At 43.1% G+C, this 55,000-nt stretch overlaps 2 protein-coding genes across 2 annotated transcripts; one reads left to right on the top strand and one right to left on the bottom strand.

Moving 5' to 3' along the window:
* Nucleotides 1-13,864: 13,864 nt before the first annotated feature.
* LOC311116970 (small ribosomal subunit protein eS1) lies at nucleotides 13,865-17,977 on the top strand. Its single transcript, XM_084191976.1, has 6 exons — nucleotides 13,865-13,949; nucleotides 14,787-14,890; nucleotides 15,735-15,922; nucleotides 16,574-16,782; nucleotides 17,109-17,218; nucleotides 17,812-17,977. Exons 1-6 carry the CDS (start codon nucleotides 13,888-13,890, stop codon nucleotides 17,937-17,939), a joined length of 801 nt encoding a protein of 266 aa, XP_084048102.1. The 5' UTR covers nucleotides 13,865-13,887; the 3' UTR covers nucleotides 17,940-17,977.
* Nucleotides 17,978-19,206: 1,229 nt separating this feature from the next.
* Nucleotides 19,207-39,143, bottom strand: LOC311116971 (SH3 domain-containing protein 19-like). Its single transcript, XM_084191977.1, has 21 exons — nucleotides 38,923-39,143; nucleotides 38,594-38,683; nucleotides 31,245-31,284; nucleotides 29,096-29,136; nucleotides 28,665-28,704; nucleotides 28,084-28,219; nucleotides 27,529-27,709; nucleotides 26,214-27,332; nucleotides 25,845-25,955; nucleotides 25,263-25,375; nucleotides 24,484-24,524; nucleotides 24,125-24,356; nucleotides 23,573-23,641; nucleotides 23,207-23,353; nucleotides 22,891-22,963; nucleotides 22,466-22,596; nucleotides 21,953-22,253; nucleotides 21,233-21,279; nucleotides 20,881-21,067; nucleotides 20,202-20,311; nucleotides 19,207-20,092 (listed from the first exon to the last, which is right to left on the bottom strand). Exons 2-21 carry the CDS (start codon nucleotides 38,658-38,660, stop codon nucleotides 19,982-19,984), a joined length of 3,297 nt encoding a protein of 1,098 aa, XP_084048103.1. The 5' UTR covers nucleotides 38,661-38,683; nucleotides 38,923-39,143; the 3' UTR covers nucleotides 19,207-19,981.
* Between the last annotated feature and the right edge of the window lie 15,857 nt (nucleotides 39,144-55,000).

The raw sequence follows: 55,000 nt of genomic DNA, 5'->3' as shown, positions 1-55,000 counted from the left end.
CTAGCCGCGTCCTCAGAGCATGCGCAGACCAGCTGGCTGGTGTGTTTACGGACATATTCAAATCTCTCCCTTTCCCAGTCTGCTGTTCCCACATGCTTCAAGATGGCCACCATAGTTCCTGTACCCAAGAAAGCAAAGGTAACTGAACTAAATGACTATCGTCCCGTAGCACTCACCTCTGTCATCATGAAGTGCTTTGAGAGTCAAGGATCATATCACCTCTACCTTACCTGTCACCCTAGACCCACTTAAATTTGCTTACCGCCCCAATAGATCCACAGACAATGCAATCGCCATCGCACTGCACACTGCCCTATCCCATCTGGACAAGAGGAATACCTATGTAAGAAAGCTGTTCATTCAACACCATAGTACCCTCCAAGCTCATCATTAAGCTCGAGGCCCTGGGTCTGAACCCCGCCCTGTGCAGGTAGGAAACTCCCCTTCACTGATCCTCAACACTGGGGCCCCACAAGGGTGCGTGCTCAGCCCCCTCCTGTACTCCCTGTTCACCCATGACTGCGTGGCCAAGCACACCTCCAACTCAATCATCAAGTTTGCAGACGACACAACAGTAGTAGGCTTGATTACCAACAATGACGAGACCGCCTACAGGGAGGTGGTGAGGGCTCTGGGAGTGTGGTGCCAGGAAAATAACCTCTCACTCAACGTCAACAAAACAAAGGAGATTATCGTGGACTTCAGGAAACAGCAGAGGGCACACCCCCCTATCCACATCGACGGGACCACAGTGGAGAAGGTGGAGGCTTCAAGTTCCTTGGCGTACACATCAATGACAAACTGAAATGGTCCACCCACGCAGACAGTGTGGTGAAGAAGGTACAACAGAGCCTCTTCAACCTCAAGAGGCTGAAGAAATTTGGCTTGGCACCTAAAACCCTCACAAACTTTTACAGATGCACAATTGAGAGCATCCTGTTGGGCTGTATCACCGCCTGGTACGGTAACTGCACCGCCCGCAACTGCAGGGCTCTCCAGAGTGTGGTGCGGTCTGCCGAACGCATTACCGGTGGCAAACTACCCGCCCTCCAAGACACCTACAGCACCCGATGTCACAGGAAGGCCAAATAGATCATTAAGGACATCAACCACCCGAACCACTGCCTGTTCACCCCGCTATCATCCAGAAGGCGAGGTCAGTACAGGTGCATCAAAGCTGGGACCGAGAGAATGAAAAACAGCTTCTATCTCAAGGCTATCAGACTGTTAAATAGCCATCACTAGCACATTAGAGGCTGCTGCTGCCTATTGAAATCACTGGCCACTTTAAGAAATGGAACACTAGTCACTTTAATAATGTTTACATATCTTGCACTACTCATCTCATATGTATATACTGTATTCTATTCTATAATATTCTACCATCTTAGTCCATGCCGCTCTGTCATTGCTTGTCCATATATGTATACATTCTTAAATTCCATTCCTTACTAGATTTGTGTGTATTGGGTATATGTTGTCAAATTGTTAGATATTACTCGTTAGATATTACTGCACTATTGGAGATAGAAGCACAAGCATTTCACTACACCCGCAATAACATCTGCTAAACATGTGTATGTGACAAATAAAATTTGATTTGATTTATTTTAAGTGTTTCTAAAATCCCCTATGGGAAAAATTAATGGTGGAAAAAACTATTGGAAACTATCATCCTGTATGAATAACATGAACAGTGATCATGCCTCACTGGTTGGTTACAAAGCTTTTCCAAGTAATGATTTGTAAAACCAATATAGCATTTCCATCACCATACAAATTCTACAAAGAAAACCGTTAGCCTACACATTTCTAATTACTAGGCTATAGCCTAGTTCCGCATAGCCTACTACTCTACTTACCTCATCATGGAAAGTAAATATTATGCACTCAGCTATTGGATCATATCGTAGGCTAGCTAATGAAGTAGCCTAGTCACAATATAGCCTTCATTATAAACATACACTGTGGCCAGGAGGTAGCCTAAGGTGTACCAGAAAGATAGAAAAGGCAGGTTGGTAGACAGAGCTACGTGTAACATGATCCTCTATGGACGGTTTCCAGGGACTATTTAGATTAGAGTGTGGCTTCCGCTAATCAGCTTACCAGGTTGAAGACGGTCTCCACAATGTCCCGGTTGGAAACTTCCCCAACTTCCACCAGACCGGCGAGGACAGCGAATTTCATTTTGATTCCTCGGATAGGGATCCCAGGGTTGAGCGACACCGCTGCCGCTCCATCACCTTGCCCCGCTGGTCGCCCAGCACCACCAGGCGTCTCCTCGCTAGCCATTGCTACAGGAGGACAGGTGGCGTTAACAGGTAAGGCACCTGTTCACCTCCAAAGACGGTAATGGGATACAGTAAAGTCGGTGAAAGAAAAAAACGATGGTATCCTCTTTCCAGTTATGTCGACAGTCTGGAGGTAAACAACGAAAATATTTCCCTCCCCATTCAAAACAGTTCACAAAATAAGCCTTCGAGTCAACAACATATGTTTTGTAGTCCGCGAGAGGCACAGGCGCACGAGAGCTGGATTTCTAGTCGATGACACCGCGACATTGGAGTTGTCACTACGTTTCCATATAGAACTCCTCTCCCCCGGTCGGAAACTTGATAGGGAGGCGAATGAAATAATGCATCCAAAACTGTTCACTACAATGGACCGGCTTAATAAGATTGGTTCTACAGGAAAGTCGCAGAGACCTTGCCTTTCCTCCCGTTTGTCAAAATTTAAGAGGCACCTGCGACTTTCATTTCTTCACTAGTCCAGCCAGGCTACAGCAGAAGAACTTGCTATTGTCACAGCAGGCTTGACAGGTAGAGCGCTGTCATGAGCAAGAACTCATAAACGTGGCTCAAGTCCGGCAACAGCGCCAGTTGTGCTCGACAAGGGACAGCAGTCGTCCACTCGGTTCTTCCCTAAAAACCGCTAGACTTGTTCAAATTTCTGTGTTAACCCACTTACAGCGCTTTCTCTTCCTGATTTACCCCCTGCTACAGCTCGTCCGCGCCATGACAGTATTATACCAGTATTCTGCCAGCAGCACAAATGATGACGTCATGTTCGTATGGTAATGAAGAAACCTTCAAAATAAAAGCCCGCTATTCAAAACATTGCAATGTGGATAACTCATTGAAAATATATGGCCTGCTGCTGGCTGAGTATTTACTGAGTATTTCCCACCCCACTTCAAATCAAATCAAATGCTATTTGTCACATGCGCCGAATACATTACATTTACATTGCATTTACGTCATTTAGCAGACGCTCTTATCCAGAGCGACTTACAGTTAGTGAATACATAATAATAATAATAATTATTATTTTTATTTTTTTTAATATATATATATATTTTTTTTAAATGCTGGCCCTCCGTGGGAATCGAATCCACAACCCTGGCGTTGAAAACGCCATGCTCTATCAACTGAGCTACATCCCTGCCGGCCATTCCCTCCCCTACCCTGGACGACGCTGGGCCAATTGTGCTCCGCCCCATGGGTCTCCCGGTCGCGGCCGGCTGCGACAGAGCCTGGAATACAACAGGTGTAGACCTTACAGTGAAATGTTTACTTACAAGCCCTTAACCAACAACGCAGTTTTAAGAAAAAATTACTGTTAAGAAAGTATTTACTAAATAAACTGAAGTAAACAATAAATAAATAAAATGAAAAATGAAAAAAAGAAGAAGATACATTTTACATTTACATTTTAGTCATTTAGCAGACGCTCTTATCCAGAGCGACTTACAGTTAGTGAATACATTTTTTTTTATTTTTTTTTTTATATACTGGCCCCCCGTGGGAATCGAACAACAATAAAAATAACAGTAGCGAGGCTATATACAGGGGTACCGGTACAGAGTCAATGTGTTGGGGCACAGGTTAGTGGAGGTAATTGAGGTAGAGGTAAAGTGACTATGCATAGATAATAAACAGAGAGTAGCAGCTGTGTAAAAATGGGGGGGGGGTCAATGCAAATAGTTTGGGTAGCCATTTGGTTAGCTGTTCAGGAGTCTTATGGCATGGGGGTAGAAGCTGTTAAGAAGCCTTTTGGACCTAGACTTGGTGCTCCGGTACCGCCTGGTGTAGAGGTCCTGGATGACAGGAAGCTTGGCCCCAGTGATGTACTGGGCCGCACGCACTACCCTCTGTAGTGCCTTGTGGTCGGAGGCTGAGCAGTTGCCATACCAGGCGGTGATGCAACCAGTCAGGATGCTCTCGATGGTGCAGCTGTTTACCCGCTATATGGTAGCAGGGTGGAAGTATTTTTGTGGTAGCAGGGTGGAGATAACCACTTTAGCTGAGACAGGTAGAAAAGTTATCTCTACAAGCCAATATGTACAGTCTATTACAGTGTACTGTATTGGGTGCTGTGGAGGGAGTGGAGAACGAAGTGTTGTTGAATATGTATGACACAGTCCCCCTCCAAAACTAACCATATTCAGTTAGTAGAGACCCTACTCAGCAATTCCCACCCCACTTTAGCTGAGACAGGTAGAAAAGTTCTCCCTACAAGCCAATATGTATCCCATGTACAGTCTATTACCGTGTACTGCATTGGGGGCTATGGAGGGGGCGGAGTGAAAGCCAGCAGCAGGCCGTGCGACACAGTCCACCTCCAAAGCTAACCATTTGGTTGGAGATGTGACTGAGTATTTCCCAACGCAGTTTATATGGAACAGGTAGTAATGTGTTTTCATTACAACCCAATAAGTACCGGTTGCCCAGCACAAGAGACCAATTTAAGTTTTGCAGACTCTATTGAGTAATTCCAATAACATATATTTGTATTTTATTAAAAGTGTATTTCTTTAAATATAGCCTACACAATAGCTTTCAACATTCCAGTATTTGTGTAAACTTTCTAAAGAAATGCTGGTATAAATAATACAATAAAATAGGTCAAATTATCAGTATTTTTTTTCAAAGGTAGTTGCAATCCTGTGAAAAACAGTTGCACTGCATTAGAGTGCAAAAAATCGATATTCCCAAAGTTTAGCAAGTCTTTGAAGGGGGACTCTTATTAATCCGCCATCGTGCTGCCAGCATAATATCCTGCTGCTAACAGAACGATAATTTCCTTCTGCTAACAGAACGGTAATGAGTGGAGCATGCGCACTGGGCGCCGAGTGGCTTCGCCAGGTTGTCTCAGGCGTTGATATAAATTAGCTCAATGATCTCATGTGTAGCCCAGGTGGATGGCGCTGTGGACTTGTTCATGCCAGGGACAGAGGGGAGACTTATAATGCAGGAAACGAGCAGGGCGTCACAAATATTCGGTTCCAAAGGAATAGAGTCCAGTGTACAATTTGCCTCATGTTGCAACCGGTAGGCCTATAATGCAGAGACGTCTAAAGGAGAGGAAGATACTTGCTCAGGAGTTATCTGCTGCTGTGCACTCAAAGACATACCAGAGCTTTTGCATTATACACATTTCATATAAAAACTCCAAGGATTAGGCTGTAATAATGGTTGTCAATATAATGTTTATTTTTTCCTATTGGCAGACTTTAGGCATTATCTACCTACATTATGTAACCATGGTTACAGTTGTATAGAAGGGGAGACATATTTGTAAACATGTTTATATTGTTGTTAAAAATAAGACAAAATAATGTCCTGCTGTAAAAATAAATAAATAAGTGATATTCACATGAGATATGTAAATTGTGATGTTTCTCTCTGCAGTGCATGCAATGGAACATTGACAGATGTAATGCAACCAGAGGTGATAGAAACCAGACATTAAAGCGATGTGACAGCGATGCTTCTCTTGCCTCTTCCAGTCACTGACCCATGTTGCAAGAAAGGCATTTCACTGTACTTGTGCACGTGACATTAAAACTTGAAACTTGTGTAAGACGTTTATGAGACCAAATAAATACATTGTCAGATAGGTTTCTATTTCATTTAGCCTAGGTATATTGAATAGCCTATGTATGATTGAAATGTAATCAAGGATCAAATGCAATGTATTTGAACAATGATCGTTATTACATTATAAAGATGTGTGTCACCTCTCATCTCCTAGGAGGCTCTGATACAGGGTGACTTAAGATGCTCAGTGGGATGGCTCCCAGTCCTAGGTTGAATCCCAAATGGCACCATATTCCCTATATAGTGCACTACTTTTGACCAGGACCCATAAGGCTCTTGTCAAAAGGAGTGCACTGTGTGGGGAATAGGGTGCCATTTGGGACGTAGTTCTAGTGCTGTTGCCAAGGATTCAGGCAGCGCCACAATTCTGTTGACCTCACAAGCAGTCCTTCTCCCTGGGGACACTGGGACACAAGGCAGTCAGTTGAGTTCCAGCACCAGACAGAGGTTGCGTCCCAAATGGCACCCTGTTCCTTTTAATGTGCGCTACATTTGACCAGAGCCCTATGGGGAATAGGAGGCTCTGATCAAAAGTAGTGCACTGTAAAGGGAATAGGGTGCCATTTGGGACGTAGTCAAAGTCAAGCTTGGTCTCTGTAGCAGTGACCTGAAATATAAGTGCTTACTACAGTGCAATGCTTTAATTTACATGCAGGCTATGTTGAGTGGGTTCAAGTCAAGACACTTTTGCACTGACTTACCTGAAGTAACCTACAAAATGAAAGTAAGAGAGAGTGTTGATATAGTAACTTATATTTCATAGTGGGCTGTTGAACTTTAACAGATAATGAGACTGCAACCTTGATGGCGTAAATTAAATACACATTTAATTTACGCCATTTTCTTTTCTTGTTTTGTCTTTTGTGTTCCACAACGTGTTAATTAATTCAGCTATTCACACAGCTTTGTGCCAAAGCGCTGTCATCTTTTGATTTGATGAACATTCATTATATCCTTCCAAATCAACACCTGAGGGAAAACATTTGAGAACCTTGCTGAACAAATAAAGGCTGCTAAAACCATACAGTACGAACACACATCCTCTTGACTGTTTTCTTTAAGAAATGTATTCTGCATGAAGCTTGGATTTACTTTGAACCCCACATGGGGCAGATTTGATCAGAAAACTAAGCTGAGTGAAGGCTGTTGCATTATGATGACAAGAGGGAATTACACACGTCTCCCCAGAGACTACCCACTGGGCACAGATGTCAATTCAAGGTCTATTCCACTTTGGTTCAATGTAATTTTGTTGAAATGACGTGGGCAGGGCCGGCTTAATGCAGGGGTTTACCGGGCTGAAGCCCCTGGGCCCAGGCCCGTAGGGGGCCCAAGAAGCATTTTGATAACAAAATGCAAAAACATATATACAGTATATATTAGATATGTAGTATATATTTCTATTTTTTTTTACTGCAACCGCCAACCACAGGAGGATTCAGGAGCCCGCTCTCAATGAGTGTAGACAACCTGCTGCCGCTCTGCTTGTCACGACTTCGGCCGAGGCTGCCTCCCCTCCTTGTTCGGGCAGGCTTCGGTGTTCATCGTCACCGGCTTACTAACCACTGCCGCCCCAATCATCATCACAATTGTCTCATCTTGTCAATCACACACACCTGGTTCCTATCCCCTGATTAGTCTGTGTATAAGTGTTCCCTCTGCCCCCTTGTCCTTGTGGGTGATTGTTAATTCTGAGAGTATGTAGCTTGGTGGAGCTACTCATAACATTGTGTTGCCAGGGTAGATTTTCCCCCTGTGCCTATGTATTATTGGATTCCGTTACAGTGTAATTGCCAGGGATGTTTGTTTCCCCTGTGCCTGTTTCATTGATCGCTATTGGAGCGCATTTGTGTGTCAACGAAGGAATAAACTCTGTATTCGGTGATTACCCTCCTGCGCCTGACTCCTTTCACCACACTCACCACACCGCTAATCATCAGATGGGGGGAGGAGAGGAGGTATGGGGCCCACGTGGGTAACTGGGGGGCCTGCCTTGATTGGGTAACGGATTAATAAAAAACTGCATAATAAATAAATGTGACAGGCCAAGAGGCAAAAAAACAACAACAAAAAAAACAATTATGTTATTTTTTTATCCAACCACAGGAGCCTGCTCTCAATGGTCAAAATACCCCAGAGAGCATAATTTAGCCACAGAGGCTCAATAGTTAAAAATAAAAACTTTAAAAAGTGGATTAAATTGTATCAAAGGTGCATACAGGTAACTGCCAAAATAAAGGAAACACCAACATAAAGCGTCTTAAAAGGGTGTTGGGTCACCACGAGCTGCCAGAACAGCTTCAATGCACCATGGCATAGATTCTACAAGTGGACCTAAACCATGCCAGGAAAATGCACCCCACACACCATAACATAAATGTTGTATCCCTCGTTTACTCAAGTGTTTCCTTTATTTTGGCAGTTACCGGTTGCCTACAGTCGGGAAGGCCACAATTTGGGCAGCATGCACGCCAAATATACAGCTTGTTGCGTTGTGGCCATAGAAATATAATCCATAGAAGGGATTTGGAACCTCTTACCCTGGCAATTTGAGTGTTAAACTCATGGGTACACTAGGCTGCCAGTCCTGATTTAAATGGGAACTGCCATCTATGGATTATATTCCTATGGTTGGTTGCGGCTGGCTGTTTTCCTTTTGCAAATTTCCAAATACAATCGCAGGAAAAACGTACAGTTTGGAAAGCAAACGCCTACTGCTGAAAAGAGAAGACTAATCTGTCTGTAGAACTAATAGAAGAAGAAAGAAATCCTCGGGCCTATGATTTCTTAATCCGGCCCTGGATGTGGAAACAACGTGATTCAACCAGTGTGTGCCTTTCTGAATAGGAGGCTGATTTTTAGCAGCATGCTACAGAAGGTAGGCAATATGGCAGGCAATCAAGATAACGTTTTTGGAGGCATGTTGTGAGAGAAGAGGATGCTGTACCTCTCTTGACTTGGATGTTGACTTCAACCAGGTGAGAAGGTCAAAACGTTTTCAGTGACAAGATTAAGAACTTTTTGGGTGCCTGTTGATTTTAAAGCCAGGTGAGGGGTTCAAAACGTTTTTGAGTGACAAGATAAGAACTTAGTCCATGTTGGATGCTTGTTGAGCTTTAAAGACCCTCACTTCCATTCTCCTGATCAGGGATTATCCCTGACAAGGAGATGACAGGAATGTTATTAATTCTATTTAAATTCATCTTCACTAAGTGTTAGAATATGTCTCTAACACGCACATTCACAGACTCATTTAGACCATGTATATGATGTATATATGCTGTACATTTGAGGATTTGGCCGAATGTGGCCTCACCAACATTAGGAAATATGTGGAGCATTAAAGGGTACCTTTCAGATACTGTATACAATCTCAGAAAAAAAGGTGCTATCTAGAACCAAAAAGGGTTCTTCGACTGTCCCAATAAGAGAACCCTTTGAATAACCTTTTTTACTTCCATTTAGAACTCTTTTGGGTTCCATGTAGAACCCTGTCCACAGAGGGTTCTACATGGGGACAGCCAAATAACCCTTTTTGTCTAAGAGTGTAGAGACAATGTAGGTCTAGAATGAATTTATGTCAAAGTTTACATTGTCAACAGGCTCAGCCCATCTAGGCATCATCCCTAACCCTGGACTGACACAGTTGTATCAGTGTCCTAATAACGGGAGGAGGCAAGACACACCTACATGGAATGTTAATGGTTTGACTTTCAGGTTCAACCGGTTTTCTTCATTAAACGTTCTCCTGTTGGTTCAATAATACAGCAAGTTAGGACTGACTGTCACACAGTGTACTTGGCTGACTGAATAGAGTGTAGTTCAGTACAGAGTACTGAGTAATACACATGCATATATAGTTTAACATAATAACATGCATATAAGATATAGTTTAACATAATAACATGCATATAACATATCTTTTAACATAATAACATGCATATAAGATATAGTTTAACATAATAACATGCATATAACATATCTTTTAACATAATAACATGCATATAAGATATAGTTTAACATAATAACATGCATATAACATATCTTTTAACATAATAACATGCATATAAGATATAGTTTAACATAATAACATGCATATAACATCTTTTAACATAATAACATGCATAGAAGATATAGTTTAACATAATAACGTGCATATAACATATCGTTTAACATAAAAGCATATAGTTGAACATAATAACATGCATTACATTTACATTTACATAATTTAGCAGATGCTATTATCCAGAGCGACTAACAAATTGGTGCATTCAACTTGTGATAGCCAGTGGGACAACCACTTTTTTTTTTTTTTTTTACTTTGTATTATTCAAGGTATTCCTTAAAGAGGTAGGGTTTCAAGTGTCTCCGGAAGGTGGTCAGTGATTCCGCTGTCCTGGCGTCGTGGGGGAGCTTGTTCCACCATTGGGGTGCCAGAGCAGCGAATAGCTTTGACTGGGCTGAGCGGGAACTGTGCTTCCGTAGAGGTAGGGGAGCTAGCAGGCCAGAGGTGGATGAACGTAGTGCCCTCGTTTGGGTGTAGGGTCTGATCAGAGCCTGAAGGTACGGAGGTGCCGTTCCCCTCACAGCTCCGTAGGCAAGCACCATGGTCTTGTAGTAGATGCGAGCCTCAACTGGAAGCCAGTGGAGTGTGCGGAGGAGCGGGGTGACATGAGAGAACATGGGAAGGTTGAACACCAGACAGGCTGCAGCGTTCTGGATAAGTTCTAGGGGTTTAATGGCACAGGCAGGGAGCCCAGTCATATGCATGTTATTATGTTAAACTATATGTTATTATGTTAAACTATATGTTATATGCATGTTATTATGTTAAACTATATGTTATATGCATGTTATTATGTTAAACTATAGACTCCCTGCAGACCTGTCATCTTTTCACTCCCTCCTCTCTACATTCTCTTCCTCTGTTTCCGCTGCTAAAGCCACTTTCTACCTCTTTTTAAATTTCAAGCCTCTGCCTCTAACCTAGGACGCTCTTTGCCACCTTCTCCTCCCTGCTGAATCCTCCTCCCCTTCCCTCCTCCCTCTCTGTGGATGACTTTTTCAACCATTTTGAAAAGAAGGTTGACGACATCCGATCCTCAATTATTAAGTCAAATGACACCGCTGGTCCTGCTCACACTGCCCTACCCTATGCTTTGACTTCTTTCTCCCCTCTCTCTCCAGATGAAATCTTGCGACTTGTGACGGCCGGCCGCCAAACAACCTGCCCGCTTGACCCTATCCCCTCCTCTCTTCTCCAGACCATTTCCGGAGACCTTCTCCCTTACCTTACCTCGCTCATCAACTCCTCCTTGACCGCTGGCCATGTCCCTTCCGTCTTCAAGAGAGCGAGAGTTGCACCCCTCCTCAAAAAACCTACACTCGATCCCTCCGATGTCAACAACTACAGACCAGTATCCCTTCTTTATTTTCTCTCCAAAACGAATGAGCGTGCCGTCTCTAGCCAACTCTCCTGCTATCTCTCTCAGAATTACCTTCTTGATCCAAACCAGTCAGGTTTCAAGACTGGTCATTCAACTTCTCTGTGTCACGGAGGCTCTCCGCACTGCTAAAGCTAACTCTCTCTCCTCTGCTCTTATCCTTCTAGACCTATCCGCTGCCTTTGATACTTTGAACCATCAGATCCTCCTCTCCACCCTCTCCGAGTTGGGCATCTCCGGCGCTGCTCACTCTTGGATTGCGTCCTACCTGACAGGTCGCTTCTACCAGGTGGCGTGGCGAGAATCTGTCTCCGCACCACGTGCTCTCACCACTGGTGTCCCCCAGGGCTCAGTTCTAGGCCCTCTCCTATTCTCTCTATACACCAAGTCACTTGGTTCTGTCATATCCTGACATGGCCTCTCCTATTATTGCTACGCAGACGACACACAAATAATTTTCTCCTTTCCCCCTTCTGATAACTAGGTGGCGAATTGCATCTCTGCATGTCTGGCAGACATATCAGTGTGGATGTTGGATCACCACCTCAAGCTGAACCTCGGCAAGACGGAGCTGCTCTTCCTCCCGGGGAAGGACTGCCCGCTCCATGATCTCGCCATCACGGTTGACAATCCATTGTGTCCTCCTCCCAGAGTGCAAAGAACCTTGGCGTGACCCTGGACAACACCCTGTCGTTCTCCGCTAACATCAAAGCGGTGACCAGATCCTGCAGGTTCATGCTCTACAACATTCGCAGAGTACAACCCTACCTTACACAGAAAGTGGCACAGGTCCTAATCCAGGCACTTGTCATCTCCCGTCTGGATTACTGCAACTCGCTGTTGGCTGGGCTCCCTGCCTGTGCCATTAAACCCCTACAACTCATCCAGAATGCCGCAGCCTGTCTGGTGTTCAACCTTCCCAAGTTCTCTCACGTCACCCCGCTCCTCCGCACACTCCACTGGCTTCCAGTTGAAGCTCGCATCTGTTACAAGACCATGGTGCTTGCCTATGGAGCTGTGAGGGGAACGGCACCTCCGTACCTTCAGGCTCTGATCAGTCCCTACACCCAAACGAGGGCATTGCGTTCATCCACCTCTGGCCTGCTGGCTACCCTTCCTCTGCGGAAGCATAGTTCCCGCTCAGCCCAGTCAAAACTGTTCGCTGCTCTGGCACCCCAATGGTGGAACAAGCTCCCTCACGACGCCAGGACAGCGGAGTCACACATTTGTGAAGTGGTTATCCCACTGGCTATAGGGTGAATGCACCAATTTGTAAGTCGCTCTGGATAAGAGCGTCTGCTAAATGACGTAAATGTAAATGTAAATGTAAATAATCAACTCATCATTAAGCTTTGATTATTTTAATAATCAGTGTAGTGCTAGGGCAAAAACCAAAACGTACACCCCCTATTTTCTCGTAATTCAGGTGAATAGTCTTTCCTTCATCATGAATATGTGAGTGAATATTTCTGTTGAAGTTATTTCAGTTATTATGGGTCTGCTCATATGACTGCTCATTTCTCCACAGACAGCGACAGTAAGTTGAATTTTGTGAATTTATGAAAGTGTTGGTGCATCATATTTCACTGTTACAGCTGATTTAGTAAAAACGAGTGGCTGATCTCATATCTATTTTATACTCAGTTACATGTTTATGCATATATTGGGTATTATATATATTATATATTGGGCATATATGGGTATTCCCGAGTGGCGCAGTGGTCTAAGGCACTGCATCGCAGTGCTAGCTGTGCCACTAGAGATCCTGGTTCGTATCCAGGCTCTGTCGTAGCCGGCCGTGACCGGGAGACCCATGGGGTGGCGCACAATTGGCACAGCGTCGTCCAGGGTAAGGGAGGGAATGGCCGGCAGGAATGTAGCTCAGTTGGTAGAGCATGGCGTTTGCAACGCCAGGGTTGTGGGTTTGATTCCCAGGGGGGACTAGTATGAAAAAATAAAATAAAAAAATAATGTATGCACTCAATAATGTAAGTCGCTCTGGATAAGAGCGTCTGCTAAATGACTAAAATGTAAATGTATATATTCATTCATTCTGGAACATACATTTATATTATTATAAATAATATATGAATTATAGAATATTATTATTTATTTATTTGCAGCCTTTCATACAAACCACAAAATATGCGTCAGACTGAATGTCAATCATTTACATTACATTTACGTCATTTAGCAGACGCTCAATCATTTATGTAAGTGTATGAACTGAGCTATCTGTCAAAGTGGGTGTGTTAATTTGTTTATTTGGATCTGCATTAGCTCTTGCAAAGTGGATACAGTAGGATCAGGATAGAAATAACAATATTGTAGCACAACAATACTATATCATTCAATGTAGCAAACACTTCCTGCATTTGTCAAATGTTGTTACAACGTATCAAAGAAAGGACTGCGATATCACGCTAGGCCAGTAGATGACGACAACGTGTTAGTTTTGAGGTCTCAACATATCGCGAGTCGCGAGATGTGAGAAATCTCAGCTCGGGTCTCTTTAACACTCGCGATAATTCCTATTTCCTTCTCTTTCACTCCCTGTAGCCAACATGGCAGTCGGCAAGAATAAGAGGCTGACCAAAGGCGGCAAAAAAGGTGCCAAAAAGAAGATGTAAGTAATGCAATTCATCCATTAAATCATGCAATACACACTATCGAGTTCAGGTTTGTGACTTTCAATTTGAAAATGTGAAGGATGAAGTAGATTTTGACTGGATGCCCTTAGGCCGGTCACCGTTGCTAATCTGCTAGGCTCACCGCGCAGTCTGTGTTCATTAAATGACAAGAGTTTGTGCATAAGCGACACTGAACTGTTATGTTAGAGACGGTCAAAGTCATTCCACAGGCTGCATATAGTGAAGCATTTATATAAATGTGCCGAAATGCACAAATTGCCTGTAATCTAGAAACATCGGCTGTGTAGCAAGCTGCCTAACTTCATGTAGTTACGGTGGCTAACAAGATGGCAGACATGTCCACGTTATGTTCATGTATGGCTAACGTTAGCTAGCTGAAGTGTTTTCTACGAAATGGTGTGGTCAAACAAATTAATGAATTGTAGCCAAGCCAGCCAGGGCTACATGTGCGTGGTGCCAACCCTTCAGTCGTTAGCGAGAAAAGGCTCACTTGTCAGATGAGATGTGAGCTTCTGCTATTTAGTCAGCCAGTTACCTGGGCCCTACATTAATAGCTAGCTATGCTATCCCAGTCATGTTTTATTGATTATCCAGGTGGCCGTTGAATTTCCATGTTTGATTGTACTGGAAGTTGACGTTCATACCAATGCCAGAATCATTGTCAAATACTATCTTAGCTAGGTAGCCCTTTGGGTTCACCTAAACAATACTGTAACCTTAGTTTATTCAGTTAGCTACATAGGCCTGTCGTCAAAGCAACTAAAGACATTAACAGAACTGATATTGACCACCCTACTTTCTCTATCTCCCAGTGTCGACCCATTCTCCAAGAAGGACTGGTATGATGTCAAGGCACCCGCAATGTTCAACATCCGCAACATTGGCAAGACATTGGTCTCCAGGACTCAGGGAACCAGTAAGTTTGCTTTTCCTACATACAAATGGAGCAACACATGGTTCAGTGGTGATGGCTACCAGTTTGAAGACTAGCATGGAACAAACTAACTGTAGACAGAACCACATGGTTCTGTGGAGTTATAGCGCAGTTTGGAAACTGGGAGTTGACTAAAGTGATGTGACTGGAATGCTAACTTTTAACCTTTTACTGTAACCAGCTAGCTAGGTAGCCTAATTCAACTAGCTATGGGACACAACTTCGGGAGTCTATATATTGGTTGGACTCCCTGAGTTGTGCATCTTTCTGGTGTATGGTGACTGATAATAACCCTACCACAGCGGGCTGGCATTAGACCACACATTTCATGCAAGACTTCCTACCACAAAATCTACCACTTTACATAGCAGGAATATGGTGCTGTTCGGACAAAAGTTGAATTCTGACGTTTATTTAATAGAACACATTTCACTCTACATCTGGTAAGTAGAGTTCCTAGAGATTATACATATGCGTGTGTTAGGATGTCTTTTTGTGATGCTGGCTATATTGTGATTGGGTTATTTTCTGTCAGCATACACCAGAACGATTCACAACTCGGAGTTCAACTATTACACTCCTGAAGATGTCAGTTAAATTCAACATGGGTTTGTTGGTCAGTAATGTCCCTTTTTAGTTTTTCCGCTTTTAAAATTCTCATCTTGTCCGTTTTGTTTGTACCATACTTAACACAATGGGAATGCATGATGACAAATTGTTCCGGCCCAATGATGGTCACTGATAAAGATATCCGCTGTTCCCTGCCTTGGTCTCCATTCCCCTCACTGTGTCCCACATCAACTAACCCAACTGTTTGTTCTACTAGGAATCGCCTCCGATGGTCTGAAGGGACGTGTGTTCGAGGTGAGCCTTGCTGACCTGCAGAACGATGAGGTGGCCTTCCGCAAGTTCAAGCTGATCTCAGAAGACGTGCAGGGCAAGAACTGCCTGACTAACTTCCACGGCATGGACCTGACCCGTGACAAGATGTGCTCCATGGTCAAGAAGTGGCAGGTGAGGATGGAGCACAGCTGGATTTGTGGAGATTGTAGTTTTGATGATATGCATTTATAATCATAATACAACGTGTATGGATATGGGTCATACTGTCATTAAAGGTGCAATATGTAGAAATCACTCCGCCATTTCCCGGTTGCTAAAATTCAAATAGTTTCGGTTTGTGACGAAACAACCAGTCATTTTGTAGAGAATCCATCTAAACTGCTGTGAAATCTTTTCCATAACCAAAAATCAGGTGTTTGAAGCTGGTGTACAAAAGTAAAGAATGCAAAACTTAACAGGAAGCATAGGAGAAAAAAAACTAATATAGAACAGATCTACCGCTTCTTATTGTTGCTTTAAATGAGAATGGGAGCTATAACTCACATTTCTATGTGACTTTGGTCGGGTCGGCCAAAAAGTGACATTGCAACTTTATGCTGAAAGGCGCTGCCTTTCCGCCATAGTTTGTTTCTCAGAACATGTGGAATGTGAACCACAATTTCAACAATGTACCCTAATACTGTCACACCACAAAGTGATATACCATTATGGGTCATCTCAACACTGAATTAACTTCTGCCCTGTAATGTTATTGATCACATGTTGGGCCCAATGTACCCAAAACTATATTAATTTACCTTTATCCTGCCCCCCCACCGCCAGACCATGATTGAGGCCCATGTGGACGTGAAGACCACCGACGGCTACCTCCTGCGTCTGTTCTGCGTTGGCTTCACAAAGAAGCGCACCAACCAGATCAGGAAGACGTCGTACGCCCAGCATCAGCAGGTCCGTCAGATCAGGAAGAAGATGATGGAGATCATGACCCGTGAGGTCCAGACTAACGACCTGAAGGAAGTCGTCAACAAGCTGTAAGGATGCTTTTCCTCCTGATGCTGGTTCGGCACTCTGTTGGGAAGATGTGGTCCATGTGAAATGCATCATGGAGAGCATGTATGGGCATGCATATTAGTTGGCTGTTTGATGAAGCAAATTATTTATTGCAACAAAATTGTTGCAAGTTCGGAACACTTTTACTGCATCTGAAATTGTGGACAGTTAAGTTTCAATGTCTGAGTAAGTTGAATGGCTTTCAATGAAGGTAGCCAGTAAATTTAACTAGAGCTCTCAGCCTGTCAGTCAGTAGCCAAGCCAGGTTTTCTGTTACTGATTCACTTATTTTCCCTTTGTTCTCTAGGATCCCTGACTCTGTTGGCAAGGACATTGAGAAGGCCTGCCAGTCCATCTACCCCCTCCACGATGTCTACGTCAGGAAGGTTAAGATGCTGAAGAAGCCCAAGTTTGAGTGTAAGTCACCTTTAACCTCAAACCTATCCTGCCCCTTGAGGCGTTGCAGTCCGACTGAATGTGTCGAGCCTGTGTCATAAGGGGCGGAGAGTGAAAAGGTTATGTCTACGCCGAGGACCTAGAACGGTGGGTACTTGGAGTGATCATAGCTCTGACAGATTGCACAATACTAGACAATGGATTGTGTAAAATAAAGACTTCAGGATCTTTGTCATAAACTTACCATGCATTTGAAGGACCTCCAAAAATACAACCTTAACCTAAAATACCCAGGGTTAATAAAGGTCCCCTTTAACATTGAGCTAGCAATCATATTGAGCTAGCAATCATATGGTATTCCAGCGAGATGACTCCACACTTGCTTCTCTGCGACATGATGGTATCCTAAAATATGCTGTTATGGCTGTGTTTACACAGGCAGCCCAATTCTGATATTTTGCACCAATTATTGGCATAAAGATCAGAATTAGGCTTTGTAAATGCAGCCTAGCATACAAATTTTTCCTAAGTGACTTATCCAATGTGGTTTTCTCTAAACAGCCTGTTGAATTGTACTCTGGCATTGTGCTGAGATTATTCTTGTCTCCTTACAGTGGGCAAACTGATGGAGCTCCACGGTGAGGGTGGTGGCAGCAGTGCAGCCAAGCCCTCAGGGGACGACACCGGGGCGAAGGTTGATAGGGCCGACGGCTACGAGCCCCCCATCCAGGAGACCGTCTAAACACCCTCTGACAGATTTAATAAAAAATGTAAATGAGACTGCAAACTGTTGTCTTCTGTTAATGGGATGGTTGTTTAGTAATGTATTTTGTATAGAGCTTTTCTTTTTAGGCCGACAAAGCATTTATGGTTACTATTTATACTGAACAAAAATAAACGCAACAATTTCAAAGATTTTATGGAGTTCCTATAAGGAAATCAGTAAATTGAAATACTCATTAGGCTGTTATCTATGGATTTGAAATGACTTTGCAGGGGTGTGGGCCTGGGAGGGCATAGGCCCACCCACTTGGCAGCCAGGCCCAGCCAATTAGAATTTGTTTTCCCCACAAAACTGCTTTATTACAGACAGGAATCCCCACCCCCCATACTGCCAAATTCTAAAAAGACGGAGGCAGCTTTATTTCAGCTACTGAGACATGGGACCAACACTTTACATGTTGCATTTTTTTGTTCAGTGTAGTATTTTATGCTGTGATGTTACCATGGCACTCATGCTCAACGATTAAGATTCAAAGGGGTCAATTACATTGTATTGCAATATTATAGGATAATGTAATTGACTACCATATGGAGGTAAAATATAAGCCCTTAGTATTGTGGTTTTCGGTACTGTAAAAACAAGCAGACTTCTCGCAAGGAGATTAGTCGGGCCTACGATGTGGTGTCTTTTCTGTCCTCAGGAAAAATCTTGGTGTAAAATGTGTATCCCAAAAGGCTTTAAATAAGGTCTGGTGTCCTTTACCTTAAACACATATCTTGAAAGGGAATTTTGTGGATGTAGGCATTTTTGCCATATCCCCGGTGTTCTCAACTTCCTAGAAATAAGTCATAAATTATTTCATCTTTAATTTGTCTTAAATTCTTTTATTGTATTTCAGATTTGTCCCTCATCACGTTCCATCCTTTGTCATAATTCTCCATTCAAGAAAAACCCCTTCCTACATTGACGCCACATTCAGGAAGTGTCCATTTATTTGGTTGGAAAACAATGGTGCCAAGCTAAATATAAACGCTCAGTTATCTATTTTTCATGTTATTCTGTATGTCCCGAGCATACATTTCCACCGACCCTGTTAGGCTAATTTGGAGAATTACCCACATTTCAAAATGTTTAATGTTTGAGAGAAGCTAAAATCCTGTTCAAGTGTTTTTTAGGATCCACATTTCCACCCTGTTAGGATTATGCACCCACATTTTTTGGGGGTCAACCTTTTTCGGACACTTTTTCCACTAAGTTACGAATGACCCTGTTAACAGATGTAAATCATTGTCAAGGAGACTTAATACAAATCTTTATTTCATGAACCAGCTCAGCATTTGAGAACAATACATTACCAGAAAAGGCTTATTTTTTTTAGGGGCTACATACATGCAGTATTGTAAGAACCCCAATTCATATTTTGAGGAAATAGTGTACTACACCGGCTATATTTAATGTGCAATAGTGTGGTCAACATCGTGCATATCTGGACTGGAACAAGGCTGGCAAAGGTTTTGTGGCATGAACCCATCGGGTCATTTAAATGCCTGTTCAATTTACTTATCAGTTACAGCCAGCCATTCTCATAGATGCATTGTCATACAAAGTTATTTTATTACTTTCACAGGTAACACTTTATTTGGATAGTCAATCTGTAGATGCTCTACAGACTATCAGTAACTACCCTTATCCTAACAAACCTTACCAAGCAGTTGCTTATCAGCAGATAGTATGACCACCTGTAAAGCATATACAGATTGACTATCCAAATAAAGTGATCCTTTCACATTTATAAATACTATTAAAAAAACAATATTGCATTCGAAAAGACGCCCAATAGCCTTCTGTGGGAGATTGACTGGACCATTTTTCAGCATTCAAAGTAGAGAACTACTGCAGTCCAGTGGGGCAAATAGGCACTTTGGTTCTTTGGAATATTCAGTTTCCTATCGTCTTTCAGGGTCTCATATTTCCATAGTTCAAAGTCATTACTTGAGATGAAACCACAGACACAAAATGGTTCCCGTAGTGCCCCAGTGTCTTTGTTAAGGGTAGATTACTCATGACAGCACTTGCACATAATTCTTAGGCACCAACGCTTGCTTCCCCCTCAACTCTCCCAGGAACCATTCATCGTCAACGGACTCCAAGTTGGTGATGATATCCCCCGCCTATAACAAGAGAAAGAAAAGGACTAGTACCTGTAGTATGTATGACTGTTGATTGTAACAAACAGAAATGTTTACTCTTTCGAATGTTGACAGTAGAAGCCAGAAATACCTTCAGTGAGAGCTCCTCTTCACATTCAGCTGTGAAGTCGAACAGGGCTTTCCCTCTGCTTCCTTCTCCATTAGGCACACTCTGCTGTCTGTCCCACACTGGAGAGTTGCCTGGACAGAGACAAAGGGAATCATCAGTACCTTAAATGTCCTTATAATGAGAGGTTATTCATTGTAAACGTCATACTATGCTGCCCTATGAGTAGGCCAGGAATACCTGTATGTATCAGAGGAGGCTGGTGGGAGGAGCTATAGGAGGATGGGCTCATTGTAAAGACTAGAATGGAATAAATTGAACAGTATCAAACATACGAAAACCACATTTTTGTCTCTGTTTCATTTATTCCATTCCAGTCTTTACAATGAGCCAGTCCTCCTATAGCTCCTCCCACCAGCCTCCTCTGGTATATAGGCTGATTCAAACTCTGTAGGTTTTGCGTTGACTGTATCAGTAGTGTTTTTTTGTCATGTGTCAATCATCACCACAGCAAAGTTATTTGAATTGAATTAAACCAAAAGTATAAATATGTCCCGAGATGACTGTAAGTCGCTTTGGATAAAAACGTCTGCTAAATGGCATATTATTATTATTATTATTATGTAAATATCAAGCAGACAATGGTCTGTGCACAATTGACCTTCTACCACAAGATGGCGCCATAAGAATGCCCTATTATTACCTGAGCTGGTCTCTACGAAGGCTGTGGGGAAGAATCCTTCTCTACCGTTGAGCCTTCCAGAGCACCACTCGGCGTCTACATGCTCTGTGACCAGGATACGGTCTCCCTGTTGGAAGGACAGTTCCTCTTCTGTCTGGCCTACAAAGTCATACAGAGCCACGGCCCACTCCACTCCTGACCAACCAGACTATAGACAGGGATATACAGTACATGTTAGTGGACACCCTCTCAAACTCCCGCTCTCAAACACAAGCTCTAATCATTGGATATACACACAGACACAAACAGCTGTATCATGACGTTAGTTTGCGTCATGTTGTAAAGACTGGTAACAATACCACATGAACCATACCTGTATGGGTTTGGCAGCCTCTTGGGTCTTGGTTGAAGAAACCATGCCTGAGAAATGCAGTATTGGTATTCAGATAGAAAGCATATTGTGTTGACAGTTGCTGAACATAAAAGTGAATGGGGAATGAGTGTGTGGGCGTACACTAGTACTCTATGCTACTTTACACTGCTAGAGCCAGTGAGAACAACACGTAGCACACAGAGTGAGCTGGATCGTATTAATAATAAGGTCTTAGTACAGGGGCTTACACAGAGCTCCTGACTTAATGAAACAAACATGTTGCACAGATTGTATACATTCCACAGAGGGAAGTATCAGCCTACTAAATATGAGAGAGATGGAGGCAGTCCACTGTAGACTAGTTCTAGAGAAACCCTTTGTATTGGTGGACAAACCGCAACAGGGGTACAGGAAACGTGACGATACAGCTAAAATCCCCCCGTGCCAAGAATAAATATTTCACTGTGTTTGTGGCCTTGCCACCTTTGACATTGATCTTACACTATGACCTCAGATACAGTATGCCAGAATGACATGAACTTCCATGGGAAAATTCCAATGTCTCCAATTCTCTGATTATGTTTACAATGTCAAGATAGGCACACATATCTCAAGCCGAGGTTCCTTAATGATTTAAAGGTCCAGTCTGTGATATGTAAATTAATATACAGTATATTCCATTTTCAAGCTAAGAAGTGGGCCTTAAATTAAAAGTCCTACCAGGTAGTGCCATCTTGATTGGGAATGATTGCTGTCGTTGGGGTTGTGGTTGTGGAGGAGGAGGAAGATCTTCTATGATCTCCACAAAGTTGATGGGGAAGACTCCAGTGTGGGCCCCTATCTGTCCCCTCGCCCACTCCTCTTCCATGTACTCCTTTAGCTGAATCACGTCTCCCTCAGAAAAGGTTAGCTCGTCACTCTGCTCACCCTCGAAGTCGAACCGTGCCACACACCTCGGCCCACTGACTGTTGCAGGTGGGGGCCTTGCCTTCTTTGCATTGGTCGGTGTTGGTGCATTTGACTAAATAGAGAAAAAGAGTCATAATCAAAACACATTAAATAGCTGGACTCTTTTGTATACATCCTATAGATCACTTTATGGGCTGGTTTCTCACACAAAATACTTTAAATAGAGATTATTTATTCAACAGTTTTTCGTTCAGGAGTAGGCTTAAGTCTTGGAGTTGGAAACCAGCCCTATCTCTATAGCTGAAACATTGACTGGAGTCTTACCATAACTTTGACGTAGTTGACAGGGAAGAAGCCAGAGGAGCCTCTACAGGAGCCGCGGTACCACTCACTGTCCACCTGCTCCACATTGGTCACCACATCCCCCGCCCTCAGACCCAGCTCCCCTGGACCCTCTGGATAGGATACAACACATGTCAATCAAATCCCACCGCTGACACCAACTGACAACACAAACTCCAGCATGAACTCTACTTTGTGGATATCAATTGCTGGGGGAAAAACAGAACTAAGCATAGCTATAAAAACATGCCAGCCATATTGAAATGTATTTGACATCTAATAAATGACTTAAAACATTCTAAGGTGTACAGTCCAATAGCAGCTGTGTTTGTTGGTATAGGACATAGGAGACCTGTTAGGTTGTGTGTTGTGGTGGTCAGTGTGCCAGAGTAGGTACTGTTCTGTACCTGGGGTAAAGTCATGGAGGACCTGCACCTGCAGACCACTGCTGCCTCTACGAGACCCAACTGGGCTGGCACCCTGTAAGAACATCCAGGTGTACGTGGAATTTAAAGAAACACATACAAAAGAGGGATTTAGAGACTTAACTAAAAAATAATTTTCAAGGTTCACAATGAAAGTTCATACTATATGTGGCTACAAAGAAATACAAACCAATTGGTGCTAGACATATTAAATAGGGGGTAGCCAAGTTGCCTGGCGGTAGTAAGAGGGCAGACATGTTTTGATTGACAGCTCATTGTCACTGGCTGAAGACATTACCTGTGACAGAGCTGGTTTAGCTGGGGCACTGGAGAGAGGAGTGATGACTTTCATGTGAGACTTCTGGACTCGGCCCCGGATGTCTCCCACTTGACATTCAAAGGTCTTGTGGTCAAGCTGCTCGACCAGCAGCAGCAACTCATTTTTCTGTGGGAGAAAATCAAGAAGCATTTGTTGTTATTAATTTCTACTAAATCGTATTTTCCTTAGAGAAAAACATATTACAAAACAGTAAGGTGAAATAAGTAAATCCATAAAACTAGTGATCGAATCAGGTTTAAATACAGTAGTCAGTAACATTGTCTCATACCATGTTCTTGTTGTTGCTAGAAGCAAAACCTCCAAAACATGCAGACAATGATTTACCTGGAATGAGAGTTCCCCTGTGTCTCTCCCATTGTAGTCAAACTCTGCTATCCCATGGGGAAGTCCAAGCTAGAGGAACACACATGACAAAGAAAACATTCAGAAAACATACACTGGCCTACCATGTGACACTTGCCACTACTACAGTACACAACAGTTCCACTGAAATCCAACATGCCTTGGGGGCAGCAGGGGCAGAGCAGGCTGCCTTGGGGGCAGCAGGGGCAGAGCAGGCTGCCTTGGGGGCAGCAGGGGCAGAGCAGGCTGCCTTGGGGGCAGCAGGGGCAGAGCAGGCTGCCTTGGGGGCAGCAGGGGCAGAGCAGGCTGCCTTGGGGGCAGCAGGGGCAGAGCAGGCTGCCTTGGGGGCAGTAGGGGCAGAGCAGGCTGCCTTGGGGGCAGCAGGGGCAGAGCAGGCTGCCTTGGGGGCAGTAGGGGCAGAGCAGGCTGCCTTGGGGGCAGTAGGGGCAGAGCAGGCTGCCTTGGGGTCAGCAGGGGCAGAGCAGGCTGCCTTGGGGGCAGCAGCAGAGCGGGGTGGGAACTCTAAGCTCTCACCGTGTATTGGTTGTAGAGACGGTGGCCAGGGTTGGGCCTGGGGGGAAGCACAGGTCCCTTCCTCTTGGTCTTCTGAGCCTGGGGCTGCTTGGGTGATGGAGCTGCTGATGAAGCTGGTGCTCTACGGGTGGAGAGGGATTGACGTGGACCATTTATCCGGGGTGGGGGTGGCCTTCCTGGGCCAACTTTTGCTGGAGGTGGGCGAGGAGGGAGGACCTTAGCTCCACCAGGCCTGGAAGAGATCAACAGCAGTATGAAGTTAATTAAAGCCATGTGTCTAGGACTGTATCTAATATGTTATCAAAGGATCTTTACCCCTCTTTATCCCCTAAAATGACCCACGATGTGATGTTACTGACCGAGGAGGGAGGTCCGGTATGGGCTCAGAATCAAAGGACTCCTACAGTTCAAATCAACAGAAAAAAGGTAGTTACTATTTATGTTCAAAGAAGCAACGTGGCTGTCTAAAAAACAGATGTGAATTGATGACAACCAGGGTACTTCTCTAATCTCTCCCAGATCACATTTAACACCACATGGGATTGAATGACCTCCCCTGAACAAAACAGACTTACTACGCCTACTACCTTCGCAGCGCTCAGCAACTACGGCAACCATAGCAACCAAGTTAATGACTGCTCAATGCGCCTTTCCTTAGCCACTGCTAACAGCTAGCTGTACAGTACTAGCCAGTCATTGTTTAAACTACACTGGCCACTTTGTGTGGAGGTGAATTTGAGTGGAGGTGAATGTGGGCGGTTGGCAGGTAAAAGGCTGGTTTGTCAGGCTGGTTTAGCACTGCTTCTGACGGGGCTGGTTTTCAGGCCACCATGAAGGAACTGACTCTAGATAATCGTGAGTGACGCTAAAGAAAAATACAAAGTAGCACTTTGTCCTTTTAGCTAAGCCTTCTTGGTGCACAAAAGCCCAGTTATGTCATAGCCAAGCCGGCCGGGAGCTATTGACTGGCTCTGGCTTCCCCAAAGAGAGTGCAGTATTGAGGTGGTGAGGAGGAAGAACTAAACTGTCAGTACTCTCTTGTGTTTTCTAGTAGTAGAAGAGAAGGTAGGTAGCCTACTATAGATCAATAGTACTTCTGTTGGAGAAGTAGAATGGGAAGGAAGGTGGTAGCCCTTACCTGGAAGGGGATGAAGCTTGAGATGCTTTGTTTAAAGGTCACGGGGGATGGCTGTGACCCCACAGGCTTCTGTGCAGGGAGAGGAGGAGGGATGTCCAAAGTCCCATCGAACACTGTGAGAGAAAACCATCAATGTTTAGACTGGACACACTGTACTGTAAACTGTACAAGGGTTTGGGATTATTGTATTTTTGCACTAACTCAATGGCTTGGTGTTGCCATGAATGAACGCTTTGAGATGGAACATGCACTCGAACTACATGTTGGAGTAAATAAAGTATTGAAATCCGGATTAACTGACTCACTTATCAGGAGTCGACTGTACACACTCACTAAGACACCCAAGCACAGACACACACATATTCAAACATACACACCTACAGTTTGTTTGAGAAAATGGCTCGCCAGCAAAAATTCAATGGCATCTAATCCATCATTTGGTTATGTCAAAACCTTTTATTTTTGGTAGATCCAGATGGAGATCAAAGGGCCTTTATATTAGGTTATACATGTGTGGATATGGAGCACTCCACATAACTCACTACTCCTTTATAGGTCAGAGAGTAGAGCAGGTGGACTCACGTTTTCCTTTACTGGGCACTCTAATGGTGGTGGGTCTTCTGGTTACACTCTGTCTGGTGAAGGAGCCACTGCCGCCCACATCACTACGCACAGGCTTCACTGGGATATGGTCTGGAGAGAGGCAGAGATGGCCAGTGTTGACTCATCCATTTTAGTTAACATATGGGTCCTGCATAAGTACGATATGACAAATTCTAAGCTATGTTTAAAACCTTTAATGCCAACTGCAGGCTAGTGACATTTTTTTGTAAAATAGCATCAATAAAAGGGGTTATAATGATCTTATAGGTGTTATAACTATCCTTAGAACACTCATACTACTAAGTTAACCAATTAAGTCTGTGGTGAAATGCATGCTGCTGTACTTACTCGTGGGGTTGTCCATGTATTCATTCCCTGCCTCTGTGGTGGTGATGGAGGCCGAGTTGTGGTTGTTGAGGTTGAGGCCCAGCGGCTCCTTGCGAGGCTTCTCTGGAGAGATAGGAGGTACCAACCTGGGTTCATCCTCCTCTTGGGGGAAGAGACTCTTGGCTCTGGCCGCTATGGAGAGCCGCGACCGGGAAAGGATGGCTGTATTGGCGGGGGATGGAGCCTCTGGTTCTGGGACTACACTGGGTTTTCTGTGGAGCACGGGTCTGGGTGCTGGGGTTGGGTTGGAGGGAATAAAGGGAGTGGAGAAAATGGAGATCGCCCCCTGGTAGTTATTCCCGTTACTGGGCTTCTTGATTGAGGGCTTGGGGGCCAGGGCTGGGGCTGGTTTGGCTAAAATCACAGAGGGCTTGAGGTGTGCATTCCTGGGTAGAGGCTCTGGTCGTTTGAACTCTGGTTCCCCATCGCCCTCCTGGCTCTCAAAGGCCTGGATCCGGGCCCGGATGTTACGTTGGCTGTGAAGGGCGGCCATGTCACCGTCCTCGTCACCTTCCTCGCTTTGGTCGCTCCCGTCAGTTGGCGTCTGATAGTCACTAGCGTCACTAGTGTTCTGGTCGTATTGGTTCTCGGGACAAAACACATCTAATAGTTCCTGTAGGTACTTCCCCGAGGGAGGAGCCTCGACTGCTGTGTCAGCTACAGAGCTGGAACCATTGAGCCTGACCAGAGTCTGAACTTTGACCTCCTCTGTGATTGGCTGTTTGTGAGATTTGGAACGAGGAACAGGGGTGGGACGTTCAGTGGCTACTGGGACTGATGAGGAGGGGACTGTAGGTTCTAAGAACGTAGTGATAGTGCTGGGTTCCGAAGGTTTTATTGGCACATCCCATTGTACAGAAACAGATGGAGAGAGAGACCGCGTGTTTGGGATTGTACAGCTGGAATCTATTGGGCTGGCTTGGGCTGCGGCTGACTTGGGGTCAGTTTGGTTCTCAGTGTTAGTGGCTGTGGCGTCTACTTGGATGAGACTAGAATCAGATACAGCTGTTGCAGTGGTAGAGTCACTTTGTAAAGGCTTGGGTAAGTATGGCCTTGGTGGCTTTTTAGGCTTTGTTTTCACTGAGAAGGAAGAGATTAAAAACAATACGTTTAGCCTATACTCAAACCACTTATAAAAAACAGAATGAAAAATTGAATATAAAGTGACGTTACACTGTTTTAGTCGTAGTAATACAAGGATATGATATGCCAACTGCAGAGTTTTCGTGACGTTGTCAGCTAACCCATATATAGCCATCATTCTCAAAAGTCTCACCTGTAGACTGTCTCTTCTCGATTGGCTGTGAGGCTGCAGTGCATTCTGGCCCAGCGGCGGCGTCATCCTCCACAGGGTCGGTCTGGGTGGCGATGGTCGTGGATCTCCGAGGGGTGGCGGTCGGCGTGACAACGGTCTCCTGGGTCTTCTCTTTGATCACCTGGTCATAGGATGGTGGGGGCTAAGACACGAGAGAGAAGGTTCACACACACACACACACATCACACACTCATGTTGTCAAAGTAAACGTGTAGCGGTGTGATTATTATAACTTGTATTCTACAAGCAAGCTTGCTACCGTCCTACATTGACATCCTATAGTAGGACTACATGCAGAACCTGCCGTGCTTGTTTCACTGCCAAATGTTATGCGTTTGCTTTGAAAGTAGTTCATCTGAAACATTACACTGACAACTGTGAAAGACACAGGAACATGGTAAGGTTGATCAGACAAAATCCAAGTTAGAATCCATGCAGAACACACCCAAACTGTGAACAGGACACCCTGCTGTCTCCCCTAGTATTAGAGGCTGATGTTAGTTAAATAAACAGTACCTGGGTTTCTGATTGGATGCTGCCCCCCCAGATGGGCTGGGAGGGAGGCGGGGCTACCGTAAATCCCCCAGAAGCCCCTGGGAACCAGCCGTTGGCGGCGAGCGGCTCGGCTGACAGGATGGTGATCTCTGGACGTCTGAAAGACAAACAGTTAAATGACCCACAATGCAACTAGAGTACGTCAACCAAACGTGACATGCGGCATAATGTTGACACTTGTCTTATGTTGACAGAAAGCCTTATGTAGCCATCATCTTCTGTCATAAATAATGATATTGCTTTATTTAACACCATAAGCCTTTTGTTTTATTTATTTTTGTATGCCATTTTATAGACCATGTTACCTTCTTTAATGTTATTCACCAGTTTAGTCGAGGACTGTAAGTCAACATTAATATCAGTACATTTCAAATGAAAAATGTGTAATGTACTGTAGAGCACAAGTTCTTTGCCCTGGTGCTCTTTACTGTGAAGCACATGCTGTTGGATTTTTGGAACAATGAGAGTAGAACTGTTTTCAATCAGAGAGATACAAACAGACTATGAAGCTTTAGGAAGTATTATGAAGCTCCTCTGTTTACCTTCTGTCTCTGGTCTGTTCACTTTGGGTGCTGGTTCTCGCTGTGGGAGAAAATGATATGAATTTCATCTCTTTCAATCTGATATGTAATTGATTGAAAGAGACATAAAAAAAACACTTGGGTGATTCAATCATGTACAACAGCTATAGACCAGAGGAGGCTGGTGGGACGAGCTATAAGAGGACGGGCTCATTGTAATAGCTGGAGTGGAATTGATGGAGCGCAGTCAAATACATCTACCTATGGAAACCACATGTTTAACTCTGTTCCATTTATTCCATTCCAGCCATACAATGAGCCTGTTCTTCTATAGCTCCTCCCACCAGGCTCCTCTGCTATAGACAGACTTTAATCACGCTAGGTACAATATAAAAGTATGAGAATATACCAAATAATGAAATAATCGACAAACTCAATAATGAGAAACTCACTTCTCTTGATGGCAGCTCGTATTGTGGACAGAGGTCCTTGGCTGGAAGAGAGAAGAGTTACCATTGAGGAGAGGAGAGTTTGACTGGAAAATAAGATTTCTTACATTTATACAACCTGACAAAGCAAAAGTGTAATGCTGGCAACAGTCAGACTCCACCAGATGACTGCACTGGACAGATGGCGCTAATTATCCACACGCCAACCAGCCACTTTTATAGGGTTGAACCAGGACAGAGGATTTCTCAAAAAAATAATAAATACAATCTCAGCAAATGCTCCTGACATTTAAAAACATTCAATTGTCATCCATAGGTAACCTAGACTTCATATATGATAAAGCAAAGAGATGAAATATAGCCCTTTACCTCTGAAAGACCTGACTATGTGCAGAGTAACACCAAAGGCTGATAACAACGGTGTTGCTAGTTGCATCAAACCTCTTTAGCTGCAGTGGTCCACTCTGCACTGCGGTTGCCACTGTGACGGCCACATCCTCTCTCCCACTCTATCATCAACTCCAATCTACACAACACAGCTACTGCTGAATACTGCAACCAAAAGAAAAGCCTACCTCAGGTACATGCGCCTGTGAACACCAGCAGTCAGAGAGAGAATGGGACAAGTACCAGAGACGCAGGCACAAGAAAGAGGACGATCATTAAAAAGCCAGCCCTTTGAAGAGAGTTCAACCCTGCTTGCAACTTTCCACAATCCCTCTGCAGAAAACCCTTAAACACAGCAGGACACAGATCCAATCCACTGAATATCCTTAGGCATCGTCCGTCTGTTACTGTAACAATGACTCAGTCTAACACTTCATCCTCCACATACATCTACCAAGCCAGGTGTGGTGTCCAAAAGTGCACTTCTGCAATATAACGACCCCCCTCTTGCTGATCTGATTTCACAGCTCTGATCTGACTTCCTGACTAGTGTAGTGTTGGAGATGACACCGCACCACTCCCAGGCTGTGCCAGAATACGTTCCCAGAAGGGCCAACTACACAGTCTCACCTGGGAGAAAGAAGAAAAAGACAGAATGGGGTCGTGTTCATTAGGGCACACAATGGAATATGTTTTTAAAACATTTTGCAACAGAAAATGAAAATGTCTTATTGGACAATTCCAGATAGTCCTTCCCGGTTTCTGTTTCCATATGGTGCTTAATGAACACGATCCAGACCAGACCCCCATAGGCCCAGAACCTTTAACACATCCTGCTCATTAACTGAACTGGAGATGAGATGTAAACCATCTGGAGAGAAAGACAGCTCCCCCCTGCCTCTCCCACCACATTAATACATGGTTAATTAGGACCATTAGCTAAGCCCATAAACAAATAGAACAATATGACGTTAAACGTCCAATAGTTGATTAAAAAAAGGTTTGTATGGGAACACGTTGACGTTTGCGTTACTTTAACAGAGGAGGCTGGTGGGAGGAGGAGCTATAGGAGGATGGGCTCATTGTAATGGCTGGAATGGAATAAATGGAACGGTATAAAACATAGACATATGGAAACCATGTATGACTCTGTTCCATTGATTCCATTCCAGCCGTTACAATGAGCCCGTCCTCCTATAGCTCCTCTCACTAGCCTCCTACTGGATTGGATTGGAAGACATTGAAAAGGTGTTTTAATTAGTTGTCTAGGTAGGGTATACCATGTTGTGAAAGAAAGGTTACAGGGTTGGAGTCAGTTTACTGAATTGACTGAATTGAAATGGAATTGACCCTAACCCTGGACGGTAACCTATTTGGCTCTGGGGGCGTCAACAACAACTGACTCAGTGTGGTTCTGTCCCCATTCAAAAAGCTCTGACCTTCGGACACAGTAGACACAGTGTCCGACGGTTTGTCAAAGAGGATGGATCAGTGCATTGTCTGCTGCTCTGCACCATTCACAACCTCTCCATCAGCAGAACTGCCTGTTAAAGAGACAGTGTTCTGGCCACTGCAGTCCTGACAGAACCGTAGAGCAACAGAGGTGTCTAGGTATAGCTGTAACAGCCTAGGGTTTATTCTGGAACATGCAACATTATCACAATGTTAACACTTTTCCTTCTCTGTACTGAGCAGAACAGACATATTGAAAATGCCCTTGAAAATGCACATGAAAATATGTAATTCAATGATATGCATGACTTACCTGGAATGAAAAGCCTCAGGCTTATTTCTCTCTGTTCGATCTGAAAAGAAAAGTAACCAGCATTTTATTTTAAACTGTCACATGAAAAATACATTAACTAAGAAAATACCATCATTTTAGATACAAACAAAGTAAGCTGCAGGTACAACACGACACAGGACAAGTGAACAAAATAACTATGGACTTTGCATACTGTCTTGCCATTCATCAAAAACTTGAATAACTAGACTCAGCTGGCTCAACATTCTAATCTGTTCTTGATCAACCAGTTACAAAGAATGACATTGACATGCAAATAGCAAAAGCATTGACATGCAAATAGAAAAGCATAAAAAAATATTTAAAAAAAATTCTAATCACAAATAATTGTTTTGTTATTGCCCTCATCTTTATTTCAATAGTCCAGACATTATATCTGAACCATGATCTGTATAGCTACAATCTCAAAGAAAATCATATGTAAATAGGGGACCATGAGCAATATGAAATGGAAAGAATGGTTCTTCCTCATTCTAAAATTCCACACATTCAATGGCTGATTCTGGACACTTGACATTTCAGGGTCATTTCTAGACGGAATACAGCTTTTGTCAAGTTGCCGTCAAAAGTGTAATTGTTTTGCATTTTAGCTAACCCTTTCCCAACCTTAACCTAGTTCCCTTAAACTGCTACGTTAATTCTCCTAACCTGCGGCGCAAGTTCTCCTAAACCTGCTACAAAAAGTAAATTTTGACAAAAGCTGTTTCAGATGGAGCGAGCATTCACCAAGGACATGCTGTACAGGTGTCATAAGTTGTCATAAATGTGTCATGTCTTATTTCCAAATATGAAAACTTCCAAAAGATACTGAACAGATATCATTCCAAAGTTATGTCATCAGCTTTAAGATATGTTAGCTGTATGTATTTGAGATACTGATCAATGGCTAGATTTTCATCTTGTAATTCTTAAAGCGTGTATTACTGAGCCCCAATATCACAGTCCCACTATACTGTCGCCAACCCACTTTCTGTCTCTGAAGTGAGATCAATTGATCACAGGTTCAAAGTCACACAATACACTTGAATTACCTGCATTATTTCCTTCCTTGACTTTCAACCAGTGACCTGGTTTTCAGACTCAAAAATAGATGATCTGACTGAGTGCCAAGACTGGAGCTCTCAGAGAGGTGGACTGGCTAGTGGCTAGTGATCCACAGAGCACAGCAGCTAAGCTAACATTTCAATTCACTTGACTATACGAGGGTATATGAGTGTATATGAGGCCTTTGCGCCATAGGAGCTCAAATAAATAAGACAAGTAGGTCATATGAGGTTATTAGCATCCCTTTGTGTTAAAGATCATTCCATTAAGCCATCTTAATATTTTGATACTCATTTTTGTTAGCATCCTGCTAAAGACCTGACGCCGTCGCCTCATTCTCTTACAACCAATACAATACATCTGTTACAATGTCTAATGCCACACCTACAATCTGCTACTGCCTCAAACTTATGTTACTGACTCTACTGATAGCTACTTTATTGAGGAAAAATGTACTTTCTATGCCTGTGATATGTGGTTGTCCCACCTAGCTATCTTCAGATGAATGCACTAACTGTAAGTCGCTCTGGATAAGAGCGTCTGCTAAACGACTCAAATGTAAAAATGTAACATTTTTACCTCACTATGAAACAAAAAAGGTGAAAGGAAGTAACAGTTTATTGTTAGCGAATCAAATCCTCAGAGACATTTTCACACACTTCTTTGCACTTTGGTCTGTGAGAGATTGTAACTGAGGCAGGTAAACAAAGAAGACAGAATGGAGAGAGGAGGTTTTCCAAGAGAAAATCGTTTCACATTTACATACCGGTAGATATAATGCCATACACACACACTGTTCAATGGAACAATGAGTAGGATTCAATATCTAGTGGATTTTCAATATCTAACATGTGCTTCATTTACACGTTACTGAGCTGTCAGTTGGAATACAGTGCAATTCCTGCTGAAAGTAATGCCTATAACCTACTGTGAATTGTACTGACAACATAATCTCACAGTGAAACATAGAAACAAGAGATGCTCCTACCTGTTAACGTTTTAAACAAATGTTACAAATGTCCAAAACGGTGTGTATTGTTTCCTTCAAGTCCCTCCCTTCTTTCCCATGCTGTGTGACTGTGTAAAGAAACACAAACTCCACGACCACGAATGACAACAGAGAAAGGGAGGGGTCCATCTCTCTCCCTACTGGCTGGTGTGTTGACTTGGCTAATGTGATCAAATGGAATGTGGTCATTCAGGAAGTACCACTCTACTGTCACTCTCCTGCTCTACTGAGAAAGGTCAGTGGAACACTACAACAAAATGACCCTCTGCTCTGATCTTAAAGGCACAGTTCACTCAAAATACAAAATATACCAGGCTTTCTTCTGGCCTTGCTTGTTATCAACTGAACCAGGTCATTGAGTGCATATTTATGTTATTATAGGGGTTGTTCTAGCCCAACACCTGTGTTAATGTAACAAAATCCAATCAACATGTTGTCTTCCTGTGTCAGAGAGAGCACAATACTGTCTGTCTGTCTGTCTTTCTGTCCGTCTTCCCTATTGGCAGGGTGTTAATGGTGGGCACACCCATTCTGACACTACATCTCTGTTGGCCAGATCCTTGTATTTTCCTATTGTAGCACCACTCCCTGCTCTGGAAACATGCATAGCTCTATTATTTGGTCATCAGTCTACTTTAGTGTTAGGAAGTAGGCTACAGATGAAAAACCTTTGCATACTGTGGGACTATGTTTTGCTTGATTAGAAGGTGGTTAACTGTTAATCTATTCCAATCCATCATAGATAGTACATCCGGACATAGCGCCACATCATTTTACATTTTAGTAATTTAGCAGACGCTCTTATCCAGAGCGACTTACGATAGTGAGTACATACTTTTTCGTACTGGTCCCCCGTGGGAGTCGAACCCACAACCCAGGTGTTGCAAATGCCATTCTCTACCAACTGAGCCACGCAGGAGCCATAACCTATCCACTATTCTAGAAGTCTCTCAGCAGGTGGTAGTGAAACCATTATGAAATACACTTTCACTTTTGATTTGAGATAAGATATAGCTGTAGAAACAAGGCAAAAAGCACTCCATCCATAGAAGTACATTGATTAGATACTTTGGGAAGTTTATTATTGTTGGCTTAGTGAAGGGGGCTCAACCCTCTGAGTGGTGGGAGAGAGACATTTGCCAGGTCTTGGACTCCTCCCTATGAGGGCTTTTATGGAGGACTTACAAAAGTAAATATCCCATGACAGGTTATGGACAAAGACACAATAAATAAATAAATAAATATAATAAGGGCCGGAACGGCGCAAATGGAATAGCATCAAACACATGGAATACCATTCCACCTATTCCGCTCCAGTCATTAACATGAGCCCGTTCTCCCCAATTAAGGTGCCACCAACCTCCTCTGATATATGTTTGATGCCATTCCATTTGCGCCATTCCGGCCATTATTATGAGCCGTTCTCCCCTCAGCAGCCTCCACTCACTATGCCACATTTTAACATCACTGTAAAGAACAAGTGGTAAGATGGGCTTGCATAATGTGCAAGCCAGGCCCAGGACTTCAAACCAAACCACAGAGAAGTCAGAAGTAAGGCTACATCCCATGTAGGGGTGAGGCTAGGCTATAAAGGCACAGATGTGTGGAGACAAGTGGCTAGTTCCCCTCCCTAGTCAGTCCATAAAGAAGCCTCTTCCTCTATATCCCGATCCCGGTAACATGGTGTGTTCAGGAACGTGATCTCTCATATTCTGGGTTTATTTATACAGCGCAGGAATCTCTGCTTCTTCCAAAAAAAACATAAGACTGCCAGGGGTTTTCATATCCTTGTATCCCACACAGGCAGAACACGCACTGATATCCTCATACGGTAGAATCAAAGTCTTCCCTATACTTTCTAAAAGGGAGTGTTTCATATGATTTAGGGTGAACTGGGGGTTAATGGCTGGGTAAGTGGGTTAATGGGTGAAAGCAACAGCTGAACATTAACTGTGTCCAATCCAGAGGCATTGTGGGTCAGTTTTGAGAGATGTTCTGTAGGAAGTCAAACCCACGGACCAGACAGGTCAGTAGGACTAGGCAGTAGAAATAAGGAACCAAGTCAATATTGTGTGTCAATTATTGAACATTGTTTATCATTGATTAACATGATACAATTATCTGGCAGAAATAATTGTAATAATAATTTTTTTAATGGTATTAAATTAGCATACGCTCTCATGCAGAGCGACGTACAGTAGTGAGTGCATACATTCATACTTTCTTTGTTGTACCCCCCCCCCACACACACGTGAAGCACTATGAAGATAGGTCAGTTGGACTAGCCAGTAGAAATAAGGAACCAAGTCAATATTAAGTCAATTATTGAACATCATTTCATAATTATTATCATTAATCAATGATAAACTATCTGGCAGAAATAGTGAAGCATTCTGGGTGATATTGAAATACCAGCTTTTGTACACTGCACATCTATTTTCTCTGTTGAGGTTCTACAGTACATTAATATGTACATCTCATTTGCTACAAGGGAAACAGGGTCCACATTAATATTTGAGAGCCTTTCCATCACACAAAAGAAAATAGTTATTTCACAACTGTCATTACGCTGCCTCAATGTGGAGTCAAATTGATAAGTAACGGATTTGTCGACGTCGAGTGGGGAAGCTAATATTTTACAACGGGACAAAAATGGGACGAGTCAATTAAAATCTAATATGCCTTTTTGGAAATAGGCAGTTTAATTGCCACATACTAATGATGGTTGGATTTGTATTAAGTGATAAGCCTCAGCTAAGGGAGACAGGATTCTTCAAAGGAAGACAAAATATGAATTCCTCCTCCTCCATAGTCCTACAGCCACCCGAGGTTGAGAGAGAGACAGAGAGCAAGAGAGAGATGAGGGGGTCTTCGTTACATGGGGGGGTTGTGCTGTGTCCATGTTAACATTTACATTTTAGTCATTTAGCAGACGCTCTTATCCAGAGCGACTTACAGGAGCAATTAGGGTTAAGTGCCTTGCTTAAGGGCACATCGACAGATTTTTCACCTAGGAGGCTCGGGGATTAGAACCAGCGACCTTTCGGTTACTGGCACAACGCTCTTACCCACTACGCTACCTGCCGCCCTATTCATGTATTGAATCTCAAATGGTTATATTCTGCTTGGGATAATAAACGGTCAAAGTGGAACAGATATTATGTCTACGACTATCAAAACATAACACTGTGACTGTGGAGCGCTCTATACTTGCATGAAAAACAGACAAGAGGAGACAGACATGATCATGTCACCTATGAATAACATGGAGTCAGGAGCTGATGCTTAACATGACTCATGTCAATACATGATTAGGTGATGTCAAAGAGCAGTCATCCATGGATGTTTGGGGGAAATGACAGTCTAAGGGAGATCTTGCTCAATGCAAGGAGATTAAACTTTGGCCAATTGAAAATAAAGATGAAGAACAGTATGCACAAAGTAATCATCAATGATAACATATGCCATCATACGGCTGCATGTAATATGAGTCTAATGTATATTGCTCTTAAAAAGTGACAAGCACATACTGTATACTGAAGCCTTAATAGGCTACTCTCAGCTTGTGACAGAAATACCTTCATATGATATAGCCTAGCTAGCCTATTCACGTGCAGTAGAGTTGGCAGTTGGCACCATTATCAAATTACATGACAACAGTTCCTGTTCGCCTGTTCCATCACTCTCTACACAGTCAACCCACCTGCCCATAGGATCAGCCTGATCTCCCCATACAGACAGCTGTAGTTCACCCAGGCCTGAACTAACACTGGGCATTGAGGGTTGGGTTGGGGTATGTCTTTACTGGGAAGTCAGGTGTTTGCTCAACAGGTGTTGCTGCTTAAATTCTCCCCTAACTACAATAAGAATGTCTAACCATTCTATGGGTCCAAACACATTGTTAGATTGGAAATTGCTCAGCATAGAACCATGTTTAGAACCAGAATTCAGAGGCAAGGGAAAGTTCAATAAACCAACAGCCATTGAAATGTGAAAGAGTAAACCAAACACAATGACTAAGGCCTACATACATGTATTCATTTACAGACCTTTCTCTAGATCTACATAAAGATTGTGTGGCATAAGAGATATGATTATGAACACATTTTAGAAGTGATTTCAACAGGAAATGAAACGACAAAAGCAAATATATACAGAGCCAAAATGAACAGGATCAACCTGTCTGCCAAGTGCCAAAGTGGTTTCCCCGATGCATTTCCAGCAACGCAGTTAGCACCAAATGACACAGCTTGGCTGGCATGAGAGGAAGAATATTTGAAGTGTCGTGACATGTACAATTTGTTGTGTCATCCTTCCTGTCTGGCTGACAGGGTTTCAGGGTTTTCGAGCCCATTTGATTGTCGCACTGTTTACCGACTGCTGTACCAGCTGCTGTATAAAATACACTTTCAACTGAATGATGCAGTGAGAGCATTGTGTCAACCATAGCAGCTGGATACTATAATGGGGCAGAACAGAACTATGGTTTATTTCTATATATTCCTAGAAACTGAGTTGGAGTTGCCAGAAGGCATGAGAGAGGTGAGATAGTCATAGCGCAGGGTGAGATAGTTATAGAGCAGGGGTTTTCAAACTCGTGTCTGCATACTGCGGATTTAGGAAAATCGCTAGCTGCAACAGAATACAATCGTGTATACATACCATTTGTATGTCTCTGCATCAAGTATGTAGGAAGTTAAGGGTAGTTTTACGAGCCAATGCTAACTAGTGTTAGCGCAATGACTGGAAGTCTACAAGAACAGTTAGCATGTTAGCTGTTCTTGTTGATTGAACTCTACCATCTGAAGTGGTCATTTTCAGATGGAAAAACAGTTTGTGTCATCTTAAACCATCAAACCCAGATAGAAATCATGCAGAAAATATATTTAACTATTTTATTTTTCAATAATATATGTGAGAACTAACAATCAAATAAAAGCTAGACAGTCAGGGAGAAAATAATATTTTAAAAACTGGGCATTCAGGGCACATGCCCATTGATTTTGTTATAATGTTTGAGCAGAGGAACACATCATTAGCCATGGCAAAATCCATAGAATTGCTGGAAATTTGCTAAGTTATATGAATTCAATGTTCAGCTAAATTGTATCATTTCCTACACACGTAACCATGTGCTTCATGATGGAACACTGTTCCAAGTAGTCATGTTCATGGGTTAAAAGGTAAAAGTCCACGTTTTGAAATTATATTGTGTCAAACACATGTAGCCTACCTTGACAATAGATTGTTGACATACCTGTTGCTTGATTTTGGTTCCGTATATCCCTCAACTCCTCCTCTTCTTCTCTTCTGGCTTCAGCCATCGGAGATGAGAACACTGCGGCGCCTGGTAATTTCCGGCAAATTAGAACCGTATCATTAAAAAAGTATTTTATTTATTTGCTGACAGACTGAGGTGGGAAATTAAATTGCCTTGTAAACAGTCTCGGCTGGTGAGTAAAGTTGTGTCTTTCCGAGTTGAGAAAACCCGAAGTAGGCCTACGCTGTCCACAGAGCATAACTTTCTAGAACTGTGGTTATGTCATTTTGTAGAATATGAGGGATAGTTAGGCTATAGCTCCCTACCTTGTCCGCACCGACGACAGCACGACCCGAATGTCAACAACAGGAACTGAACTGTCCGGGAAAAGCTGTATCACAAATGGAGATGGTGCCCCGGAATTGAGAACAACTGAGTGGAGTTGACAGACCGCAACAAAAGTTTCTCTCCTCACCACAATGTCTGTGTAAAACCACTGCGACCCGAACAAATAATTGTAGCCTAACGGAGAGAGCCGTCACAGTGTTCTCTTGTGCGTATTGGGGAAGTTGTTATCCATAAAACATTTTTAAAAAACATCAAAAGTACCGCTATTTGCGCATAGATACCCAGACCACCGCCCATAGTGATGATGATAGTTCACCTATGTCATTCAATACATGTTACTGCTTGCAGAGAGGCAGAAGCAGTTTTTTCGGTTGAAGCACATACAAATGAAAAGGCAGCCTACTACTTTACATATTACCATATGTAAAGTAGGAGGCTGCCTTTTCATTTACTAACTACTACTAACTGGGTTGAGTTGTGTAAAAACAAATGTTGTAGTTATTCAAGCTAGAAGTAATTATTAGATATACAAATGTCTATTTTTCTCTTCAAGGTAATCTGATGTCCATACTGTATGAACTCTCCCCTCCTCCCAACCTGTTGCACCACTCCCGTGTGACTCGCACCTAACTCAGGTGAAGACAAGACAGTCTCCCACCTGGTCTCCTTGGGGCATGGTAGTTCCACCGATATGATCTTGTTAAACAAATAACAGTTAGCCAGTAAAGACCACTCCTTTACAGAAGAATGACTCACCACAACCAGCCTCTGTGACTGTTAGGCGATGATAGTTTGGTTCTGACATGGCTGCCTAGAGTCGACCTCCAGTGGACAAGCCTTCATCACACCTTTGATCATGAGTAAAAACATAAAGACTGACTTTTATATCTATTGTGAAGCGTAGACAAAAAAGCACATACATTTAATAATGTCTTTATTACGGTATAGCCTACCATTGCATCTAGGAAACTGTCTCTGTATCAAATGGCTGAGCTAGAATTTTGCATCAGATGATGGGTGTTTCACATCTATTAATGAATCCCGAAGTTTGATATTTGAATATTGGCACATAGTTACATGTTCTATACAGCATAGAGACAGAGAAATACCACTGAGACTGTTTGAAAGATTTATAGTAAACTAAGCAATTTCTCAGGAGATGCAATTCAAATGATAAGCACTAGATGTCCCCATCTACCTTGTTTATTTCTACTGGCCACCACCTGCCACAGTTCAAATCAAATTGTATTTGTCACATGCTTCGTAAACAACAGGTGTAGACTAATAGTGAAATGCTTACTTACGGGCCCTTCCCAACAACGCAGAGAGAGAAAAAATAGAGAAATAATATAAAAGAAAAAAACACGTCATAATAAAAGTAATAATAAATACACAATGAGTTGGTTGTTTACAAAGGTATCAGGTAACCATAAAGTTCAGAATAGACAGTATTTTTATGTAAAGAAAAAGAAAAAGAAATTATACATGTGTGTATATACTTTTCACAATACACAATGTGCAAATAAACGTATTCTAAAATGCCAATTCCTCACCCGCTATGAGAAGGCTACTTAGGCTGCCATCGACCAAGAACACAGGATGACCTCGTGTTTACACCAGAGACTAATAACATGGCAAATAGCCATACATACACAGTGCTGCACCAACTCGGCCCCTGTGACTAGAATGGCAGCTGGCATAGAGCTCCTTAAAACAGGTGACACTGTTAACAGGCCTGTTCAGTCATGGTTGTTGATCTCCTAACAGGACTTGGGTGAACATAGTTGTCTCTGTTTATATGGTTTTACATTGCCATTCAATTATTATTGTTTAGGATGGAATAGCCTAGTCCTTTGACAATATGGGCTAGGTAGGATAAAAAAGAGGTGTTGAAATACAGGGCTAAAATCCTTGTTTTGTATAGAAAACAATTGTGTGAAGGGCGATCATTCACAGTGCATTGACTTCTCTCACTGCTCTCACGTTCACAAACTGTGCGGTGGACACAAAGAGGGAGGAGCCTAAGCTTAACGCGCTCGCGACGCTCACCTAGGTATACAGTACGTACAGTAAGCAGTCTCGAACTGACTGGTTGGTGACCTTGTTAGCTAAGCAGCTTATACCTTTACTTTTCTAATAGAAAGCGACATTAAACCAAGGAAATTGAACAACGTTCTGCTGGAGAATTAGTGCTTTTCAAGAGGGTTATGTACTTGGGTGTTGGAAAGACGCTCATAGGAAAGTAGGGTAAAAGGTTGCTTTCGCTCCGCATCTTGAAGCTGTGCGGTGTTGTTACACGAAGTCGGCTATTTGCACTTCTGAGACTCAGCTACGGTACGATATTTCAGTTGGTCTTCTTACACATAAATACACTACAACTAATGTATTGTTTGTAAATTGCGGATTTTAGAAAAGTAAATAACTTGACAAGACATTGTTCATGTATTTTGCTGCCTGACATGTCAAGTGACAGGGACTCTGACACAGTCAAGGCATAATGTGACACGTTTACATTTCGGTTGTTATCATGGGGTTGTCTTTTTTAAAAACATTTATGTCAGAGTGACTTGTCAACTGAGTCCTGGGCACATTTGGGGGACTTGCCATTTCTCAGAACAAGTTTAAATGTATCTGTCTATGCGGCTTGATTCTTGCAATTGCCTGGACACAATCTTTTACCTTTCATTCACCTTTATTGTGCCTCACGTGACATTTTGCAAACCTTTATTGCTGAAGTGATCCACATGTTAATGCTGTGGGGCCCAGGCTAATGTGCTTAGTCAGAGCCAAGAACACAAAGTACATTTGGCATCTACTGAAACGGTATACATAATTATTTGTAGCCTACTATATGCTATTCATTCTGCAGAGGTTAACAGATAAGTGACACACACACACACACACACACACACACACACACACACACACACACACACACACACACACACACCTCTTCCAACTTCAGCATACTTGGAAAACAAAACATGGTAGTATGAAGAGGGTATTTTTTAAATGATTTTTGGACAGGACTGGTACTCTTATCATCTTTCCATGATGAAGAGGTCAGGGTATTGGGTTACTACCTCATGGGATCACATTCAAACAGACACCATCAATGTTTCATGGTTGACCATATTTTATTTACAGTCTGGTTGGGTGTGGACCATCCTTTATACCTCAATGGTGTGGACCATTCCTATACAGGGATTGTTTTACATCAAAGTTGTTATAGGAAAATCAGTGTTGATGCAAATTGATTTGAACACAAGTCAAAACTGTTTGCTATATGCAGTGTATTTGAAGTGAACAATTTCAGGATTTTTTTTATGATGCTTTGGTGATTTCAAACTGTCAGCACACTCACTGTGGAAGTTGGGTTGGCATTGGCTCTAGAAAATACACACAGAGGGCAAAGCTTTTCGAAGTCCTTTCATTTACTCCTGGGAACTCTCAGTGGATGTTACAGACAGTGTTTAATTCCAGCACACTGACTAAATTGACCTGATTTCCCGCTCAAGTGTTGTTTCTGTATAATAGTAGGAAGAGTTGATACCAGGCGAAGTTGTCCTGATTACTGTATATATGAGGGTTGATGTCATGAAAAGTACAGTATGTGCTGAATAACTAGGCTAATCTGAATTGTGAACTTGTTGTAATTAGGATTTTACAGTATGTAGCGTCTGTTTGTGTACTTGTGTTTACATCTGCATGCATTTTCCATGTGGATTTCCAGCCCAATGAGAATGGCACTCTGTTCCTACACACACACACACAACCTAAAGAGAGAAGGTAGCGAGCTCTTCTTGACCAGTGGAGGCTGGTGGGAGGAGCTATAGGAGGGCGGGCTCATTATAATGGCTGGAATGGAATAAATGGAACGGTATCAAACACACGTAAACCACATGTTTGACTTTGTTCCATTGATTCCATTCCAGCCATTCCAATGAGCCCGTCCTCCTATAGCTCCTCCCACCAGCCTCCACTGCACTTGACACACACCTCACCTTCATATGGAACAGCTTTAAGATGCTCTGCCTCGTGATCTTTAACCACACAGACTAGTGAGGTCATATCCCACAAGCCTCATCGCTCCAACTGAGGCACCTTGCATTGAGAGAGGGCTATGATATAGGGCCTATACCCTACGTAAACAAATAATTCATAGCACCATGTCAACATAGCAGGGGACTGAGACTTTATATAGCAAGAAATTGGCTTTGTAACACGTGAATGCACTGGAAAAGTAAGGAGTTTTTCTGCTAAGTTACCACATGTGTATGATCAGGTCAGGTGAGGAGGCAATGTGGAGGGTTGTCCCTTTAAATCTCTGACATGCATGTCAATGGAGCATTACACAGGGCCAGCTGGTTTAATTTCACATAGTGGAATGTCTGGTTTGACCACTTCGGTCTACAGTGAGACCTGTAGGGCTAACCCAAGCTATTCTCAGACGGTCATGTAAGATCAGAGTGTAGTCAGGGATCTATGCTGAACTTGTATTACAAGGCGCACGCGTGTGCCTATGTTGAAAAATATAGGCGCACACAAAGACATTTAGGAGCACAATGACAGTTATTTGCGATATTAAAGCTAGAATCCTTAATTTTTCTAGGCTCACTGGTGCTCCTAAATAAAAATTCCAGGTCGCACAGCAAAATATTTATACGCATATGCGAGTAAAATGGTCGCACTGTAGAGCCCTGGTAATGGTGAGACTAGTGAATTATCATCGCAGGTTAGTTTATCTGGGAATGGCATGAGATCACAGTACACACACATATACATACACACGTACAGTACAAAGTTATACCCTATGGATTATACGGTTGAAGATAGGAGACATAACTCCATACAGGATAGGACGGAGTATCATGTAACACTGTTTACCCAGGGCACTGAGGTACAAATATAATCGTGTACTCATCAACTCCAATTGACTATTTATAACATATGATACGACACTTCATAAGATATGTGTGTGTCAGTGAACAGTTGGTGTTCTCTCTACGTCATGGGTGGTTGTCAATCAGAAGGCACAAGCAGCTGAGAGTGCTTCTAACTAGTGATCCTTGAGTTTGAGGTCATTCCGATTAACCTGACAGGCTGTTGTTAACGTTGCAGAATATGCTGCTTTTTCAACACGCACAGAGGGCATGCTCAGTTAAGTTTGTTTTGAAAAACATCTCTCTGACTAGGCCAGGGAACAAACTGACCAGCCATGCAGGGCAGCATGAGGTAGCATAAAACTAGGCCACCGTGTGACTGGAACAGGGAAGGAACAGGTGTCTGGGACAGTCACCATGCCAACAGCTGTGGCTGTGACAACTCACTGGCCCACTGACCGACCTGTCTCCCTTTCTCCCAGTTTCTCACCCTGGCCATGGACTCAGCCCGGCTCAGGCTTAGCACTGTCCCATGTTTGGGATTACACCCCCCTTACCACCCTCCCAGCCCCGTCTGGCGACCCCAGTGAGGGGTCAGTGAGAACAAGGGAGCCGTGTAGAGAGGGCCACTTGCTGGAGTTATTAACATGTTGTTAACATAGTCTTAACCTAATCCGCTGGGGATGACTGACTGTCGCCTATATCTCTGAACCTTAATACAACTGTTATGCAACTTTTGAACTGAAATTCTCCACTAAGTACCTGTATTATCTACTGTTGATTGAACTGAAAGTATCCTCTAAGTAACTCTAGTATCTACTGTTGATTGAACTGAAAGTCTCCTCTAAGTAACTCTATTATCTACTGTTGATTGAACTGAAAGTCTCCACTAAGTAAAGGGAAAGGGGGATACCTTGTAAGTTTCACAACAGAATGCATTCAACCAAAATATGTCTTCCGCATTTAACCCAACCCCTCTGAATCAGAGAGGTGCGGGGGGCTGCCTTGATCGACATCCATGTCATTGGCACCCGGGGAGCAGTTGTTGGGGGTTAACTGCTTTGCTCAAGGGCAGAACGCCAGATTTTTCCACCTTAACGGCTCAGGGATTCGAACCAGCGATCTTTCGGTTAAGTACCTCTTATTGTCTACTGTTGATTACCACTTATTGAGAATAATTAAGAAGCTGTCAAGCTTTTTAGTGTGTTTGTCTCCTATTTGACATGGCGTATTCCTAAAAGGTAGATGTTTCCTTCTCTCAGGTAACTACAGTCACGTTTACTTGTACCTGTGTTTACTTTTTTCTTGAATTTGCTTCTCTTTTGACTAAGCTAAGTTACAGACACCATAGCTTGTTTTTGTCTCAGGATACATCACAAATTGCAGGTCCAACGACCTAAAATGACCTCCAACGACCTAAAGCATACTCTCCATCTATAGAACAGCATGGTGTCTAATGGGGAGACTGACTAGAGAGGGAAGATTCATATCATAACACTACGGCAGTTCAAAAACAGGCACAACAGCAGTAATGTGCCTTGTTGAGTCCAAACCTCTTAACTCCTTCTCTGATCTGATCTGGTTAATGACATGATGAGAGCGTGGCGAGGCCTAGCGCTATCCATCCCTTCTGATAACGGCTCTACCAACATCACAGCCATGCTATGCTAGTCATCCCTGCATCTCTGCTGCTACCAGACTCTTATTTACTATTGCTAATACTGTACAATTTAAACACATGGCCCCCAATCCCCCCTTCCCCCATAACACATGTAAATATTGTTATATAGATTGTACCTTCCTGTATTATACTTATGCTAAAATGTTTATTCTATTCTACTGAGCCATTTACTTTATTTTCGTATTCTTATCTTTAATTATTTCTTATTGTTGTTGCATTGTTGAGAAGGAACCTGCAAGTAAGCATTTGATTGGACAGTGTAGTGTAAACAATGTGTATCCTTTACATAAGACTAATAAAACTTGAAACTTCTTCCTCCAATTCTCCATTAATTTCTCCCTCCATCCCTCCACCTCGTCATCCCTCTATCCCCCCGCTGTCTCTCATTCATGCAAACACTCAACCCTTTCATCTCCTTTTGGCGAGGCAGCATGCAAACAAGTTACAGAGGAAGCAGCAGCAGAGATATAGATGGATGTGCCCACACTAAACAAACTCCTATCTCAGAAAGAGCCCATTGTCCTTTGGGAATAGGTCAGGGGCTTATCCATGTTGCCATCAGAGATCGACCTACTCCCCTCCTGACTCCTGGGCTTTGTTCTGTACAGCTACATGGGGATAACGTCTGTGGAAAAGTATGTGGAAGTTCTGCTACAATGGTACTGTTCTACTGAAAATGTGCACGCGCGCACACACACACAGTATTGTTTAACTAACCATATAACCATTCAAAATCCTATTTTTCATAACCCCTAACCTTAACCCCAAAACCGAATCTTAACCCTAACTCCTAACCCTAACCCGAAACCTAATTCTAGCACTAATTCTACCTTAACCCTAAACCTCCTAGAAATAGTATTTGACCTTGTGGGGACTAACAAAATGTCCCCAGTTGGTCAAATTTCTGTTCATTTACTATTCTTGTGGGGACCCCACAAGTAGAGTTACACACACACACACACACACACACACACACACACACACACACACACACACACACACACTGCAAGAATCACTTCACTCACTCCCTGGATCACTGACAAGCTAACCTGCACTTGAAGGCTGTCTTTTGTACCGTTGTCTCCTGTGTTGTGTCTACTGCTCACCTGTCTCAGTATTATTGAACCATTCTAACTGGCCTTATCTCACTGTAGCAGGCTGTGCAGCTCTCTGTATCCCTGTCTCAGAGTCTCATGGCAGTCATTATTACACAGTGGCTCAAGGGATTGTTTTAGCCACTCTAAATGCAGGCAGCATGTTGCTATGCCATTATGTGCAGTACCTAATGCTGTGGGCAAGAGAACGCTGGGTGTCTCAGCCTGGGTATGTATTTCATAATATGTGTTGATCCTCTGGGGTGTTTGGCACTACTCCGCTCAGCTTGTTGACCTTTCCCTGTTTACCAGTCTCTCCCTTCCCCCCGGGCCTCCTCACCCTCCCTCCCTCCCTCCCTCCCTCCCTCCCTCCCTCCCTCCCTCCCTCCCTCCCTCCCTCCCTCCCTATCAGGTAATGAGGAGGTGAGCTGGTGTGTTTGAACATGTTAATCAACCTCCTCCACTGAGCCCAGAGGTGGGAACACTGACTTAACGCAGCACGTGTTCACGTGTTGAGCACCAACCTCAGCCAACCTACACCTCAGCCTATAACCTTCAGCTGGCCTTTAACACATAATCACAGTCCTATCTGATAAGGTCCTAACTTTATGGGTTTTACACTGTTGTATTCGGTTGTTAATGGGCACACCTGTTGAGTCCCTTCATATTGATGTTTCATTTCAGAAATACGACTGACTGTTATGTATTGTAAGTTGCCTCGAAGAATGATGTGTTGATTGATACTCCGTTTTAATGTAAGCCAACACAGACGAGTTTCAGAGAAGTTTATATTTGTAATGTTAGGAGCGTTCCTAGTCTGAATGCAGTAGGCCTAACTGCTTCTCATAGCGACTAACTGTAGTCCAGAGAGGGGTCAATGTCCCCTCGGCTACGGGATAATGGACGCCTAGATAAGACTATGGATGGGGTCCTCCAATTGTGAATATATGTGTTGCTCATTGGAGAAGGAGACAGATAGACTATAAATAGCCAGGCTCTCCCTCTGAGGCCCCAGTGTGGCCCACCTGTAAATATTTCAACAAGGTACCGTCACTTTAATGGGGCCTTATATCACCGGGGTTGCCATGGCCACCAAGCCACTGTAAATGTCCTCTGTCTATCACCCATTCGTCTATCACCGGTGGGAGAAGAGAGAGGAGGGCCAGTGACAGAGCCCATTCGTCCTGGCCAAACCCTATTGTTGGTCCATTCGTCCTGGACCAGGCACCGCCATTGGTTCATTTGTCCTGGACCAGGCCCTGCCATTGGTCCATTCGTCCTGGACCAGGCCCTGCCATTGGCCAGGACATATGGGCTCTGTTTGAAGAGGACAGTCGCTCTTCCTGATAGGACTTAATGACTCACATCAATCACATAGTCCAGAGGCACAGGCTTTGTGAGTGGGAGTGTGGTGGACTAATGCATTGGTTGGTGGTTCAGTTGACAGTATTGAAAAATGCCATGTATACATTTGCTAATTTAAGAAGCTCGTTCAGACTACTAATTTATATTGCGGAAAAAGAGAGTTCTCATTGCTGGGTGGGTGTAACAATATGTGTACCTAGAGTTCATTAGAGTTAAATGTCTGGCCCCAGAGGTAAGAATCATGCACAGCAACATGTTCAGCAAGTGTGAAAAAAGCCAGTGTACTGCAAGTTAGGACAGCCTTGTGAGTGCTACTGTAGGTGTGGCTGGCTGTATCATGACCTCGCCCCAGTGTGTGAAACACCTGCAGAGAGGGAGACGCCTTTACATCTCACAGCTTTAGAAACCAGAGCCACTCTCAGTCACCAGAACCACTCTGTCAGAATACACCACACACACACACACACACACACACACACACACACACACACACACCACACACACACACACACACACACATACACCACACACACACACACACACACACACACACACACACATTGATGCTTACAAAACCTCTGTCCTTAAGCAAACATTCTATCCTCTATCGCTCCTGTCATCGTTGGCTCTGCATGTGTTATCTCCTGTGAAAATCCTTTCCTCTTGTTACCTGTGAAGCCTCTCTCTCTCCCAGCCCATCCATTGAATAACACGTTCAAAAGATGACGTAACAAGATAGACCTCACTTCACTTTCTATAGCTTTATCTAAATGTGTATACCTTGGGAGTTATTTTATTTATTTTTTATTTAACCTTTATTTAACTAGGCAAGTCAGTTAAGAACAAATTCTTATTTACAATGACGGCCTACACCGGTCAAACCCGGACGACGCTGGGCCAAGAGAATGGGTTTTTCATCTGGTAGAATTCATTGTTGAGGAAGAGAATCGGCTTTTCATCTAGTAGAATTCACTGTTGAACTTCAGTTCAAACCATTATAGTTTCAGGTGGAGCTATAGTGTATCAAATTCAGTTATTCCTGTCTCTGTGTAGAAACCCTATTGTTCAGAAGCTACCTCTCCTAATTCCCTGTACACATACCGATGAGCCCAACACATTTGCTGTAATCAGGAGAAGATGATTTTAGCTACAGGGGGTCTGGAACCTGGTAAAGATGCCAACCACGGCCATTTTGGGGATGCTGTGTGGTGTAGATGTACATGGCATGCTCTGGTTGAATAGGGATGTAGGCTACTGTGATATTGCTGTGTCTTTTGTCTTTTGTACTTGGCTACTTTCATTACTCAGGAGACGCTTATACACATTCAGTGACTGTTATAGCATTTATAGCATAGGCCTATGTCATAGCATTGTTATGTCAAGAGGACATAAGCAAATGCCAATGCAGTGACGTTTCTGACCCCAAGGCTAACTAACACAATGTTGACAAAGAACACTGTTAGCAGGTCAGTGTCTTCTAATCTAACAGTTTCTTAAATTGAGTTTAACAGTAGCATGGGGAATGTGTTGTTGCTCTCTCTCTCTCTCTGTCCCTCTCTTTATTTCTCTGTCTCTTTATTTCTTTCTCTCTCTCTCTCTCTCTCTCTCTCTCTCTCTCTCTCTCTCTCTCTCTCTCTCGCTCTCTCTCTCTCAATTCAATTCAATTCAATTTAATTTAATATAATTAAATGTAATATAATTTAAGGGCTATATTGGCATGGGAAACATATGTTAACATTGCCAAAGCAAGCGAAGTAGATAGTAAACAATACAAATTAACATTACGCTCACAAAAGTTCCAAAAGAATAGACATTTCAAATGTCATATTATGTGCAAATAGTTAAAGTACAAAAGGGAAAATAAATAAACATAAAAATGGGTTGTTTTTACAATGGTGTTTGTTCTTCACTAGTTACCCTTTTCTTGTGGCAACAGGTCACAAATCTTGCTGCTGTGATGGCACACTGTGGTATTTCACCCAATAGATATGGGAGTTTATCAAAATTGGGTTTGTTTTCGAATTCTTTGTGAATCTGTGTAATCTGAGGGAAATATGTGTCTCTAATATGGTCATACATTTGGCTGCTCAGTTTCCACCTCTTTTTGTGTGCAGTGTACACTCTTGAGAGCCAGGTCTGCCTACGGCGGCCTTTCTCAATAGCACGGCTATGCTCACTGAGTCTGTACATACAGTACCAGTCAAAAGTTTGGACGCACCTACTCATTCAAGGGTTTTTCTTTATTTTTACTATTTTCTACATTGTAGAATAATAGTGAAGACATCAAAACTATGAAATAACACATATGGAATCATGTAGTAACCAAATAAGTGTTAAAAGCGTGCAAAGCTGTCATCAAGGCAAATATATTTTGATTTGTTTAACACTTTTTTGGTTACTACATGATTCCAAATGTGTTATTTCATAGTTTTGATGTCTTCACTATTATTCTACAATGTAGAAAATAGTAAAAATAAAGAAAAACCCTGGAGTGAGTAGGTGTGTCCAAACGTTTGACTGGTACTGTAAGCAAAGCTTTCCTTAAATTTGGGTCAGTCACAGTGGTCATTCTGCTACTGTGTACTCTCTGTTTAGGGCCAAATAGCATTCTAGTTTGCTCTGTTTTTTTGTTAATTATTTCCAATGTGTCAAGTAATTATCTTTTTGTCTTCTCATGATTTGGTTGGGTCTAATTGTGTTGCTGTCCTGGGGCTCTGTGGGGTCTGTTTGTGTTTGTGAACAGAGCCCCAGGACCAGCTTGCTTAGGGGACTCTTCTCCAGGTTCATCTCTCTGTAGGTGATGGCTTTGTTATGGAAGGTTTGGGAATCGCTTCCTTTTAGGTGGCTGTAGAATTTAACGTCTCTTTTCTGGATTTTGATAATTAGCGGGTATTGGCCTAATTCTGCTCTGCATGCATTATTTGGTGTTTTACATATTTTTGCAGAATTCTGCATTCAGTCTCAATTTGGTGTTTGCCCCATTTTGTGAATTCTTGGTTGGTGAGTGGACCCCAGACCTCACAACCATAAAGGGCAATGGGTTCTATAACTGATTCAAGTATTTTAGCCAGATCCTAATTGGTATGTCGAATTTTATGTTCCTTTTGATGGCATAGAAGGCCCTTCGTGCCTTGTCTCTCAGATCGTTCACAGCTTTGTGGAAGTTACCTGTGGCGCTGATGTTTAGGCCGAGGTATGTATAGTTTTTTGTGTGCTCTAGGGCAACGGTGTCTAGATGGAATTTGTATTTGTGGTCCTGGCAACTGGACCTTTTTTGGAACACCATTATTTTTCTCTTACTGAGATGTACTGTCAGGGCCCAGGTCTGACAGAATCTGTGCAGAAGATCTAGGTGCTGCTGTAGGCCCTTCTTGGTTGGGGACAGAAGCACCAGATCATCAGCAAACAGTAGACATTTGACTTCAGATTCTAGTAGGGTGAGGGCCGGGTGCTGCAGACTGTTGTAGTGCCCTCGCCAATTTGTTAATATATATGTTGAAGAGGGTGGGGCTTAAGCTACATTGTTGTTTGTGTACATGGATTTTATAATGTGGTATGTTTTTCCCCCAACACCACTTTCCATCAATTTGTATAGCAGACCCTCATGCCAAATTGGGTCAAAAGCTTTTTTGCAATCAACAAAACATGAGAGGACTTTGCCTTTGTTTTGGTCTGTTTGTTTGTCAATTAGGGTGTGCTGAGTGAATACGTGGTCTGTTGAAATTTGCTCAGTACATTGTTTTCACTGAGGAAATGTACGAGTCTGCAGTTAATGATAATGCATATGATTTTCCCAAGGTTGCTGTTGACGCATATCCCACGGTAGTTATTGGGGTCAAATTTGTCTCCACGTTTGTGGATTGGGGTGATCAGTCCTTAGTTCCAAATACTCTCTCTCTCTCTATCTCTCGCTCTCTCATTCTCTCTCTCCATCTCTCACTCCCGTTCTCTCTGCACTTCCTTAACAAAGTCAATATGGTGGTATGCTGCTATGTGTAATTGTACATTTAATTTATCATCAGTCTAGTTTGACTGTGGTGGCATGGCTTTAAAACACTGCTATGGTCAGGCTATTTCTTCCTCTCCTTATCATCTCTACTAGGCTTCAAATCAGGTTTGATGTTCTCCTGCTGTTCCTTTTACTCTCATTCACACAAATCTCTCTGAGGAGTTAACCTCTGCCCATAGGGGAAACCATCTCACCATGTATACTCTGAGACAAACCCTTCAGAAAATAAGATCTTGTCGTGAATGGCAGAAACCATGGTTAGAGGATGAAACTAGGTCTGTAACAGTGGGAGAGAGGGGGATGGAACTAGATTCGACAGTGCTGCTAGGTAACAGATGGGTTTTGAAGTGGTTGAAGCTCCTGTAGTGGTCATATTCAGTTTCATCACCATCTAGGCTACATTGTAATCTTTCTCCTTCATCATCAGTGACTCGGATCTCTGATCTCAACCAGGCGTCTTCTCTGTGCCTGATTACAGCAGGAGGTCTGTTCCATTTCACCTCCTTCCTCCTTGTAGAATAAGTGAGCCACAAGCAGTGTGTTACTACCTACCTCCGCATGATCAGTGACTCTATTGATTCATTATTGATACAGATTAGTCACTGGCTCGCTCCAAAACAGAAACAGCCTGAATGTTTACAGCGCTCCCTGCTTAAAACAGCATGCCTCTTCTTCCCTTTTCAACTCTGTTCATGTGCCTCCAAAGAGTGTGTGTGTGTGTGTGTGTCTGGCTCAGGGGTTCGCAACAGGGGTCCTTAGTCAACACTCCTGTTTTCAAAGGGAGATGCTGACTTCAAGACTTCTTCAGAGCTTTTTTGTTTATCCAGTCTCTGGCGTTTGGGGCTATCGAGACATGTAAGCAAAACATTAGCATAATTACCTAATTTGTATAATTGGATAACGACTGCGAAACTGAGTGGAGGGGCATGCAGGGTCACGCGCTCTCCCAGAAACATTATAAATTGAGTTGTTTATTACACAGGCATCGAAAATAATAAAGGTGAATACATTCAATGTGTGACAGCAAAGCACCATCTCCTTGGTGCTCCTCTTTATAGAAGTGGTGCCCTATTTCAGGCTTGACAGTATGTTGCTGGGCTCTATTTTGAGGAAGTGGAGCATCTCCTCTCCAGGCAGTACAGTAGTATCCTCTATGTCGTCCTCCTGCAGTGCACTATGCAGTTAGGTTACAGTATGTGAGTGTGTGTAATTTAGGTCATGTTTTTCTCATAGAAACGGCTTACTGAGGGGAGTAGCTACATTTCTGTCTTCAGTGTCTCAGGTTAGTTACTAGTTGTTGGTGTTGTCGGCAACTGGTGTGCAGTGTGGCGTCAGTGTCGAAGTCTGTAGGCGTTAATTTTCGACCCCTAATTTCCTGGGATTATAATTGGTTTTTAGAATGATCCAGTGTCAATCCCAGCCTAATTATGTATTTTTTTAAACACCAACAGTAGCTTTCTGTCACAGGAATGAAAAACTAACTTAGGATGGGTCAAAGAGGTCAACATCGCTCATCACTGACGGACTCTATTTTCGAGGTCGCTCACAGTCTGAAGACTTGGCACACTGTAGAGTTACCTATTCATGTAATAGACTGGGACTGGGAGGATATAATATGCAGGAGTGTTACGCTACAGACAGTAGGGAGCTATACAGGGACACATTAGCCGAGTAGTAAAGTTCAAAAGGGACTCAGTCATACTCAAACCATATTAAGAAGAAACCAAGATGGCCAAGATACAAAAATAATCTTCCATTTGATTCAAGGACACAGTAGTTGCCAGTGCATTGTTGTCCAGGTTAGGTAGGTTAACCACTATAAATGTACAACGCTAATCTGCCACCAGGCCTGTTTGTTCTATTGACCCCATGAGGTTGAGGACAGACTCCAGTGAGGAAATGTCTATCTGGGGAAGGTGAGGACGGATTACTGTGACATTAAGACCGAGCAGAGACGCAGCCAACTGGAGGCAACTGGAGGAACCCAACACACTGCTACTACTGTCTCTCTCTCCGCTGTATAATTGGGTGTCATGTATCTGGCCGGGACACTAAGCAGAGCACTGTAGTAGTATCCCTAAACAGCCCACTGGGTCCAGTATGTTGTGTCTTTACAACAGACTCAATGAGAAGAGTGCTTGTTAGAGGAAGAAGATGAGCTTTGAGAATGTGGTATTTCATGAGTTGTTTGTGTCCAGTTATGGGTCTTGTTGGTAGCAGTGTAGCACTATAGTGGTGCTTTTTAGTTATACAAATAAGAACTTGTTACAAATCTGTACTTGAGAGGTTTAGTTCTTTATGACTTCTCTGTATGGGAGAGTAAAGGGTGTGAGAATGAATGGAGGTGAATGGAGGTGTGGATTCCTTTAGAGCACACCCCCTCTCCTCTCTGTTTGCGTTGACCCAGCTGGACCGGGACCCCCACTTCCCCTCCATGGGTGGAGCAGGTCCCTGGAGGCGATACAGCCACAGTCTGGACAGCGGAATGGGCTTTCATGGCTCTGTGGGGGACGAACACACACCACAGCCACGCACACACACTGAGCTCCAACTGCGGTTAGTGTTTACAATACATCATGCCGATATGATCTTCCTGGAAAGATTTTAGAGTTGTCGCTACAGAGTAAGTCAACTTGGACATGACTGGTATGCAGTGCATTTTGTATGGTTGTCGGTCGGGTCGAGAATGCCTAGAATGTTTTAGCTTATGTTTTATTTGACGTATGTGGACTTCAGTGATCTGGCCTCCCTCTAGGAGTGTGGTCAGTGGTCACATCGTAGAAGTAATGTCTTTCTGCGCAATGTAATATGTTGTGACAGGTTTCCCATGGTGCCTCAGTGTGGCAGTGTCAGAGAGGCCATAGCATGTTAAGGGAGGAGAGGGGGCTCATTGCTGACCAGAGACACCAATTATATCACAACTCTAATTGGAGTGGACAATAGCATGATTATTCAACAAATGATGATGAGGACATTGTTATGTTCTTTCAGAAGATGTTAGTTTGTAGTTTGGCACCGTTTGTC

The sequence above is a fragment of the Coregonus lavaretus genome (assembly GCF_964263955.1).
Source record: "Coregonus lavaretus genome assembly, contig: HAP1_SCAFFOLD_2994, whole genome shotgun sequence".
NCBI classification, from domain to species: domain Eukaryota; kingdom Metazoa; phylum Chordata; class Actinopteri; order Salmoniformes; family Salmonidae; genus Coregonus; species Coregonus lavaretus.
The sequence above is the reverse complement of the archived record's forward strand: the minus strand, read 5'-3'. Positions and strand labels throughout refer to the sequence as shown.

Bases quoted from the DNA above. Each gene is read 5' to 3' on its own strand.
- LOC311116970 (XM_084191976.1), top strand. From the start codon at position 13,888: ATGGCAGTCGGCAAGAATAAGAGGCTGACCAAAGGCGGCAAAAAAGGT. The intron at 13,950-14,786 runs GTAAGTAATGCA...TCTATCTCCCAG, and splicing joins AAAGGTGCCAAAAAGAAGAT to TGTCGACCCATTCTCCAAGA. The intron at 16,783-17,108 runs GTAAGGATGCTT...TTTGTTCTCTAG, and splicing joins AAGGAAGTCGTCAACAAGCT to GATCCCTGACTCTGTTGGCA.
- LOC311116971 (XM_084191977.1), bottom strand. From the start codon at position 38,660: ATGGCTGAAGCCAGAAGAGAAGAAGAGGAGGAGTTGAGGGATATACGG. The intron at 28,220-28,664 runs GTAAACAGAGGA...TTTGTCTTTCAG, and splicing joins GAACAGACCAGAGACAGAAG to ACGTCCAGAGATCACCATCC. The intron at 22,964-23,206 runs GTAATGTCTTCA...ATGTTCTTACAG, and splicing joins CTAAACCAGCTCTGTCACAG to GGTGCCAGCCCAGTTGGGTC.